The sequence below is a fragment of the Arachis hypogaea genome, chromosome 13 (genome assembly GCF_003086295.3).
Source record: "Arachis hypogaea cultivar Tifrunner chromosome 13, arahy.Tifrunner.gnm2.J5K5, whole genome shotgun sequence".
NCBI classification, from domain to species: domain Eukaryota; kingdom Viridiplantae; phylum Streptophyta; class Magnoliopsida; order Fabales; family Fabaceae; genus Arachis; species Arachis hypogaea.
Window position 1 is genome coordinate 31,367,577 of NC_092048.1, and position 72,089 is coordinate 31,439,665.

Here is a 72,089-nt window from a genome sequence, read left to right on the forward strand (position 1 = left end):
TTAAACAATTAATATCATTGATTCAGAAATTTAGAGATTCAATTTATTTAACTATAATTCAATTAAATTATATTAAAATAAATAATATATTTAATTTAATATTTTAATATATACAAAATTATTTACATATTATATATTATGGAATAAAGTAATAATAATAATAATAATAATAATAATAATAATAATAATAATAATAATAATAATAATAATAATAATAATAATAATAATAATAATAATAATAATAATAATAATAATAATAATAATAACAGAAGATAGTTGCAGCAAAAATTAATATTTTTTTTGGTGTCTTAGCAAAAATTAATATATTATAGTGTGGGCAATTCACCTAAATAAATTGTTTCACCTTTAAAATTACGTAAATGCATTGTTTCCAAAACGAAGACGCAAATGCATTGTTTCACATATCTATGGAAATCGCTACTGGCAGTAGCGTTTACACAAACACATAATCCGCTGCTGCCAGTCGCGGATTACGTTGAGTTGTGGCAGCATAGAAACCGTTGTTGTCTGCCGCGGTTTCTGCATGATTATGGTTGGTGTGTAAACCGCTAGAGGCAGCAGCGGTTTACATTGAGTATGAAAACAAATAGTAAAACTAATCTTTATCTAAAAAATAATTACAAAACAAATAATTAATGGTATATACTATTTAAATAATATCATAAATAAAAAAATTTAATTTATCATTTCACAATATAATTTAAAAAATATAAATATGCATGTAATAAATTTTTTATTTGTATTTATTATTAAAAGTGAGAAAAATTACAAATAAAAAAATACCATACTCAAAATATTAAATTATATAAATCAAAACTAATTTTTTTATTCTCATCTCTTTTAAAATTTATAAATAATAAAATAATTTATTTTTAGCCAAAATTCACTAAATCATATATTTTTCTCTTTAAAAATCACTTTATTCTCTTTTATTTATATCAACCATACAAAAGAAACTCGGAGACTGAGAGTTTGGAACATGGGTTGTGTTCTTTACTGCTAATTTGCATTTGAGGTTCTAGCTAAATGAATTTATTTTTATTTGTACAACTTTGTTGTCTTATGCCAAAAAATAAAAACTATTTGTATTTTATAGTTGATTGATTGAATAAATAATAGTGATAGCATCATAATTTTGATGAATAAAATAAAAAATATAAATATGCATATAATAATTTTTTATTTGTATTTATTATTAAATGAGACTAAATAGCAAATCAAAGAGTGAGTATTCACAGAGTACTAAAATATATAAACTAAGACTAATTTTTTTTATCTTTATCCCTTCTAAAACTTATGAATGATAAAATAATTTATTTTTAGTAAAAAATAGGATTTTTTTTATTTGATTTGCTATTTTTAGTGAAAAAAATTCACTATTTTTTACTAAAAATAAATTATTTTATCATTCATGAGTTTTAGAAGAGATGAAGATAAAAAAAATTAGTTTTAGTTTATATATTTTAGTACTATATGAATACTCACTCTTTGATTTGCTATTTAGTCTCATTTTAATAATAAATACAAATAAAAAATTATTACATGCATATTTATATTTTTTATTTTATTCATCAAAATTAAGATGCAATAGTTTTTATTTTTTGGCATAAGACAACAAAGTTGCACTAAATAAAAAAAAATTCATTTAGCTAGAACCTCAAATGTAAATCAGCAGTAAAGAAGATAATCCATGTTCCAAACTCTCCAAATCTTCTTTGTATGGTTGATATAAATAAAAGAGAATGAAGTGATTTTTAAAGAGAAAAATATATAATTTAGTGAACTTTTGGCTAAAAATAAATTATTTTATTATTTATATATTTTGAAAGAGATGAGAATAAAAAAAATTAGTCTTGATTTATATAATTTAATCTCACTTTGAATAATAAATACAAATAAAAAATTTATTACATGCATATTTATATTTTTTAAATTATATTGTGAAATGATAAATTAAATTTTTTTATTTATGATATTATTTAAATAGTATATACCATTAATTATTTGTTTTATAATTATTTTTTAGATAAAGATTAGTTTTATTATTTGTTTTCATACTCAACGTAAACCGCTGCTCCCTCTAAAGGTTTACACACGTATCCTAATGCACATTATGACCAACCATAATCATGCAGAAACCGCGGTAGGCAACAGCGGTTTCTATGCTGCCACAACTCAACGTAATCTGCGGCTAGTAGCAGTAGATTCTGTGTTTGTGTAAACCGCTACTGCCAGTAACGATTTTTATAGATATGTGAAACAATATATTTGCGTCTTCGTTTACATTACGTAATTTTAAAAGTGAAACAATTTATTTAGGTGAATTGCCCTTATAGTGTTTAAATTAATTATGTTTTAGTGTTGTTTTGTATTAAAAATTATAAGTAATAAAATTGTATAACTAAAACCCATTATTTTTGGGATTAGCCCAATAGCTAACAAACAACGTGGTAGTTGTCCTGATTTCTCTTTTTCTATTTTTTTTGTTAATGGTCAAATTAGTCCTTAAAAGATGATTTATCTTCTAAATTTGTCTTTAAAAATTTTTATCAATTAAATTAGTTCTTCAAAGATTATAAATTAATTATTTTTGTCATTCCGCCACTCAATTAATAGTTTCTGTTAACAATTGATGATATAAAATATTAACTGATAACATACATGACATATAGCAGGTCTAATTAGACGTTGAATAAATATATTTTTGAAAATCTATTAATTTATTCCATTTTTTCAATTATATAAACCATAATCCTAATATAACCTAACACGCTAAATAGATAAATTTTTATAAATATATTTATTTGGCGTCTAATTAGATATGCTAGGTGTCATATATGATGTGAGTTAACGTTCTATATTATCAATTGTTTATGAAAATTATTAATTGAGTGAATGAAGGACAAAAGTTACTAATTTATAATTTTTTGAAGGACCAATTTGATTTATAAAGTCTTTCAATGATAAATTTAAAGAACGAATCATTGTTTAAAGACTAATTTAACTATTAACCCATTTTTCTTTGGTTGCACGTTGTTCCATTTTAGGTTTGCATGTGATTCCACAAGTGTTGGCTCCAACACCAAAGAACAAGAAAAATACTGTAAGTATTTGTTTGGGTGCTATTAAATTAATAAAAAATACATTTTTTAATAATTTTTTTTTATATTTTTTAGTGTGTTTGACAAATTTTTAATAATAAAAAATTTAAAAAATATATTTTTTTGGAAAACTAAACTTTACATCTTTTTTAAAAAAATCTTTAAAAAAAAGATGTTTTTCACCTAATAAATAAATAAATAAATATTTTTATTTTATTTTATTCAAATATAATTAATAAATAAAAAAATTTTTATATGAGATATTCAAATATAAAATTACTTACTTTTATAAAAAAAATTTAAAAAATATTATTTAAATTTTTTTTGAAAAATAACGCCCAAACAAGTCTTATACATGAGTTGTTTTTAACCTTTTTTCCATGTGCATATTAAGCATATCCATTGTCTTTTCTAGACGGAAGAGCGAGTAGAGATGGGTAGAAGCAGAAGGAGCTGTAAATGAATAAAGTGAGGTAGGGTGGTTGCGAACAATACAGAGGAGAGATGTTGATGGGATGACTACGTGTGTGTTTGGTAACTATGTTTGAAGGAAAAAAGTATCTTAAACTTCTTGAAAGTTTTAATTTTTTGTTTAACTAATTTTTTTTCTACAAATGGAGAAGTAATTTTGTTCATAAAACCACTTTTACAATAAACAATAATTTATAACTTCTCAGTTGCACTAATGTGTTTTTAGCCATTACCTTTGACATTTATTTTTCTTTTACCAGCATTATCCTTTTTACATGTTATTACATTATTTATAAAATTCTTATTACTTCTCTCTATATGAATTTTTTTTATTATTTATTATTTATATTTTTTATTAATTTTTTATTTGACATTATATATTTTTGTAGTTATAATTTTTGTGTATTATATTTATTATTATCTTTTTATAATAGAATTTATTGATCGCATTAGGTGAAATAAATTAAACAAAAAATTAATCATAAATAATAATAATAGTTAAAAATTATAACATACTAAAAAAGAGTACTAAGAGTATTAAAAATATACTATATAAAAAATATAAGAAAAAAATATAAAAAAAATTAAACATGTATAAAAAATAACATTGTAATTTAATGTCATGTCCTTTTAAATAATTATCTATCTAAAAGTGATTTTAACTAATATTATTCAAACAATAATTATTTTATCAAAATTAATTTTAATAAAGAGTTGTCAAACATAAATCATATTGACACAAACTTATTTTTATCCAAAATCAATTTTATAAAATTACTTTTATTCAAATTTCAGTTTGATAAACCACTATTCAAACAGACACTACATCTATGAATAGAAGGTGATGACGGTAGATAAGTGCAACGAAAAATAGAGAATGTAGTCTGCACTTCTGGCCTTCTAATTCTTTCTCCTTATTTTTTTAAATTTTTTCTATAAAGATTGGACTGGAGCAAAACAATACACTTTGGAGCAAAAATGATAAACTGTTTGATTTTTGGTTCGATTTAACCGATTGATTTTCTGCCAATTTAACCATTTATAGATAATTTTCAATCTGATAATAGAACTTTTTATTTTTTATATGATGAAAAGAGTTGTGTATAGCTGAGTTATGAGAGAGCAGGGTGAATCACTGCCATATGATCGTTGGAAAAGAGAAATCGGACCGTCCGATGGGGGTACCAAAATCGGAGGGACCGAATACTGTAATCGGGGGTACACAAAACCTTTGGTCCGATTTCGTTCCCCATTCCACGTGGCACGCATGCAGGCCCCCTTCGGTTGAATCCAACGCTTCCCAACATTGAACTGAATGTATCCCCACCTTCAAGTAGTGTCCCTTTCAGCCTCACACTCAAAACTCTCTCTATTTGCTTCCCAAACTCAGACCATCTCTATTGTTGAAGGCTACAAGGACCATACAGCAGCTGTAAATCGGACCGAAGACAATGCCAAGAAGACCCAAAATTAAGGAAGTGAATCAGCTAGAATTTTACATTGTTAATTATCTTGGACATCTAGATTATGTAAGTTTTTATTATTTAAAATTTTGATTTAATAAATAGAATAATGTATTAGATTTTAGTAATAGTATAAAAATAATAGAGTAGAACTAATTAGTTAAATTTAAAGAATTTAGAAATAGAGTAAAAATAATTAATTTAAAAATTCTGAATTTTTTTTATTAGTAAGCTTTGTTTTGAAATGAAATATATGACTAGTTGTTATTATGTTTTTGCTAATTTGGATGAATGAATGAAATCAAATTATTATTATTATTATTATTATTATTATTGTTATTATTGTTGATAATCTGTGGATATTATTGTTATTATTATTTTTATTACTATTATTTGTTTGAAGGAAATTTGAATTCATATATTTTTGTTTTGGTTAATTGTATTGAACTGGAAGTAGATTTTAGATTAGAATATACAAATCTGTATTATTTTAGTTTAAAAATAGAATTAATAAATTAGGTTTGATCGCTGATAATAATAATAATAGGATAATTTTGACAATTTTAAACAGAAGACCGAATCTAGATTTATATATGTTGTTTTATGAATATTATTAATAATATCGGCTTTTTAAAAATAATAATAATAATAATAATAATAATAATAATAATAATAATAATAATAATAATAATAATAATATATACCAATAATAATAATAATAATATATATGCTTTGTAATGGAGTATAATCAGATCATTGTTAATATAAGGCTTTTTTACTTAAATAAATTAAACAAGTTTTAAAATTACTCAAATCCCCTAAATCAATTTTTGATACGTAAATATCCTAATCCTAATATTATATAAATCGTGCTAGGGGAATGTGGTTTATATAATATGTTAATCATCATACCCTGTAACGATTTATGCATGAATGACTTCTGAGCAATAACACATAAATCGTCCTAAGGTTGCCAGCTTTATTAATTGTATGTAAATCATTCCAGGTTAGGAGGATTTACGTGGTTTCAGGCAAAAACACAATACCCTGCAACGATTTATGTGTAAGTTATAACCCCAGCACCCTACCACGATTTATTTGTTATAAATAAATCGTGGTAGGGTGCTGGGGTTATAACTTACACATAAATCGTTGCAGGGTATTGTGTTTTTGCCTGAAACCACGTAAATCCTCCTAACCTGGAACGATTTACATACAATTAATAAAGCTGGCAACCTTAGGACGATTTATGTGTTATTGCTCAAAAGTCATTCATGCATAAATCGTTACAGGGTATGATGGTTAACATATTATATAAACCACATTCCCCTAGCACGATTTACATAATATTAGGATTAGGGTATTTACGTATCAAAAATTGATTTAGGGGATTTGAGTAATTTTAGAACTTATTTAATTTATTTAAGTAAAAAAGCCTTAATATAATTATGTACTGATAGTTACAATAAAAATGTGATATTGCAGGGTTTACGAATGTTGTTATGTGATCATTATTTACCGTTGGACCGGTACAACTCAATTGTTGAGGCGTATTTACGGGAGACTGATTTTTATCATGTTTCTCAGATTGGAGTCGTTCAATGCCAGTCAGCAATGGTTAATGCTCTCATCGAGAGATGGCGTCCAGAGACGCACACCTTTCATTTTCCAATTGGTGAGTGTGCCGTGTCGTTGGAGGATATGGCGATGATTCTCGGTCTGCCGACAAACGGAGTTCCGGTTACAGGACCAACGATGAGTAGTTTCGAGGCCATGGAGGCCGAGTGCTTGCACCAGTTTGGTGTTGCACCGAGGAACAGGGACTGTAGAGGAAGCTTTATAAAACTGACGTGGTTTAGGGGTTTGAAGGATCGCACAGTGTTGACTGATGATATTCAGATTCAGAGGTATGTCAAGTGTCACATAATGTTGTTATTTGGGACAATTCTATTTGGTGACAAGTCTGGTGCAGCGGTGCATTGGAAATTTCTGCCTTTGCTCCGTGACTTTGCGGGGATCATACAGTATAGTTGGGGTTCAGCATGCCTCGCGCACTTGAACAGATCATTGTGTAGGGCAACCCGTGTCGACTGCAGGGAAATCGATGGTCCGCTTACACTTTTGCTTACTTGGGCTTGGACCCGTCTCCCATTTCTTGCCCCGATTCCTGACAATCCCCGAGTGTTTCTGATCGCAAACAGGTAAAATGAATTAATGTATGCGTTGATTTCTCTACTAGAAATTGTATTCTATTTTTTACACAATAAGTTAAAAAAGGGATTTTTGACTGCAGGTGGTGCAACTGGGATCGTGAGAATTTTGCTTACCGATATAATACGCTTGCGCACTACAGGAGGTTGCTGGATGATTTGCAAGAAGGATATGTATGTTGTAAACTACTAGTAGTTGCTTTAGTTTGATACATGAATTAATTGTTGTGTAGTCATTTGATAGTCTTGATGTGTCCAGTTTGTGTGGCAGGCTTATGGCATTGACTTCATTGAGCCGGACGTGGTTCCACTAGACATCCGTCAACATTCAGTTGTTTGGAGTGCAACAGTGCCGCTTATATCTTTCAAATGTATCGAGTGGCATTCATCCGATCGATTCAGGAGGCAATTTGGTTTGATCCAGGACGTTCCTACTCAAGAGCGGGACCTAGGCACATCACACGGGAAAATACTAACTGGACCTAAGAATCAAGATTGGTCCAACACCCACTCTTTTTGGATTATGCAATGGACCAATCGATATAGTCATGTTCTAGCTGATGACTTAGTGCCCTTACATTATCCTTTGGAGATTTATATGCATTAGTACCGTGGAGCATTCGGTGCCCACTTGCAGATATCGGACCTCATATATCAAGAGGATCCAGAGGGTCCTCCAGTTCATAATCAGGAGGAACACCAACAAGAACCGCCTGCACTGCCACCGCACCCGCCGTCGCCACCGCCACCGCCACCGCCACCGCCACCGCCACCGCCACCGCCACCGCCACCGGTCCAACAGGAGGTTCAGTGTGGTATGGAGTATGTGCCGCAAACACATCCATCAGATTATTTTACACAGTCAGTCCCGTTACATCAAGAGTATTGGAGTGGTACACAAGCTGATGCAGGGGAGCAAGCCTCATTTAGCCAGCTGCTTGGTTTCATGGCTCCAGGGCCAGGGTACTCACATTCAGGAAATGTTCATGACATACCCACCTGCACAACTGGCTTGCAATGTCTGAATGCCCTTATACAAGAGTAATAACTCCAGAAGACTCGGTGCAGTACACGGATATCAGGAACCAAATCATCTCCCTGGTATGCAGGCATAGTCTCAAAGTGAACCACCGCTGACGGCTCATTGTGACACATAGCCTCAAACCATATGGGCAAGGCTTCGTACGATACTTCCCAACCCTCAAAGATTGACTCCACCACCTTCTGCTTTGCCAACCATGCCTTGCGATAACTGATGGTGTAGTTAAACTTCGACTGTACTTCCGCAATGACTGATTTCACCTTTATAGATGGGTCAACCTCTACCAACGGCTTAATTGCTTCTGCAACTGTCTTGGAATCCAGTTTCGAATGGTCTTGAGAAATACTAGATCGAGTACAAGTGTGACTACCATTGTAGCTTCTTATCTCCCAACAGTACTTCTTCTGCATTTTGGTAACCCGGATCAGCCAATCATAACCTGCGCCATATTGTGTACATTTAGCATAGAATGTCGTCGGTTCTGACTCATACACCCTGTAGTCTACACCTCTACGGATGGTATAATTCTTCATCGCCTTGATTACTGCCTCTCTTGAACTGAATTCCATTCCAACCGTGAATTCCCCATCCATCACAACAGGAAGCTCAGCTACAATCACACAGCAAGATACGTATTCTCATAAATAATAATAATCTACATTTTTACATATATAATTATAGTCTACATGTTAGCTATCTTATTTACCTAACCACCTAGTAAATATAGTCCATACTAAATAACTAATAACTAATAAATTAATCAAACGCATGTTACACAAATTGTAATTCACATATCACATAACTATCTTTCTTTACATACCTGCATTCATGTATTGAGGAAACTCCAGTGCATGCATAGCCTCCAAATCCAATGACCGCATGAAAGAAGGCTCTTGAAACGGTTGTTGGTTTGTCAATACATTGGCCACCTCCGCCACATCTGCGTTAATAGTGCCGTCAGCTTCATCTTCTTCTTCACCTAAACCAACGATCTCATAATGACTTTCAAATTCCTCCTCGCTATCACTATCATAATCTTCCAATTCAATATTTCGGTCCGCTTCCGACTGCTCGAACTCAATGTACAGCTCGATGCACGACATTCGATGACGATTTTCAATATAGATTGAAAACATTTCATGCATGCTCGCTTCATCCGTTACGTACTTGGTTTGAAATTATGCGAACTCACCAAACACGGATAAAGGATACCTGTACAAAATACACGACACTCTCCTAGATAAACGAGGATCTATCTTCTCACAAATCACACCTTTTAATTCCTCAAATGACAATGTGTATGGAATAACAATATCTAATGAATTTTCACATACAAATTGAACTCCTTCATACGTTTGTAATAAAATCTGCCCAAAACAATATACTTTCAAACTAACTCTATCATCCATACTAACAGTGATATACTAGCTACTCTCAATAACAATATTTTTTTTTCTCTATTTCTGCAACAATAAAAAAGAAGGAGAACCAGAGAAGAAAAGCTACATAACTTGCTGGGTTTTCTCTCTGCACGAAGAGGAAGACGAACTACTGCGTACTAAAGGTAACTTATATGTATACAGCAGCAACAACCAAATCGGACGGTCCGACTGCGTCTTTGCATTTCAAATTTTTTAACAACACTAATCGGACCGTCCGATTAGTTTCAAGCCATTTCTTCTCTCCTGAAATCGGTCCCAGCAATTTCAGTACTCCCATCGCACAAAACGGACCGTCCAATTTGTGCCCTCTTTCTACTCAATGAAATCCGACGGTCACACTAACAAACAAAACTTCAACGCCGTCACACCACCGTAAATTCCCCCAAACACAACATAACTGAGGCTAACTCACACATTAAAATCATATCCAAAAAAAATAGCCTCTGATAATATCAACCAAATAATTAAAACAAACAATTTTTGGTCGACCGATTCGACCAATCAGTTCCATCCAACTTTTAAAATCTTGGTGCTTATACAATAACGCTTTTTATTCATTCAACTATATTATATGATGTAAAAAAATGTTACCTCGCGATTTATAATTTATTTTATCATTTTATTCAATATTATAAATTTTAAAAATATTATTGATACACTAAAATTAATTATTAAAATTAAACATCAATAAATTTATATATAAATATATGTATAATTTAATTTATTTTAAAGATATATTTATATTCTAATATATATTTTATATTAGTAATTAATTTTAGTTAATACATAACGTAATTGTATAAATTTATAACATGATTTGCTGCCCATAAGAATATTCCGAAAGATATCCTTATGGCTGTTTGTGTGACACTTCCCGAATTTTTTATTTTTAATATTGGAGTGGTAGTGGTGTTTTTCTTAAATGTGGATTGTTGGGGTGTTATATTTAAATGTGGGATCGTTTAACTAGAGAAGCAAAAATCGGACCGTCCGATTTGTTAGAGGTACACAAATCGGACCCAGGGATTTCTGAGAGGTACACAAATCGGTCCCAGGGATTTGTGTTAAAAAAAATTAAAAAATTTTAAGTACAGAAATTGGACCCAGGGATTTGTGTACTTCCACAGTTTTAAAAAACACCAAAAATTACAATGTTAAAGTATGTCACCACTTTTACTTCCATAACAAAAAAAAATTAGCCACACTTCCCAAATAACATTTGGGAAACAAATTTGTTAGCTATTGCAGGAGTTAAATCCTAAAGTGATTTTTTAGATTGGTGTGGTTCTCTAAAATTATTTTTAAAATTTTAATTACACTAATTATGTCTTTGAGATTGATAATATATTAGTCTCTGATTATTTTTGTTAATGTTGTGTTTGTGTGGTTCGATGACGTGGATTATTGGTGACACGTGTCATTTCATGATTTGACCACGTGTAATAATATGATAACAGGTCAATTAATGATACGTGACATGTTGATGTGGACGAGAGTATGCCACATATTATAATACTATTGGCAATGTGTGAACTCGAACTATGTGTCGCAATATTATTCATCCACGTGTCATCCACCATGTCATCTTTGTAAATGTATTAAATTTTTTCTTATCTTTGATTTAAGTAACTTGTTTTAGTCCCTAAAATCGAATGTTGAGTACCAAATTATTCTTTTCACCAATTTTTCTTAATTTAAAAATTCTCAATATTTTTAAATGTACTAATTTCAATTCTATTTTTTTACATATCATTTAAATACAAAGCGCTTTTATAAAGTGTTTTCAAGATTTAGTTTTAATTATATAATTTTTTTCAATAATTTAACATTGATAAATTTTATAATATATAAGTATATTATTTTAAAAAATATATTTAATTGATTAAATATTTTTTTTTCATCAAATAATATGTATATTTTTAAGGCAAAAGCTAGTGCAGTCCAGATAAAATAAGAAGTACAACACTCTTTAAAAGTTAATCTACTATCAAAATACACATTTTTATACCGTATTAATTCAATCTTTTCAATTTCAGTTTTAATTTAAAATTATGTAACCTCCACGTTACTCTCTTAGTCCCAAAGTCCCACTTTCCTACTCTATCGTATTCTAATTTTGCACTTTTGTGATTTCTATTCTGTAATTCTGCATTTCCGCCGTTGTTGCCTTCTTGATGACAAGATTGAGTGCTTTCTAAAATTGAGTCAGTGAGTAATAATTACAGGTTTGCGTCTGCAGCTCTATTGTGTGCTTATGCAGTATTCGTCGTGTTTTTTGATCACTTGCTTTGTCTAATGCACACAGTTTTAATTTTACAGTAAGGGCATAATTTAATAATATATCTATTAATTGATTTTAATTTCTTTACCATCATTATATTCAACAAATTAGCAAAATAGTACGATACTCTTGCCTTTGTGTATGATTTAGTGAAATGTCTATATGTTAGATTAGTTGGGCTCATGCCTTTGTTTTGGTGAAGTGCCATTATCTTAAGTTATGATTAATGAAAATGTAATGTTTCTGGCTTAAGCCTTTGTCCTAAATGAAGAATAAATAGTTGTGAACAAATAAAGACAAAATTGCAAAGTTATAAGTACCATATATTAAGGTATTCAAGTACCACATGTATTAAACGAAAAGAGTCATTTAAATAAAGATATTTAAAATATTTTTTTTTAAAAATATTTTTTAATAATTAAAATTTAACATATGTAATCGATTAAACCGTATCATTTTTATTATAATTAAATTGGATAAATCGATTTAGTCAAAAAATTGATGAACTAAATTTTAAATCAGTCTAAATTAATAAATTTTTTTGTAAAAAATGATTACATAATATTTTAATTTTAAATCTTAATCCCATGACAATATAAAAAGAAAAGAAGAGTTATGATTTAAAATTTTCAATATATATATATATATATATATATATATATATAAAATAAAAGTATTTTGTCATTTTTTATAATAAGGGTATTGTAGTTATTTTTTATAAAATATATTAATTTAGACTGGTTCAAGATTTAGTTCATCGATTTTTTTGTCAAATTAATTTGTTTGATTTAATTTTGACAAAAATAACACGATTTAATTATTTATATGTATTGAATTTTAATTATTAAAAAATATTTAAAAAAAATATTTTTATCTAAATAACTCCCTTAAAAAAATCTAAAAATGTTATTTGTATACTAAAATTAGTCATCAAAATACTAATATATTTGTATATAAATATATGTGTGGTTTAATTTATTTTCAATATGTATTTATATTTTAACATGTATTTTATATTAGTAACTAATTTTAGTGTACAAATAACATTACTAAAAAAACCACATCTAATATCTAATATTATTCTTTTAAGGAAAAATTTATGGGCTAGCAACTTTATTAAATTCTGGCCAGCATATAACCAGCAAAGAAAAATGAGCATTAGATAAAATTTCACACCAATCTCACACTATTAAAATCATCATTAATAGCTATTTACTTACTACAAATTATAAAAATTGCTATCCCCTAACATTCGTCTTCTTTTCATTGAGAATTGTCCGTGAATGGAATTTCACGGTGTCAACCCTCCTAAACATAGTGGCACTATTTATGGTATGTCCATCATTAATCACACGCCATGCAATGGTTCGTACATGTATAGAGATTCATTGATTGGCTTATTCCATGATCTCATGTATGCCATATGTTAGCATAACTGTAATCAGGAAAAATCTTAGAGCCAACAACTTTTATATTTTGTGACTAACACTTAATTATTAAAAGAAAAATAAATAATTTTTTATTATTAAATATAATCTCACACAATTAAAAAAACTATTAATAATTAATTAATAATTACAAAATATAAAAGTTACTGATCCTAATATTCCACTTTTCCCATTCCATCTAATCATCTGATATGTTTCTTTTTTACCTATTTTTCACATTTTGTCTCTCATCTCAAAATTTTTAAAATTTATATTTTTCACATCATTCTTTCACAAGTTATTCCCTCAGTTTTATATAAACCCTTCTATTCCCATTATTCCTTACGGCGGGCATAGCAAATTTCAATGGTTGTTCATTTCTTTTTGTGTTTTAATTAATTACTTAGATTAATTATGTGTATGATTATTATTATTTGTTTGACTAACTCAGATTATTCTCACTGTTTTTGCAGGTAGCATCGGTTCTGGTAACACTGCCATACTCTATCTCTTTGTTTGAATTTATGTAATTTATAAGTTAATCGAGTTTAATTAGACTATTTTTTTCAATTAATGCTTAGGGTTCTTACGATTTTCAGTTTTTATCAAATGCTGAGTTTGCTCAGTTTATTTGCCATGATTTTTGTGACTGATAAAATCAGTTCCATTTTCATGGACTCTTTCTTTTTCATAAGTTAATAACAGATTTTTCTAGCTTTATTTATTTCCTACTCAAGCGGCTTATTTTCTCATATACACATATTCTTTCATTCCTCTTTTTTAACTAGCTTTGTTCTTTTTTCTTGGAACTTATGATTCGTCACCACTATCTTAATTTTATTGAACTTCAAGAGTATTTTAACTGGTAATTTTTTTGCACATGTTGTAGATAGATCTACCTCACTTCTTCTTTGGTTGCTTGAATCCAGCATTTGAAATAATTTGAACATCTTTGAGGTAGTATTCTTACTTTTCTGTCGAGACCCCTTCATTGGTTTGAGGAGGTGGAATAAGAAGTGGAGTACTAGATTGAATTGGTGGAGGATGTTGGAGTCTAAGAATAAGTTGCTTTGCTCTTGCATTGGATGGAATATTGGATTCAATATGAATTGGTTCTTGCAAAAATGGAGGTGTGTAATATAATGTTCTGATCAAACAGGCCAACATTTAATGTTACTAGGAATAACACGCAAACACAAGTAAGGCAATGAACCTCTAACATTTTGAACTGCTTGCACCCGAATAATTTTGTCGCCGACAAAAATACACTAAAATTTTATTATCGACAAAAATATCCTCAAATAATTTAAAAATGCGATAAAAATTCTCCACATTAAATATGTGTTATCAAAAAATATTTTGGAGATTAAATTTTGATGCAGTCCTTTTGCAAACATAATTAGAAAAATAAGATATTTTTATTCCTAAAATTTGGTGATTTTTCGTTAAGTATATATTTTTTGGTATTTTTTGTCCACAACCAATAATACATTTAAAAAATCACAAAAAAATATAAAATCAGCGAAAATCACCAAATTTTAAGAATAAAAATATCTTACTGTCGAATTGTGTTTGTAAAAATTGCATCAAAATTCAATCTTTAAAACATTTTTTGAGAAATACATATTTAATGTTGGATATTTTTATCTCATTTTTAAATTATTTGAGGACATTTTTATCGATAATAAAATTTGGATGCATTTTTGTCAACAACAAAATTATTCTGAGTGTATTTTTGGTAGCTTATCCTATTATCAAAATTAATCCTGGTAGAATTAAAAAAAAAAAAGATAATACAACTTTTCGTCCCTAAATTTTTTTTTTTTTAAAACCAATCATTCTGACTTTATTAAGTTTTTTTTGGCGGATGAAGGTAAACTCTATAAGATCTAGAGTTGAAGAAACCTAGACCATGATTAATATGTAAAAAATATCTGTCGATGCAATACAGATAAAACATAAATCCTAATTATATAAGATTTTTCTGTGGGCTTTTTTACTGAAATACGCATGGAAAATTCTTTAATTTCCAAAATGCGCATATGTGAAATCATTTCTCAAAATGCGCCGTGTCATTTCTAGCATGGCAAGCACGAAATGGGTTTCCACACCATTCCTGATATGGTGGCCACGAAATGGGAGGATCATTTCACTTAAGGCAGGCACGAAATGAAAAAATCATTTCAAGTTTGTCAGCAGCGAAATGAACAGACCAAATCAGGGACAACAGACACAAATTAGAGGCACGGTAGTAGTAAAAACCATTTAAAGTTTGTCAACAACCATTTTAATAATATTATTTAATTTATTATTTAATAATAAATTATTATTTAATAAATTATTATTTAATAATAAATTAAATTTTTTATTTATAATGTATGCATATAATGAATTTTCTATTTATGTTTGTTAAAAGTTGAGTCCGAATTGCAAGTCAGAATACAGTACAGTATATCACAGAGTACGTAGTGAATACTAAATCATACAAGTTAAGACTATTTTTTTTTTTCTTCATCCCTTTTAAAGTATACTTTTTTTTTTACCTTAAAAATCGCTTCATTCTTAATTTTTGTATGTAAATCATGTGAATGCAAAAAAATATATACCCCATTTACTTTTAATCTTTCTTTGAGTGCCTTAATCTAATATAAATAAACATCTTTCATACTATCACAAATTGTTAAAAAAAGTTATAACCATTTCTCTTATAATTATCATAAAAATGGAAAAATTTTTGGCATGGTTAATTATGAGTCATTTTTTCATGCAATTTTATAGAGAAAAAAATAAGAGTAATACATAATTAATTTAATAAATGAAAAAAGTTATAACCAAGAAGACCCAAAAAAGCAACCATGAACACAACAACTCACAAAGGAAAGTACAAGAGAGACACACCAATTCGTGCCTGTCATAAGCAAAATGGCCCATTTCGTGTGTGCCTGCATTGAGTTGGTCCATTTCGTATGCTTCATATATGAATTTCACTACAGAAGATATAGCCCGTGTCAGACCTAATGCACCATTTCGTGTTCACCATGCTTGATTTGCTGCCTAGAATCATTTCGTGGCTGACCCAAGCAAAATGGCCGTGCGTATTTGAGGAGGAAAATCAAACCGTGCGTATATTAGGAATTAAAGATTTTTTCATGCGCATTTCAGTAAAAAAGCCTTTTTCTGTGATCCACATGAATGAGAATCAAAATAAGAGTGTTTAGCCCCTGAGCTGCTTGAGGAATGATTTATATAAGGGTACCAAGTATTGAGAGTCATGTCTAAGTCATCAAGAATTATTACGTGCATAGCGAGATTAATATTTAAAATGAAACCTCAGAATTGAGACTATGAGACTTCAGATTTGATATTTGAGACTAAGATAAGATAATAGAGACTTGAGTCTTTGTGTAAAGAAATTTCAATCTAGTATGCTTCTTACTTGTTGTGTGAACTGCTTGTGCATTTGAAACCAGCACTAGAACCTTTTCTAGGATATGACGAATTAGGTCTCACACATATGTTAATTCCTTTTCTTTCCTACTTAGACTTGTTCTCACCCCTATGGTTTCTTTTTCGCTTTTACGAATCATCTCTATGTGAGTTCAATGACTACAATTAAGGGAAATATCTTAGAGTTTTGGAGGATATTTGTAGCAGGTTCAAGAAGTTCAGAAGACTTGCATATTATTTTCTTTCGTTTATCAAGGTTATAATTTCTATTTTCTTTTGGATCTTTTGTATCTTGGTATTTAGGTTAAATAAGTTAAACTAAATAAGATGGTCTTATGTTATAATGCAACATATTGTTACTTATCACACTATTAATATTTGTAAAGTCGAATATTGTATTATGCATTTTGTGACGTAACTATGAATACATGTCTAGTTTTATTAGTATGGTATTTGCTACGGTGTCTAAAAAGTATTGCCTAATTACTAAAATAAGTAAAATAATTAATTTTAAATTTAAAAGTATAAAAGTTAAAAAATTTTAAATATTTTAAAGTTACTATAAAAAGTAATTTAGGCAAAAGTTAGGCACCAAACAAAAGACACCATAGAATTGGCCTATTAGTATATCTAATTAAGTAATGTAGTATATAAAAAAAAGGATATAATTGCATTTATGAAACACGGACACTTTGCTGAATTGCCGTGTCCGCGTTTTCGACACGACACTCATCTACACTCGTCCGACTCTTCGGGACGGAGTGGAAGAAGGAAGGGGGGAGATTCTCCAACGAAGAAAAGGATCCAATGACTTGGAAAGAATTGAACGAGGAGCTGTATGAGGTGAAAATCTCATGTACGGTTCTGGCAGTAAGAATGACTTATCTGTCAACTTTTCCACTATCACCCCCAAACAACCAAATTCTGCCATACGTAAAGTTGCCAGAGTACGCTTAACTTCTGGATTTAAAATCACTGCTTATATACCCGGTATTGACCATAATTTACAAGAACATTCTGTAGTCTTAATAAGAGGAGGAAGGGTTAAGGATTTATCCGGTGTGAGATATCACATTGTTCGAGGAACCCTAGATGCTGTCGGAGTACAGGATCGTCAACAAGGTGGTTCTAGTGCGTTGTAGATTCTTATCCAAGACTTGTATCATTTGATAATGCCATGTGAATCGCTAGAAACATGTAAAGTGTATGGCTAACCCAATAACGAAAGTTTCGTAAGGGAACTGGAGCAGGAGCTGGCTACCATAAGACAAAAGATCTTCTTTCTAAAGAGATTCGATTTGGAACTATGATATGTCCAAGGTCCAATATTAAAATAATTTCAGAGGTTTTCCTTGACTTTGTCCGTGTCAACAAAAAATTCGAAATGCCTCGACTTTTTTAGAATAGGTCCGAGTCAAATAGCAATGATTCGAAGCACTTTACACTATTTCGGAAATCCAAAGACTCAATCGTATGGATATGTAAAATACAGGATTTCCAATCCTAGCAAGAAAAGGGGGGAAACGGATACTCAATTTCAAAGTGAGTAAACAGAATTCCATACTCGATCTCATAGATACATATAGATACATATAGAATTCTGTAGAAAGCCGTATTTGATGAAAGTCATATGTACGGCTTGGGAGGAGATCTTTCATATCTTTCGAGATCCACCCTACAATATGGGGCCAAAAAGCTAAAATAAATCATTTTAGCCCTTAGAAGTTATAATAAAAAAATAAAAAAATTTTCTCTGTCCGCCTGTCCCGTCTTATTCTTAGCATATATTTTTGAAATAAATTTAGATATAGTATATATTATTATTTATTAAAATAAAAAATATTTTAAATACTTGATATAATTAAAATAAAATATTAAAAATAATTTAAAAAATTAATTTATATTTTAATACCAATAAAATATCAAAATATCATTACGATTTATCTAAAAAATAATTTATATTTTATATGTATGCGTGTTACCGTATCTTATAAGATTTTAAAATTTGCTGTCCCGTGTCGTATGTGTCCCCTATCTGTGTCAATACCCATACATTATAAAATTACATTAATATTTTATATTGTTAGTACATTAAAATTAAACTAGGTTCATATATATATATAAAATATCATTTATATCTAAGTAATTAGAGAGTAAAAAGGAGTAATACTCTTGCTGTTAATGACTTTTTTTTGGTGACTTGTTAATAACTTTGAACTTAAGCATAAAGAATTTATATAGTTTATATTATTTATATTTGTATTTAATATGAAATTTTTTGTGTATTCTTATCCAATCTATTTTTTCTTTTTTAATTGTATTTTTTCTATTTTTATCACTTTTAGCCGTACTCCTATTTTTAAAGTTAGATTCAACCGTATTCTTATTTTATATACTTTATTTATTTTGTATTTGTACCTCATATTTATCTTTTAATATTAATATAATTTATTTTTATATTTAAAAATATTAAATTTAAATATTTTTTATTTTAAAATATTTTTTTACGTTTTTTTAAACACTATGACCATTTCTTTTTTAACAAAATAAAAAATAATTTGTTATGAAAATAATTTGTTTAATTTAGAATCAATTAATGAAATATCAATAAATAAAAATTAAAAAAGACTAACTAAACATATTTTTATTATTATCAATGTTTAAAAATAAATTCTCTTTTTATAAATCAATCGACTATTTTAAAAGGTAAAAAGTTGAAAATAAAACTTATTTTTTAAAAATAAAAATAAAAAGACAAAAACAGAAAATGTTTTATCAAATCAATCAACTTCTTAATGTTTCACGTTAACTTATACAGTTGGACAATATTTGTAGCTATTAATAAAAATAAATATTAAAGATAAATTTATTTTTTAAAATTTACAAGAATCTAAGTGTCAAACAAACAAAATTGAGAATTGATATAGGAAATTATTCTAATAGTTAATATATAGTTATTATCCAGCTGTGATTTATACTCATTTAAGAAAAATCCAAATAAACTAGCTATCTCACAAGCGCTAATTGTTTCTATTAACATACATATTTTGGAAATTGATGTTTTTCTCTATTTTTTTAAAATAAAAACCTAAAAAAATTATCAACAATTAGCATTCAGCACTACCATCATCATCAATCAAACACAATAATAATATTAATAGTCAATTTTTTACTCTTCTTATCGAATCGTATTCACACCCTTAAAAGAACGAAGCGAATCTCATTTTTCAGGTTTTGCAAAGTCACCATCCCACGTTGTCTTCTCTCTAACTCTGTTTCTACGTGCGGCCTGGACCCACACAGAACGTGGTCGACATCAGTCAAAACCGCGGCTTATAGCTCAAGCCAGCTGGGTTTTTGTTCCTTTGACGTAGATTTATTTATTTTTAAAAAAATGAAAGCTCAAGCCAGCTTGGCCTCACTACTACCTAATAAAATTTCTTGCATCTTAAAGTAAATAGCGTCCTTCATCATCTCTCCTTGCTTTTGTAGGAACTGTCCGTTACCGTTTCCACTTACCTGTCCGGTTCAATCAGAATCACAGTCGAAGATTTTGTGATAGTGGAATTGGAACGCTTATTGCCTTAACTCCAAACATAACATTTCTCCGTCATAGTCTCACTCACAGACTCATCACATTCTGCTCTCTCTGGTCCCTCCCATTGTTGCTAGCAAGGTTCGCCTTGCTGCTGTCTCAGCCTCACCGTTTTATTGTGTTTGCTGTTCTGGGCTCCAGATCTGCTTTGTTCTGATTGTCGCTACCCTGCTGCTCCGTTCTATTAGTTTTTCACGAAATCACCGTTGCTCCGTTCTATTAGTTTCTCACGAAATCACCACTGGCCATCGGCCTCTTTGCTTGGTTCGCTCACGTCTTACCATCTTAGTACTAGCAGGTATTGTTCTTGTAGAGTACTATTTTTACCCATAAAAAAATAAAAATATTAAACAAATTTATACATAAATAAATAAATAAAATTAATTTTGTATTGGTCCAAAGACAATAAAAAAAAGTTATATTCTTAAATTTTAGAATATTAATAAATTTACACATTGAATAAAATTAATATTTGAGTACTTTTATAGGATAAAAATTATTTTTTATAAATATAAAATTAATTTGATTTCTTTATGGTTAAATTTATAGGTGTTTTAAAGTCTAAGAGAAGTTAGTTTTTTTTTTCTTATTTCCTTTCTATGGAAGATTGGACTTGAATCTTGAGTTACTCTCTTGTAAGTTTTTTACTTTTATTCGTGAATTCTTGTCTTCTTGATCACTTTTTTTTAGTTTTGATTTGTTAATATTAGAGCAAAAAGAATGGAAACTGTTCTATTTTTCTTAAAGTGGAATGATATTTGTATTATGTTTGTGTAATTTTATTTGTATATAGATAAAGTTTTTATTTTTTATTTAGTTGTTTTTATCTATTAAATTTGTAAAACAATAATAAACAAAAATTACTTAAAATAATAAATCATTTATCTTTTAAATAAAGAGTTTTGAATTTAAATTTTACAAATAATAAAAAATATTTGTGTTAATATATGTGACAAAAAGTATTTTAGAAAAAAAAATTATATATCAAATTTTTATCAATCTTTATAGTATACAAAGTGAAACAAATTTAACTATTCTCATTTCTAATAATTGCATTAATCACTTTCCCTTGTAATAAAGTAGGAAAACATTGTTAAAAATCCTATAGTTAAATGAAAAACATTTTCCTCTAAAAAAGCTTCAAACTTTAATGTTAGAATAAATGGAAAAACAGAGAATTAGATTCTGGAAAAGAAAAATATCCTAATGTTCTACATAAAAATGTGATGTACATAATAAATGATTATTTTAATATACATTTTTTTTTCTCCACAATAAAGTTTTTCCTTTTAAATCCAAAAAAAAAAAATTGGTCAAGTTAAACACTCTCCCTATATTGAGTTACACTTTAATGGTATAAATAAATAAATAAATATAAATATAAATATATGAACAGAAAAGGTGTATACGCTTGCCAACTTCACACAGGTTCTGCTTCTGGGTTAAAGAGCTCATTCATTACTCTCTCTCTCTCTCTCTCTCTCTCTCTCTCTCTCTTAATCTGCATAGATTGCCGGAATGTGGAGCTCAAGTTCTATGCAGCAACCGTTGCTTCTCCAACTTCTTGTTGTTCAGTCGCTTCTTGTAGCTGTGGTTTTAGCTCAGAGATCCACCACACCCGCTTGGAACACACTCACTGGTTTGTCTAACTTCCTTCTTTTAACTTACTAACGATCTGTGTTTTTATTTCTTCTGTTCTACACTCTCTATACTTTATTTGTTCTTTGGTTTTTGCGTGGAAACAAAGTTGGTGAAGCTACTTAATAGTGATGCTAATGTTAATTACTTAGTTTGAAGGGAAGTTGAAAATGAGTATGACACTTTGATTTGATGTCTCGTTGACTAGGATCCCCCGAAAACCATATCTGAAGGAAAAAATAACAAAAGTTTAATTTTGCCTTGTATATCTGAATCATCTTCCTAATATGATTATCATCTTAATATCCATTCAATACAAGATTTAGCATTTTTTATGAAATAGTTGTGGGTTAAAGTAATGTAACAGTTAATTGGAATGTTTGCATGTTCTGATCACAGAGTGAGTAATAGTGAAGTTCTTCACATAACCTCTAAGTTTATCCGTTGTTTTATTTCTTTTTTGAAAAGAAAAAATAAATATTCTCCTTTGAGCCACTCATGTTAATATTTTTCCATTTACCTAAATGATCTCATGGTAATCAAAGTCCATTTGAGAGTCTAAATTTGGGAATTCCTACATATAGTTGAGAGTTTGGTAACCTTGAATGCAGATGTTGCTTTCTATGATGCTTGGTGTATTGAAATTATTCATAATTACTTATTGTGATTTTCTTTTTGCAGGAAATCGTCCGTTGGTCGTAGCGCGAGGTGGTTTTTCAGGGCTATTTCCTGATTCCACAAGCCCTGCCTACCAGGTTGCATTATCAACCAGTGTATCTGATGTCCTACTGTGGTGTGATGTGCAATTAACAAAAGATGGATTCGGCCTTTGCCTTGCAGATGTCAAGATTGATAATGATACTGACATTGCAAACTTTTACCCAAACAAGAGTACTACTTACTCAGTAAATGGTGTCCGCTCCACTGGCTACTTTTCCGTGGATTATACATCAGATCAGCTAGCCAATGTCTCTGGTAAGTTAAAAACTTACCAATGCAGCATTTTTGTTGTATGTGTTCTCTTATGCTGATCTTGCTGCACTTTCAGTCTGTATAGTGTTTAAAGTTTTTCTTTATATTGTTGCTGACAATCTCTTGTTACTTGGCAGTGGTTCAGGCAATATATTCTCGAACTAATCTGTATTATGGCTTGCCAATTCTAACTGTTGACGATATAGCTGCTTTATCAAAACCACAACCAAGCATATGGATGAATATTCAGGTAATTGGAAGAAATATTCAATTCTATCACAGGTTGCCTTTTTCTTTTCCCCTTGATCTAAGTGTTGTTTTCTCTGTTATTTTTCAGCATGATGCATTCTTTTCGCAACACAAGTTGAGTATGAGAAGCTTTGTACTTGCAGCTTCTAAAAGGGTAGTTATCAGTTATATCTCGTCACCGGAGGTTGGCTTTTTGAGAAGTATAACATCACGGCTCCCGAAAGTAACGAAGTTGGTATTCAGGTTCATGGGACAGGATGTTGTAGAACCATCAACTAATCAAACTTATGGTTCACTCTTAAAGAATCTTACATTTATCAAGACATTTGCTTCTGGAATTCTTGTTCCCAAGGGATACATATGGCCCGTAGATTCAGGCCTTTATCTGCAGCCTCATACCTCATTGGTCTCAGATGCGCATAAAGCAGGGCTGGAAGTTTTTGCATCTGATTTTGCAAATGACAATCTAATTAGCTATAATTACAGTTATGATCCTCTTGCTGAGTACCTCCAATTCATCGACAATGGTGACTTTTCTGTTGATGGTGTGCTATCTGACTTCCCCATAACACCATCTGAAGCTGTTGGTAAGTTATTTATTTATTTATGATAGGAACCACCAAGAAATATCCTCGAACCTCTTTCTTTTGTAAACTTTTAATTCCATTAAGAGCTCTGTCTCTAACAATTTATTTCTCCATTATCCGGTCTCGCGAATCCATTTTGATTTTTTTAAAGCCAGTTATTGTTGAATTCCATGATTAATTAGGAAAATAAGAGAGTTAAGTATTCAGCAAAATGAAAGAAAGAACATGTTACTCTTATATGACGTGTCTTACATGAGAGGAATACTCACATCTATTTATAACAATATAAAACCCTAATATACTACTACTAGTAAGGAAATAATGATATATATATATATATATATATATATATATATATATATATATATATATATATATATGCTAATCCTTGGAGATCATATTTGATAGATATGATATGATTCTATCCTGATTTCTAACGGTTATAGTGTGAATTTACATACCAAACGATGCATGATCCTGGAATTTGGTGATTAATCTTTCTCAAACTTGCCAACAAGTTATAGCTCAAATGACATAGTCTCCCCATACTCACCTAGAGGTCGCGGGTTCGAGTCTTCCTATCTTTAGAAAAAAAAAATCTTTCCCAAACTTAGCGTTTCTGTTAGCAAGTTTACTTTACATATAATGAGAATATGGGATTCTTGCACCTTTGATGAGGGTTCCAGTGCCACTAAGGTAGTTGTAATCAATCCTTGATGAAAGAAAGGGCAACGCCGCACAGGTCTCATTTATTCTTATTTTGGCCTTGGGGGATTCATGTCCTACTGTTGATGTTAGCATGCACATAAAGTTACTGAGATCTGTTAGATAATAACCTATAGCATACATATAGTTACTTAAAAATCTTTTAGTGAGTGACCTATCAGCTCAAGGCATTATTGATTTCACATCTTAAACTACAGTTTAGAATATGCTTCCTTCTCTAGGTAGGTCTGTGATCCTGATAAATAATATAATTGTCTACTGTTAAGTTACTATAATTGTAGATCTCATCACATTTTCTAAACAAAAGTTTGCACTCAGTTTTTTGTTGTGGCCTTTACATCCTTAAACCTATGAAAATGACTGCGTGTATACATTTATTTCCCTCTACTACTAAGTTCTAACTAAAGAATTCGTTTGTCTCCAATGCTACACTTGCAGATTGCTTTGCACACCTTGGAACCAATGCCACAAAAAAAGGTACAGCACTGCCCTGTTCTGATTTTTGGAACATGTACTGTGACCGTTCGTTAGTAATTTCCTTATTGTTTCATTGTATAATGCTGTTCTGGTGTTACTCGTGTTTCAGTTAACACTTTGGTTATATCAAAATATGGAGCAAGTGGAGATTATCCTGCTTGTACCGACTTAGCTTATACAAAAGCCATATCAGATGGTGTGGATATTCTCGACTGTCCAGTTCAATTGTCTAAAGATGGAGTACCATTTTGCTTGAGTTCCATTGATCTTATAGAGACTACGAATGCTGCTCAGTCAACCTTCAGCACACTTGCCACAACTATCCCAGAGATTAAGTCTGGCAATGGCATATTTACATTCAGCTTGACTTGGGATAACATAAAAAGCCTGACCCGTAAGTCAACGGAAGCTTTTATAATTTTCAGTTAGTTGTATGGTCTATCATTTTTCGTTATCTCCTTATATGCATTATTGTAATCCTGTCTTGTCCAAGCATAAGTGTTTTGTGGCTTACAACCTCTCTTTATTGGATAATCAACATTTCACTAATCATTATCATGACAACTTTATTCCTCTTGTATCTTCTGCTGTCTTGTAAATTGTTGCCTGTAGTTTTTGTCCTTTATTTTTTAATTCCTGAAGAAATGAAATAAATGCAAAGTTTTTTGCTTTCTCTTTTTCCCTTGCAGCCTCAATATTGAACCCCTATACCAATTATTCATTGAAAAGAAATCCAAAGAATAGGAATGCTGGGGAATTTGTAACATTATCGGATTTCCTATCCTTGGCAAAAAACCGGACTTCTCTGTCAGGTGTCATGATCATTGTTGAGGTGTGTTATTCAATGCTCGCAATTCCTGTATAGGATTCATTTATTAGCTGTAATTTGAACATATTATCTTGATAAAAATAAGGGTAAGTTTTTGTGTGAAAATGTGAAATGGTTTGGGTTGACTTAAGTTACTATCTAATAGTCCATTTGAGATGTGTCGTGTGTATTATATATAGTGAGATAATACAATTATTACACCTTTACATTATTAATATGTTATGATCAATTTCACACAATCTAACATTAATACTAAATTGTTCGATTCACTTTCAAAATCAAGGTAACAATTGTTTTAAATGTATAACAAGTCAGTACTATTTAATTCCATTTTTCTTGATATCTAGTTTTTTTTTTCTCAATAAAAAAAATTGGCTCAAATGATGATCATGAATTCATGATAGATAACTCAATAGTTGGATCAATGATAAAAAAATATTGAGAAAGTGTAAGTGCAGGTGTGCCAAGTCTTGCATTGTTAATCAATTCCTCCCTGTATATTTTTTGGGAAATTCCTCTATTGAAAGTTTGAAAAAAAGAGATTGCGTATGCTTACTGCCCAAAATCATATTCCTGCAAATTTTCAATCAAAAAAAAATTATTTTTGGTTTCTTTCCTTTCATTTTCCCCTATCAATTAACATTTTAGTTTCTTTCCTCTCATCAGAATGCAGCATATCTGGCAAAGAAGCAGGGGCTAGGTGTTATTGATTCAGTCATGAATGCTTTGAGCAAAGCAGGTTATGATAAACCGGGACCACAGAAAGTTATGATTCGATCCACTAGTAGCTCTGTACTACTGAAGTTCAAGGAGAAGACCAATTATGAGCTTGTCTATGAGGTTGATGAGACTATCAGCAATGCAGATAATGCCGCCATTGCGGATATAAAACGCTTTGCAAGTTCTGTGGTTATCAACAAGGATTCTGTATTTTCTCAGGATGTTCTCTTCTTGACAGGCACTACAAAGACTGTGTCAAAACTAAAATCTTCTAACCTCTCGGTTTTCGTGGAAACATTCAGCAATGAGTTTCCTTCTCAGGCATGGGATTTCTTCTCAGATGCAACTGAGGAGATCAACTCATATGTTACAGGAGCAGAAATTGATGGTGTCATCACAGACTTCCCAAAAACTGCAAATAGATACAGAAGTAAGTGATAGCGAATTCTTTTATAACATGGCTGCATTTCACCTCTGATTGCTAAATATTATGCACAAATACTTCAATTTTGATCATGTATTCTTATATCTATCAAATATTGTTGCCTTGGGTTTTTCTTATTTTGTGTCTAACTTTACACCAAAAGATAAAATTCTTTGTTCTATCTATTATTTGAGACAATGTCATATTAATAATAGACTAAATCCCCATAGTAGTTTCTGATATTCACGCCTTGCACCAATTTAGTCCCTAAGGTTTCAATTGTGCTATTATCGTCGAGATTGATCCTCGAGCGCCATAGTAGTCTGCAGTGACTCAGCAAATAGAGTGATGAGTTGGTACTCCAATGCCACGCAAGACACAGGTGAAACGAGGTTTGCTTTTGTCCCCCAATTAAGGCAAAAAGGAAGAAGTGTTTGTACAATCAAAGCCTTGTGCAAACCGTTTTAGATGCCATCATATACCAAAACGATGTCATTTCTGCTTTAGTTGGACACGAAAAGTAAACGTTGTTGTTTCGCCCGTGTCCCGCATGGCATTGGAGTTCATCACTCCGTTTCCGGTCGCTGCCGGAAAGGAATCGAGGGACCACTATGGTGCCCGGAAATCTATCTAGGGACGGTAATAGTTCAATTGGAATCTCAAGGACCAAATCAGTGCAAGGAGTGAATCTCCACTTTGGGGGTTTAGTCTCTAGAATAATTACTAAAATGTTTCTAGAATTGTATATATAGGTATTCAGTATCATATTTGAATACATCTTTTATACTTAATAGATATTGCGGTATTCATATTTAACATTTTTCATGAAAAGTATTTACATATCTTGTGGTCGGTAGTCGCATTCTTACTGGTTCAGTTCACCAATATAGCTACTCTCCATTCTCCTGCAGGGAACAAGTGCTTAAATTTGGGTAACAAGACACCTCCTTACATGGCACCTGCTCAACCAGGTGCTCTTTTTCAAGCCATTCCGCCCGGCGCAGCACCACCGGCTCCTGCACCGCTTCCACCTTTAACAGTCTCTGAAGTGATAGAGCCACCACTTCCCGCAGTTTCCAAAATATCCCCATCTCCGGCTCCTGCCGGAACCAAGACAGGAGGTCAGGGGAATGCACAGTCCAGGGTCACCATCTGCGCCGCCTTGTTTAGTTTCCCCGTGCTACTAGCTTCCCTTCTTTTGATTTGAGTGCATCATCTCCGTTCTATCGTCCAAAGAAAAGTGAACCATAAAAGAAAAAAATGAAACAAAACAGTTCAACATTTTCCTCGTCTCTTCTTCGATTAGGTGGCGTGAAGCTTTTGCTTCAGACTGCATGAATCCAGATTTTTTTTTTCTTTGGCACATACAAATTCATTTTCCTATATGTTGTAAAAGTTATTTTATGTTCATTCTTCATTCCTACTCCCCAAATAGCTTCGTGGTATCTATGAATACAAAATCCTGAATGGTACATATCTAAGAATTCATTTTGCATTATGTTGTTTTGTATCTTTGGTTATAACTTATATAAGGTATATTTAATTTAATAATTATATAAAGCTTGATATCATGATGAATGAAAGTTATCCAAAAGCATATGAATAGATCATTTCTTTCATTATATTCCTTTATAACTATGTTTCTTCGAATGTTTAATGGGTAAAAGATACCATATTATGACAATATGACTTATTAAAAGAGAGGTTAGTATTATGGATTATGGACGTGAGAAATTAAATAGGTTTAACTCAACATTAGCAGGTATAACTCAACACCAAATATTAATTCAAAAAGCTGGTTGTTTTAGACTTTTAAAGATTATTAAACCTTCATTTTTTTCCTCCAAAAGTAGACAATATTCATTCCATCAATTAAAATGAATACAATGTTGTAGTTTTTGTCCATGCTTGGACAACAAAACAAAAGAAAGGCGTTTTTTATCATATTTTTAGTGCTTGTTTTGCTATTAATTTGATAAAAAAAAATTAATAAAATTTTTTTTAATCTTTTAACATATTTAATAAATTTTTAATAATAAAAATAAAAGTACAAAACAAACAACAACAACAACAAAGCCTTCTCCCACTAGATGGGATCGGCTACATGAATCAAACGACGCCATTAAGCTCTGTCATGTATCATGTCTACCGCGAGACCGTTTACATGTAGATCTCGTTTGACCATCTCATGGATGGTCTTCTTAAGTCTTCCTCTACCTTTCACCTCTTGTCCATCCTCCGCTCATCCATCCTCCTGACTGGGTGCTCTGTCGGTCTTCTTCTCACATGTCCAAACCACCTGAGACGCGATTCTACTATCTTTTCCACAATGAGTGCTACTCCAACTCTCTCCGTTATATTTTCGTTCCTTATTTTATCCAATCGCGTATGACCGCTCATCCATCTCAACATCTTCATCTTTACCACACTTAGCTTATGTTCGTGCTCCCTTTTGGCCGCCCAACGCTTTGTACCATAAAGCATAGCCGATCTTATAGCAGTGCGATAGAATTTATCTTTAAGTTTTAAATGCACTTTTTTGTCACATATAAAACCAGATGCACTCCGCCATTTTGACCAACCTGCTTGGATCGTATGATTTACATCCTGTTCAATCTCTTCATTATCCAGTATGATGCACCTAATATACTTAAAACTTTTAACTTTTCGTAGGATGTTTTCTCCAATCTTCACCTCTATATTAGGGTTTTTTCTTCGCAGACCGAACTTGCATTCCATATATTCCGTCTTGCTACGGCTTATGCGCAGACCATACACTTTCAGAGCTTCTCTCCATAAGTCCAACTTCTTATTTCGGTCTTCCCTTGACTCTCCTATAAGGATGATATCTCGGATGCACGGACACTGACACGGATACGGGACACGACACGACACGGGACACGTCGACACGTGAATTTTTAAATCTTACATGACACGGGGACACGCATACATATAAAATATAAAGTATTTTTTAGATAAACCATAATGATATTTTAATATTTTATTAATATTAAAATATAAATTAATTTTTTAAATTATTTTTAATGTCTTATTTTAATTATATCAAGTATTTAAAATATTTTTTGTTTTAATAAATAATAATATATACTATATCTAAATTTATTTTAAGAATATATATCAAGAATAAGATCGGACACGCTGACACGTGGTGGTATTTAGGTGTGTTCAAGTGTGTCTGAAGAAGAATTTTTTATTTTTTATTGAGACACGGTTTGGACACAGCAGACACGCGTGTCGGTAAGTGTCGTGTCCAAAATGTGTCTGACACGTAGACACGGTAACTCAGCAAAGTGTCCGTGCTTCATAGGATGATATCATCGGCAAAAAGTATGCACCATGGCACAGGCTCTTGGATATGCTCTGTGAGTACTTACAAGACTAATGTGAAAAGGTATGGACTTAAGGAAGATCCCTGGTGTAATCCTATACCAATGAAAAATTTCTCTGTCACACCACATTGAGTCTTCACACTTGTTGTGGCTCTATTATACATGTCTTTAATTGCACGAATATATACGATCCTTGCTCTCTTTTTTTCTAAAACCTTCCATAAGACCTCCCTTAGCACCCTATCGTATGCTTTTTCCAAATCAATAAACACCATATGTAGATCCTTTTATTACTACGATATCTCTCCATCATCCTTCTTAACAGGTATATTGCTTCGGTGGTAGATCTTTCTGGTGTAACACCCTAACTTTTAGCACGTCATGATCGTACCAAAAGTAGGAGTTACTAACCTATTTTCTTTTATTATCTACTTAATATTGAGCCTTTATGTCGATATCGGGTTTCAGTTTTTGAGAAAATTCCAAAAGAAAATCTTTTTTGTTAATAATCAGAATCATTCATCAAAGAATACCTAGTAATAATAATCACATAATTAGTAATAGTAATAAATATTACACAAAAGCGACTCAACACATAAACTTAACTCAAATAAGACTAATAATCGTCCACAGCTTCGAACTGAGTCTTCGAACCTGTGTCACTGAAAGGGTGGAAGATTTTGGGGTGAGAACAAACCACGCGTTCTCAGTAGGGAATGGGAATGCCGTAAGAGTAATGAAATAAATTGCAAATAATTAACTTTACTCAATAAAACTATATTTTTATCAAACCTTTTGAAAATACTTTTTACTATTACTTTATATAATTAATTACCTTCTTTAAATTCCGAACTCAAGACAAATCTCAATCACAACCTCAGTTCTTAGTCACCTTAATACACAAACTAATAGCACAAGAAACAGATCAACACACAAACAAATAGCAATAAGACAAATAGCACAATCACAGAGAGACAAGATAAGCAAACACAATCAAATGCAAATGTGCAAACAATGATGATGCATGTCTAGTCCTATCGCAGGTAATGAGCTCATTTGTCGGTTTCGACCCGCACCCGACGCAATCCGACTCGCAAGTCAGATAAGGCATTCCAGCGGCATAACCTCTGCAAGTTTCTACTTCTTGCAGGCGCTGATTCTCCAGCTGAAGTATGCCGAACATGACCTCTGCAAGTACTTGCAGGCGCTGATTCTCCAGCTGAAGCATGTGCCACTTTCTCCTGGAAGCCATTTCATACACACGGGCGTCCCCGCACAATTATTCACATATAAAGCCCACAGCTTAACATTATCCCATTGGAACCAAAACCATTTACTTTCCGTCACCCTCTCGTGACCTTTTAAACATTTCATAATTACACGTGCCATGTTCTTTTCTCATTCTTTCTTTTTCTTAACAAACCAAATTCATATCATAACTTAAAACAAAATCTCTTCTCAAAAGAGTGAATTTAAAAGATTATAATTTTCTTAATAAATCGGATTGAACATAACTCTTTCCGTAATAATTCAAAAATCAAACAATATTCATAAATCAGATTGGCAATTTTCAATACAAAATACGTTTCTCAATATGAGTAAATATGTTAATAAAATGTTTTCCACTATAAAATCATGTTTCAAAATAAATTTATAAATCAGATTTTCGAAATAATACCACGTTTTCGGTTACTTTTACATAAAATTGGGCATAATCTCTCTTAAAAATTGGACTTCACCACCCATGCGGGCTCCCTCAAATTCATCACTTTTCAAACCAGACTCAAATCCAACTCTATTCAACAATTATCAATACGATAATTTCTTCAATAATTAACTCATCATATTATAATTTAACAAGTAACACTAATTTAATCACCTTTTACAGCCACAACTCAACCAATTCATCATAATCACACAAAATCAGAATTTCAACAACTCCATCAAAATCAGAAAACCAATATCAATCGCAAAATCAATATCAATCACAGCTTCAATTCAAACTCATCATTCAGTCATTCCAAACAATCATAAATTATTTGCAAATATCCACTAGACTTCCGTGGCATTCATAATTTAAAACAGTTAATTTCAAAATAAAATCCCCTACCTTCGTATGAAATCAAAATCATCGAAAGCTCCGGAGAAGCTTTCTGACTGGATTGCTGAAGGAGAAAGTGTCAGAAATCGTCTGTGCTTCCTAGAACTCCAGTTAGCCGAACTCAAAGAAAAAAGAAGCTACGTCACCGTCAACTTCTACCGGACAAAAATAACGCCAACACGTAGAAGAGAAAGATACGAACACTTTTATCGAATTAGATTTTCTATTGGAGTACGAATTTAAAGAAATCGGAAAAAGAAGATGTTGAAAGGTCACGGTCTCTCCCAAGGGTTACTCTCGGCTCTCTCTCTCTCTCTTTTGAAAGTTCAACTCGGTTATGAGCTGAAGAAAAAAGATCAGAGGGTGATAGAAACATTGCATAAGGATATGTGTCAAAGGAGGGGTTTAGGTATCATGTTTCCTTTCCTTTCCCTTTTCTCTTTCTTAATCCATTCGGTCATAATAAATGGCATTGGATGATAACTCATGATTAAGTGCCTTTGGTTAATAAGGGAAAGAGACATGTGTTATGTTTTATATATGCATACATATGGATATAAGCCATGCTTCTTATTTCTTTTCTTATGGCTTCATTCTTTCTTCCTTTGATTCCAAATGGTTCCGTGAATGATAAGAAAATATAGTAATATAACATAATATAGTAATTATAATAATAGAATGAAACTAAATAATAATAATAATAATAATTCTTTTATTTATTTTTTTTTGAATATCTTATTATAATAATAAAAATAATTTAAAAATCTTAATAAATTTTAAACTTAAAATATTATAAAATTTAATTTAATTATTTTTAGGAGAATAAATTTTTTAAATAAAATAATAAATTATTGTTTAATTTTTTTAAAATTCGGGGTGTTATATCTGACATAAAACCAAATTAGTTCTCTGTTACTTGTGTCTCTTTTCTTAACTTCCGTTCTATCACCCTTTTCCATAACTTCATGGTATGACTCATGAGCTTGATCCCTCTATAGTTTCTGCAACTTTGTATATCCCTCTTATTCTTGTAGATAGGTACCAATGTGCTCTTCCTCCACTCATCAAGCATCTTCTTTGATATTAAAATCTCATTAAAAAGGTTGGTTAACCAATTGATACATTTTTCTCCAAAACCCTTCCAAACTTCAATCGAGATATTATCAGGTCTTACCACTCTGCTATTTTTCATTTGTTTTAGAGCATCTTTTACCTCAAAATCTCGAATCCTTCGGTAGTAGTCAAAATTTTGATCTTCTTTCCGTGTGCATAACCGACCAAGGCTCGAAAGAGTCTTATGTCTGTCATTAAATAACTCATAGAAGTAACTCTTCCACCTTTCATTAATCTTCTCCTCTTGAGCCAACACCCCTCCGTCTTTATCCTTAATGCACTTAACCTGATCCAAATCTCTCGTTCTTCTTTCACGGCTCTTTGCGATTCTATATATACCTTTTTCTCATTCTTTCATGCCTAAAGACTGGTAGAGATCTTCATATGCTCTTGTTCTTAGTTCACTTACAGCCACTTTTGTCTCTTTCTTGGCTGCCTTATATTTTTCCCAATTATCTGCATTGCGGCATAAAAATCACTCTTTAAAGCACTCCCATTTCACTTTTATCTTTTCTTGTACACTCGCATTCCACCACCAGGATTCCTTGTCTCTTGGTCCTATCCCTTTAGATTTACCAAAACTTTTTTTTGCTGTTCTTTTGATAAATTCTGCCATTTCCTTCCACATCTCCTCAGCACTTCCATTCTCCTCCCACTTTGCCTCTTCTCCTACCCGTCTTAGGAAGCTTCTTTGTTCCTCACCTTTCATTCGCCACCACCTCGTCTTTGGGTTCTTCGTATGATGTCTTTTTCTCAACTTTTGCTCAACGCGAAAATCCATGACAAGCATCCTATGTTGTGCTGTTAAACTCTCTCTCAGAATAATTTTACAATTAATGCAAAATTTTTGGTCGATTCTCCTCAACAAGAAGAAGTCGATTTGAGAGCTTGTCATGCCACTCTTATAGGTTATAAGATGTTCGTCTCTCTTTTTAAAACATGTATTTGCGATAAGAAGGTCAAAGGTTAAGGAAAAGTCCAAAATAGTTTTACACTCGACATTGATCACCCCGAAACCATGGCCTCCGTGAATACTTCCATACCCAATCACTTCTCTTTTAACATGGCCATTTAAATCTCCTCCTAAGAAAATCCTATCTTTCGAAGGTATGTCTTGGACCAAACTCTCTAGATCCTCTCAAAACCTTATCTTGTGCTGTTCGTCCGAACCCACTTGCGGTGCATAGGAACTAATCACATGAAAAGTACCTCCCTCCACCACAAGTTTGATAGAGATGATCCGATCTCCCACCATCTTGACATCCACTACGTCCTTCTTCCACTGCTTATCCACAATAATACCTACCCCATTCTTATTCTTCACATTTTCTGTATACCAAAGTTTGAATCCAGAAGTATCAAACTCCCTATCCTTCGCACCAACCCATTTTGTTTCTTGTAAGCACATAATGTTAATCTTTCTCTTTGTCATGGTGTCCACCACCTTCATGGATTTTTCTGTTAGGGTACCTATATTCCATATCCCAAATCTCAACCTTCTGTCGCTCCGACTTTTACCTTATACTTTGTGAACTAACTTATTTACCCTCGTTCGTTCATGGAAACGTGGGAACCCTTACTCATTTAACACTACATCCGGACACCGATGCAGCGGCTTTTACTCATTTGACACTGTACTCGAGCTATACAGCACGTTGCTTTCGGGCAACGACCTAACTTTAGCGCAATAACGTATTTGATTCATGTCATGAAAATTCGACTAAATTTTTATATTAGTTGTCGAAGACTTAACACAACCCTCCTCCTTTATCCGGACTTGGAATCGGCTATGTACAACAAGTGTAATATAGGCGGAGTTAATAATAAAAATAAAAATATCAAAAACAATTAAAAAAAATTTTTTTGTGAGAAGCTATAATTTATATTTTAAAAAAAATCTTAAAAAAAATATTTTTATATAATAAATAAATAAAAATTATTTTTATATTATTATACCTAAATATAATTAATAAATAAAAAATTATTTTATATAAAATATACAAATATAAAATTATTTTTATTTTTTATAAAATTAAAAAAAATAATTCAAAAATATATATTTTTTAAATTTACCCAAACCAACCCTAACAACAAACAAAAGAAAGAAGAAGTAACGTAGAAGAAAGGAAAATCTTTTCTTACGGAGTGTGCTTTTGAGTTCAATATGCTTTTTTTTTATTTTTTACAAATTAAAAAATATTTCATTACACATTTAAATTTTATTTAAGAATTTATTATTAATTGACTAATAAATTATTACATGCATCATTAAACAGAAAATAAAAAATGATAAATTAACCGAAATAATTTAGTTTTAAACGATTATGCAATTTAAAGTAAGGAAAAAAGTAAATTCCAATAAAACATGGATTAAAAATCTCTCAAATTTTTTAATCTCATCGATCTTCTCGGATCTTCGGTCGATCAACCACGTGTCACTAAGTGGAACATCCTCAACAAACCAAAGACACACTTGTCGCTAAATGGTACGAAAACAGTCCACGTACGTCAATACTCATTTCTCTATATAAACCAAATCTCTTTCTTCCAAATTTTTCAGCATTCCAATTTACAAAGAAGACTAGACTGAGTGTGACAATAATATTGATCAATTCTTCAGCATTCAACTTGAAGATTTAAAATTTCGTGTTAAAATAGATGGCACAGAGCAAAGATGATATCACGTATGGAACTGCACAAGCAAGGGTATCAGATGATGAAGCGTTGAGAGTAGCTTACAAGCATGGCACGCCACTGGAAGCAGGAAAGATCGCCGAATCTGAACCTGTTGATCTGTTTCAAAGTGCTCATAATATTTCTAAGAGCAGCGCCACGCAAGATTCTTCTTCTCAGGAAAAACGTGACTCTAACAACAAAGAAGCAAGTTCTACGGAGTTCGTTACTGGTGCTCCGGACTTGCCTAAGAAAGTGCCACCCACAATGGCACATAAATAAATAATTTGTTTTTGCTTTTCTTTTATGCTTACGTTTTTTGATATTTAGTTTTTAGAATATGCTTTATGTTTGTTATGATTTTCCCCTTTGTGTTTATCAATTATCCTATAGTAGACAAATTTCCAGACTTACTAAAAGTAACATTATGGAGAAGTTTAAGCAATAAATAAATCAAATCTGCTTAGACTATATAGTATCTAAAAATATTTAGAATAATATTTGAGAAGAATTATTTAAAAATTCATAATTTAACTAAAGAATTTGTATTTTTTTTAATTTATCAATAATATGATTCTTAAATCATTCATCAAAACTATTTCTTCCATTCTCTATTATATATAATTTAAGTTTATAATATCCTAAATCCAACTTCAAATTATGAAACTAACATGGCTGGCAACTTTATTAAAGATGTTTGTCAATCTTCTAGTTTTGAATGAAGTAGAACGAAGTATTATAATTTCAGGAAAGGTTTAATTTATCATCGAAGTAAATAAGGGTGGCAATGGAGCGGGTTTTGTCCAGTTTGATTCTATTCACGGCAATGGAGCGGGTTTTGTCCAGTTTGATTCTATTTCGTGAATAGAGTGGGTTTTGTCCAGTTTGATTCTATTTCGTGACTAAAATTTTAAAGTGGTCTCTGAGACTGGGCGAATTATCCATAATCGTTCTTGACTTTTAAAATATTTTAATATTATCTTTCATATTCAGCTCCGGGACTCATGGTTGTTCTGCGATCCTTTTCGGCGCACAGTTAGTAAATGGAGTGATGATTTGGCACCTTCTATGCCATGCTGGAGCCAAGTGAAACAACGCAGTATCAATTTGGCGCCCAATGAAATGCATAAACGACGTCGTTCATGTATTGGAGCCCTTAAAAACGGTTTGCCTTCACCATATTTGTTTGAACATTCTCACACTTCGTCTCCTCTCCTCCACGCTCAGTCTTCGTCTTCCATTCTCTCATCAATGGCACCGAGTTAGATACTGCACCAGAAGCAATATTGCTAGCTTTGACATATGCATTGTTATCAACATGTGGCCTAATATTTATAAGCAAGTTTACATAACTTGTACCAAGAGTAAAGGGAGTAACAGCAGCCGCCAAAAGGGTTAGTTTTCAATTGATGACAAAGGAAACACCAAGACCGACAGCTGCTGAACTCAACCCCATAAGAAGGACTGAGAATCGATCACCAAGTATTGAACGAAAGCTGATACAATCAATGGAGAGCCTTGACACTAACTCCAGTCGAGTTTTTATCAAAATCAAACCACCTGGGTTCTTGTTTTAAGATGGACTGGAACAAGAGGTTCCTAACCCTTAGTGTAAGCTTTGATCCTGCCCAACCACAAAATTCTTGTTGTCCTGTCATGGAAAGAATACAACCGAATCTAAGACAAACAAGTGCTAAACAAAGGTGTCCAACATCTCTCTTCATCTTATCAGTGTCATCATCAAAATATACCCCAAGAGATATGCCTAAAACCAAAGAAAAAAGAGACAGAAAAGCGCCTGCAAACATACCCAGAAAGAATCCTAAAAGTAGCATCCAAAGCTCTGGCTTTTATAATTTCAATATCTCAAAAAGTCTAAATTTTTTTGGCATTTTGTTTGGCTCGTCTTCGATCTCTACTTTTTTCTCCTAAGCGTATTTTAAATGTTTAGGCCTCGAGATATTTGCTGCATATCTTGATACATTAGCAATTGAGTTGTCATAGATGGAAAGATCATTGGATTTTTGCATGTCATGTTCATTAGAGAGAGGTCTTGATATGGCCTCGGTGGCGAGTTTGACAAGGTCATAGTAGGTTCCCCCTTTCCCTATAAGCTGGAGATGGTTACCCATTTCAATGGCAGTACCATTTTCGAGGACCACGATGGCATGAGCATTCTTTACAGTAGCTATCCTATGAGCAATGACAATGGTTGTTCGACCCACAGAAATCTTGTCGATGGCTCGTTAGACTGCAGACTCTGACTCAGGAGATACTACATATAATAATCATTCTTAGTTTTTAGGGTTTTAATGGGACCAGGAACACATTGGGTAGAAAATTAAGATTTGCCACGTCAACTAGCCGTTGCTGGCTCCAGCATGGCATGGGAGGTGCCAGATCATCACTCTGTTTGCTGACTGTGCGCCGAAAAAGGTCGCAGGACAACTATGGGTCCCGGAGCTGAATGTCAGGAATACTGTTAGGAAATTTTGAAAGTCAAGGACAATTATAGATAACTTGCCCAATCTCAAGGATCACTTTGGGATTTTAGTCCTATTTCGTTCCATAATAATTTGTATTGAATTCGTTCTGTTTTTATTAGCAGGTAATAACAAGTTAAATCTTAGTTGGCTTTTGTAGATATATTCGTTCTTATAATTATTAAAATTTAGTAAATAAAATTAAATAAAATTATAGTTATATATATAATATAAATTAAAAAAAATTAAATAACATAAATTAAAATAAATAAATAAAATATAATATTAATTATTTTATTAATTATTTTATATATATATATTATATTAAAAATATATATTTATATATATTATATATATATATCGAAACGGATAAGAATTATGAATTTACTTTAAAGGTTTGTGTGGTTGGTAGAATTATAAATAATTTTTAAAAATTTTAAAATAAAAATATTATATTCTCATGTTTGGTTTAAAATTTAAAAAATTATTCTTAAACAAATTTAATTCTAAAAAATTAAAATATTATTATTTTAATTTTTATTTTTTTTAAATATATTTAATTCTCATACAAATAAAATCTGAATACCAAATAATACTTGAATCACACACATTCTAAAAGCAAACACCGTGATATTATAAGAACAAATTAAATCAATTAAAACGTTACTTAACTGTTTGTGTATGTGCGTCACTTTCGAAAAGTCTCTTCACGTGCACAATTTGTTGTTAATAGACGTAAACAATGTCATCTAATGCCTTTATTCAATACGGAAAAAAAAAGGTTTAGAAATCAAAATAATTTATGATTAGTAAAAAAAATTTAATTTAATTTTATTTATATATTTTATTTATATTTTAATTTTTTATTTCTTTTTAATCATTTAACTTATTACACTATATTTTTAATTATTAAAATGTAATATATTATATATTAATAAAATTTTTTATAATTTAATTTATATATATATTATTATATTAAAAATTAATCATAATAATATAGTTTAAATATCATTAATATTAATTGATTTATTTTATAATTACTAATTTATTTTTTTTATTATTTCATTGTACTTACGTAATATTATAGAGATTAGAGTAATTTAAATTTTATTGTTAATTTTAATTATTTTGTAATCACTAATTTATTGATAATATTTGTTTCATATTTTTTAAAGTAGAATAATAATTTATTTTGATTTTTTAATACAAATATTTTTAAATTTTATCATAATTAAATATAAAAAATATCAAATATTTAAATTAATTTATTCAATTGACAACAACAACAACAAAACCTTGTCTCACTAAGTGGAATCGGCTACATGAATCAAACGATGTCATTGTGCTCTGTCATGTGTCATGTCTACAGAGAGACCATTTACATGTAGATCTCATTTGACCACCTCATGGATGGTCTTCTTAGGTCTTCCTTTGCCTTTCGCCCCTTGTCCATCTTCCATCTCATCCACCCTCCTGACTGGATGTTCTATCGGTCTTCTTCTCACATGTCCAAACCACCTAAGACGCGATTCAACCATCTTTTTCACAATGGGTGCTACTCCAACTCTCTCCCTTATATCTTCATTCCTTATTTTATCCAAACGCATATGACCACTCATCCATCTCAACATCTTCATCTCTGCCACACTCAACTTATGTTCGTGCTCCCTTTTAGCCGCCCAACACTCCGTACCATAAAGCATAGCCGGTCTTATAGCGGTGCGATGGAATTTATCTTTAAGTTTTAAAGGCACTTTTTTGTCGCATATAAAACCAGACGCACTCCGCCATTTTGACCACCCTGCTTGGATCCTATGATTTACATCCTGTTCAATCTCTCCATTATCCTGTATGATGCACCCAAGATACCTAAAATTTTTAACTTTTCGTAGGGTGTTTTCTCCAATCTTCACCTCTATATTAGGGTTTTTCCTTCTCGAACTGAACTTACATTCCATATATTCCATCTTGTTACGGCTTATGCGCAGACCATACACTTCTAAAGCTTCTCTCCATAACTCCAACTTCTTATTTAGGTCTTCCCTTGACTCTCCCATAAGGACGATATTATCGGCAAAAAGCATGCACCATGGCATAGGCTCTTGGATGTGCTCTGTGAGTACTTCCAAGACTAATGTGAAAAAGTATGGACTTAAGGATGATCCCTGGTGTAATCCTATACCAATAGAAAATTCCCCTGTCACACCACCTTGAGTCTTCATACTAGTTGTGGCCCCATCATACATGTCTTTAATTGCACGAATATATGCGATCCTTACCCTCCTCTTTTCTAAAACCTTCCATAAGACCTCCCTTGGTACCCTATCATACGATTTTTCCAAATCAATAAACACCATATGTAGATCCCTTTTATTACTACGATACCTTTCCATCATCCTTCTTAAAAGGTATACCGCTTCAGTGGTAGATCTGCCTGGCATGAATCCAAATTGGTTCTCTGTTACTTGTGTCTCTTTTCTCAACCTCCGTTCTATCACCCTTTCCCATAACTTCATGGTATGACTCATAAGCTTGATCCCTCTATAGTTTCCGCAACTTTGTATATCCCCCTTATTATTATAGATAGGTACCAATGTGCTCTTTCTTCATTCATCAGACATCTTCTTTGACCTTAAAATCTCATTAAAAAGCTTGGTTAACCAGTTGATACCTTTTTCTCCAAGACCCTTCCAAACCTCAATTGGGATATTATCAGGTCCTACTGCCCTGCCATTTTTCATCTGCTTTAGAGCCTCTTTTACCTCGAAGTCTCAAATTCTTCGATAGTAGTAAAAGTTTTGATCTTCTTCCCTTGTGCATAATCGACCAAGGCTCGGAAGAGTCTTCTATCCCTCATTAAATAACTTGTAGAAGTAGCTCTTCCACCTTTCCTTAATCTTCTCCTCTTGAGCCAACACCTCTCCATCATTATTCTTTATGCACTTAACCTAATCCAAATCTCTCGTTCTTCTTTCACGGCTCTTTGCGATTCTATATATACCTTTTTCTCCTTCTTTTGTACCCAAAGACTAGTAGAGACCCTCATATGCTCTTGTTCTTGCTTCACTTACAACCACTTTTGTCTCTTTCTTAGCCGCCTTATATTTTTTCCAGTTATCTGCGTTGCGGCATAAAGACCACTCTTTAAAGCACACCCTTTTTATCTTTATCTTTTTTTGTACACTGGCATTCCACCACCAGGACTCCTTGTCTCTTGGTCCTATTCCTTTAAATTCACCAAAGCTTTCTTTTGCTGTTCTTCTAATAACTTATGCCATTTCCCTCTATATCTCTTCCGCACTTCCATTTCCATCCCACTTTGCCTCTTCTCCTATCCGTCTTAGGAAGCTTCTTTGTTCCTCACCTTTCATCCGCCACCACCTCGTCCTTGGGTTCTTCGTATAATGTCTTTTCCTCAACTTTTACTTAACGCAAAAATCCATGATGAGCACCCTATGTTGTGTTGTCAAACTCTCTCCCGGGATAATTTTACAATTAATGCAAAATTTCCGGTCGACTCTCCTCAACAGGAAGAAGTTGATTTAAGAGCTTGTCATGCCACTCTTATAGGTTATAAGATGTTCATCTCTCTTTTTAAAACATGTATTTGCGATGAGAAGATCAAATGTTGAGGAAAAGTCCAAAATAGTTTTACCCTCAGCATTGATCACCCCGAAACCATGGCCTCCGTGAATACTCCCATATCCAGTCACTTCTCTACCAACATGGCCATTTAAATCTCCTCCTAAGAAAATCTTATCTTCCAAAGGTATGTCTTGAACCAAACTCTCTAGATCCTCCCAAAACCTTATCTTGTGTTGTTCGTCCGAACCCACTTGCGGTGCATAGGCGCTAATCACATGGAAAGCACCTCCCTCCACCACAAGTTTGATAGAGATGATCCGATCTCCCACCCTCTTGACATCCACTACGTCCTTCTTCCACTGCTTATCCATAATTATTCCAACCCCATTCCTATTCTTCACATTTTCTGTATACCAAAGTTTGAAGCCAGAAGTATCCAACTCCCTAGCCTTCGCACCAACCCATTTTGTTTCTTGTAGGCACATAATGTTAATCTTCCTCCTTGTCATGGTGTCCACCACCTCCATGGACTTTTCTGTTAGAGTGCCTATGTTCTATGTCCCAAATCTCAACCTTCTGTCGCTCCGACCTTTATCTTTTACTTTGTGAACTAGCTTATTTACCATCGTTCGTTCACGAAAACGCGAGAACCCTTGCTCATTTAACACTATATCCGGGCACCGATGCAGCGGCTCTTGCTCATTTGACACCGTACTCGAGCCATACAGCGCGTTACTTCCGGGCAACGACCTAGCTTTAGCGCAATAATGTCTTTGATTCATGTCATGGGGGTTCGACTATATTTTTATGTTGGTTGTCGAAGACCTAACACAACCCTCCTCCTTTATCTGGACTTGGGACCGGCTATGTACCGCAAGTGTAACGTAGGCAGAGTTAATTTATTCAATTGACAAATTTAATCATAATATCTAAAAGTTTAGATATATAACATCTATAATTTTATACTCATAACATTCATAATTTTATACCTATGATGTTTATAATTAATAAATTTTTATAATTAATATTATCAAATTTTAAATCTATATGTCTTATTGTATTTTTTAAATTATTATTTTATATATACATTAATGAGTCATAATTTTAATTACTTTAATATTTTTTATTTAATATTATTGAGTTAAGAAATTAACTAAATTAATTAGTGATGACAAACATTATTTTTGGCAAAATAAATAATTAGAGTTGTTTAAATTAATAAGTATATGTTGCTAACTATTTATTTCATGTTGCAGGCCAAATTCATTTTTAAGCAGCCCAAATGGTATAATAAAATTATAACAAGGCTGATGGGTAAATAATCAAGCTCAGCCCAAAAGAAACAAAGCCAAAGGATCTGATGGGCCAACCGGGTTGCTTTATGGAAATTCTATCCAAACACGTATCCATCTCACAAGGCTTCTTTTGTAAGATTGAAGTCTTCTCCCTCTTGAAGTGCAACGTTCTTCTACTTTCTGACCAAGTCAAATCAACTTCACAAAAAGTAAGAAAGAGAAGAAAAGCTTCCTCCATAAGCCAGTAACCAAAGAAGCAAGAAAGAGAAAATGTAAGCTTGAAGCATAGAAGTTAAAGCAGAAAATCTAATCCAAATCAAGCTTAGGTTAAAAGTAATCCATCTCATCTTGCATGCATCATATCTTCATCCCTTCTTCCCAACTCTCTGCACTATCCGAAAATGGCATTCAACGTAAAGTTGATCTCTGTTCTTCACTACTACAAATCCACGATCACAAGAGATTCTTGGGGACCAAGTTGCATCTCTATGGTTCAGATTTAGTTGACCATTGGAAGACAATTTCGGTTACTCCTTCATGGCTTTCGGTCAAGTTGGAAAAGTCAGAAGCAAATGTTCTACTTTGATGTTTGAGAAGAAAAAGTGAGCTTGTGGGTTGGTGAAGCTCAAGGCTCAAGGTGTTGACCTTGGAAGAAGAACTCAGCCACATGCAAGGAGATAAAAGAAGCTTGCTGTTCATTCAGAAAGTAAGGAGAGAAAATCAGAGTGTGTGAACAGTGTTATGTTTAGAAGTTCCTCTACTTGGATAATGCTTTCTTTCAAAGAAGCATTCGGCCAATACTGAAGAACTGCATCTGAGGTTTGCGAATCTGGTTTGCACATAGCAAAGAGGCTGCTGATGAAGTCAATCTCCTTCATGTTTTACTGATTGTAATGTACTTTTCTAAGTTTATCTTTCTGTAATTTCTTGAGAGAAAAGGTATTGTGAGAAAGCTTAAGAAAAAGCCATGAGTGGAAAAAGGTTGAGAGATACACTTGAGAGAAAAGCCTAGAGTTATTTTCAGATTTCTTTAGGTGTGTTTATGTCTTGTATCTTGTACCTGTGAGGTATCCCTTTCTTAGTTGGGTTAGCACTAAGAGTGAATAGTTAGGTATTAGCATAGCCAATGTCAAGTTAGGTTAGAACTTGAATGTGAAAGGATTGGGTCAATCCTGTGTTATTGGTGTATGTAATACTGTTAACTATAGTGAAATTCTTCCATTGTTGTGGAGGAGACTGGATGTAGGTTGCATAGCACAAGGCAACCGAACCAGGATACATGCTGGTGTTAGCTTTTCTCTTCTCTGCTGTGTTCTGTTTTCTGATATTCATGAGACAAAATTAAATTGTCTCATAAATTTCCGCTGCTAAGTTAAAACAGAATCAGAATTGCAAATCTGTTTTAAAAGGGTAACAACAGCAACTAAAAGGAAGACATAGATTCAACCCCCCCTTCTCTAAGCCTACCACAACCTTCAATTGGTATCAGAGCTAAGGTCTCAAGAATCAAGCTTAACCGCTTGGAGCAAAGATCCAATGGTGAACAATCTGGGCACAACCACAGTTGCCTATACCCTCACTAAAGGCCAGTCAAACAACCGGCCACCTTTCTTTAACGGAAAGAACTATTCCTACTGGAAAAAAAGGATAAGGATCTTCATCCAATCCATTGACTACAACTTATGGAAGATTGTTGTGAGTGGTCCCAAGATCTCAACAAAAACAAGTGCTGATGGAGTGGTGACTCCGAAAGAAGAAGCTGAATGGAATGAAGATGACAAAAAGAAGATAGAACTGAACGCTAAAGCAATCAACCTTCTTCATTGTGCTATCAGCTTTGAAGAGTACCGGAAGGTGTCTAGATGCAAGACAGCCAAAGAAATCTGGGAAAAACTCCAGGTTACACATGAAGGCACCAAACAAGTAAAAGAAACGAGGATTGATATGCTGCGAAAAGAGTACGAGATGTTTAGCATGAAGGATGGAGAAAGCATTGATGAAGCATTTGAGAGATTCTCAATCATAATCAACAACCTTGATGCTATGGGTACAAACTATGCAGAACAAACCTTGGTGAGAAAACTCCTTAGAAGCCTCACAAAAGAGTGGGAAAACACTGCCACTGTCCTAACCGAGAGTAACAACATAAGTCCCATAACCTATGATGAGTTGAGAGGAAAACTCCTTGCCTATGAAGCCACACACACAAACACAGATTCAAAGAAAAAGGGAATAGCCCTCAAGTCAAAAATAGAACCGAAAGAGAGTGAGTCTAGTGATGGTATTTCAGATGACGAGCTTTTGTTTTTTGCTAGGAGATTTAGAAGGATGATGAAAAGTAAGGGCAAATACAATGGTTCAAGTTCAAAGGAGCAAAAGATAGACTTGAGCAAGGAGGCTGGGCACTTCAAGTCAAACTGTCCAAAGCTTAAAAAGGAGGACAAAGGCAAGAAGGAAAGGAAGAGAGTACTCATGGCAGCTTGGGAAGATCTTGAGAATGACTCAAATGAAGAAGAAGAATCTGAAGGAGATAACAAAGACTGCTTCATAGCTGGAAACAACAATCTTGATGAGGTAAACTACTATGATTTAACCATTGAGGACTTGCATGTTATTATTGATGATCTCACTTTAAACACATCAAAACTGCTTGATAAATACAATGAGTGCAGATATGAAAGAGATGTGTTGAGAGCTGAAAATGATTTTTTAAAAGAAAAAGTGAAGGAAACTGAATGTGCTTTAGACATCATTGAAGAAAACAGATTTCTAAAATCTGAACTTGAAAAATTAAAAGGAAAGCACATTGTGGATCCTTCTCATGAGTTAATTGCTGAAAATAAAAGATTAAATAATATGATTAAAAGGCAGAATGGTGACTTAGCAAAATTTGCTCAAGGTTCTAGCAACTTGGACAAATTACTTGCAAGTCAAAGACCATTGTTTGAAAAATCTGGTTTAGGCTACATAGCCAAGGAAGATGTAGTTTCTAACACTTCCTCTATAAAATTTGTGGCCTCTTCATCAAATACCAAATCCATACCAAACAAATCAGGTATCGGATATGTTTCAACATGTGAAGAAAAATTTGATGAAGAATACACAATCGAAACTGAGCCTTCACCAAAAACTGAACCGAGTTCAAACCGGCCAGGTTTGGGTTATATTTCGAAAAATGAGGCTGCTTTCAAGAAACCAATTTTTTACAATAAAACCTCATTTTTGAAAGGCAAAAATATTCAAAAAAATTCTGGTGAAAATGCTTTTGCAAAGAGGAATAACTTTATTAAAAATCAGTTTGTCAAAAGAAATGCATCTCCTCCAAGAACCAGAAAATTTCAAAGCTTTAATCATTTCAAGCAATATAACTCACATCAGTTTCAGCAACACACACTAGAAAATTATTGTGTTAATTGCAAGAAATTTGGTCACTCATATGCACAATGCTTCATTAAAAAGAGAGTTGTAGGAAACAAAGTCTACAATGTTGTTTGTGATTTCAATGCACTTGGGCAACCAGGATGGATTAACTTCAAAGGATCCAAATTAATTTGGATACTTAAGGCTACTTGAAACTCATCATGCAGATTTGCCTAGCATCCAAGAACAAAAAGGACATGTGGTACATGGATAGTGGATGTTCAAGGCACATGACTAGAAGGTCAACCTACTTCATCAAACTAAATAAGTATGATGGAGATTTTGTGACCTTTGGAGATGATGGTAAAGGTAAAATCATTGCTGTTGGAAAAGTAGGTAATGAGCAATCTACTTTCATTGATGATGTACTTTTGGTATGTGGTTTAAAGCACAATCTTTTGAGTATAAGTCAGCTGTGTGATTTAGGATATTTAGTTGTTTTCAAAAGGCTTGAATGCTGTGTTGTTAATGAAAAGACAAATGAAGTGATGTTTGTTGCCAAGTGTTTCAATAATATGTATGGACTTACTCTTGATGAACTAAAGGATCAAAATGTAGCTTGTCTTCACTCTAAAGAAACTGAAAAGTGGTTATGGCACAAGAGATTGGGCCATGCAAGTATGTTTCAAATAAACAAACTTGTAAAGAAAGAATTAGTGAGAGGTCTTCCTTTGATAAAGTTTGACAAAGACATCACTTGTGATGCTTGCCAAATGGGAAAACAAACAAAAAGTTCTTTTAAACCAAAGGAAGACATCTCTACTAAAAGACCACTTGAGTTGCTACACATTGATTTATTTGGTCCAACAAGAACTCAAAGCCTAGGTGGTAAACATTATGGTTTAGTAATTGTGGATGACTATACTAGGTTTGGTTGGGTTTTATTTCTTGCACACAAAAATGAAGCATTTTTGGCCTTTGAACCTTTTTGCAAGAAAATTCAGAATGAAAAGGATTTGAAAATCTCTTCTATAAGAAGCGATCATGGAACTGAATTTGAAAATAATTTGTTTGAATCCTTTTGTGAGGAATTTGGAATATCTCACAACTTCTCTTGTCCAAGAACACCACAACAAAATGGTGTTGTGGAAAGAAGAAATAGAAGCATACAAGAGATGACAAGAGCTATGCTTTGTGAGAGTAATGTTCCAAAATTCCTTTGGGCTGAAGCGGTTAACACAGCTTGCCACATTTTAAATAGAACAATCATAAGGAAATTTTTGAAGAAAACCCCTTATGAACTTTGGAAAGGCTACCCACCAAACTTAGACAACTTACACATCTTTGGATGCAAATGTTTTGTCTTAAATAACAAAGAAAACTTGGGTAAATTTGATCCAAAGGCTTATGAGTGTTTGTTTGTAGGATATTCCACAAATAGTAAAGCATATAGGGTTTATCATCAAGATGCTAGGATTATTGAGGAGTCCATACATATTACATTTTGTGATACTAACTTGGTACAAAGTATTTTGGAAGATTGTGATGCAGGAAATCAAGCTCAAAAGGAAGATGAAGCTGCTCAAAATCATGAAAAAGGAAATTCTGGACAAGCTGAACCAGAAACTGCTAATGCTGAAAATTCAAGAGACAATTCCATTTTGTCTCATGAATCTGAAGGGAATTCTGTTGCCAGCAGCGCCCAGAATCCCTTGATGAATGAATCTGCCTCCAAGTCCACCAGACCTCGTGAATGGAGATTCTTGAAGAATTATCCTGAGGAATTTGTAATTGGGGATGTCTCTCATGGAGTGCAAACAAGATCTTCCACTAGAAAGGCAAATGAAGGATCAAACATTGCCCTTCTTTCACAAATAGAGCCTCAAAACGTCAAGGAAGCACTTAGTGACCCTTCTTGGGTTAAAGCTATGGAGGATGAACTTCTTGAGTTTGAAAAGAACCAAGTATGGACTTTGGTTCCAAGGCCAAGTGAAAAGAAAGTGACCGGCACCAAGTGAATTTTTCGGAACAAGTTGGGAGAAGATGGTAGCATTGCAAGAAACAAGGCAAGGCTAGTGGCTCAAGGATATGACCAAGAAGAAGGAATAGATTTTGATGAATCCTTTGCCCCTGTTGCCCGAATGGAAGCCATAAGACTTCTCTTAGCTTATGCTGCATTTTGTGGTTTTAAATTATACCAAATGGATGTGAAATGTGCATTTTTGAATGGAGTGATAGATAGAGAAGTGTATGTGGAGCAGCCTCCTGGTTTTGAAAATAAAGAGCATTTTGATCATGTTTTTAAACTATCTAAAGCTCTCTATAGTTTAAGATAAGCCCCTAGAGCTTGGTATGAGAGACTTAGCTCTTTTCTTTTGAAAAATGGTTTTCAAAGAGGCACCACTGACACAACTCTATTCATCAAGAACTCTAATGACTCTTTTATTCTAGTCCAAATATATGTTGATGACATTATTTTTGGATCAGCAAATGAATCCCTTTGTTCTGAATTTGGAAAACTCATGACAAGCGAATTTGACATGAGTATGATGGGTGAACTTAATTTCTTCCTTGGGCTGCAAATTAAACAAACTGAAAAAGGTATTTTCATTCATCAAGAGAAGTATGCCAAGGAATTAGTTAAGAAATTTGGTATGGAAAATGCCAAACCATGGGAACTCCCATGCATCCTAATTCTAAATTAGATAAGGGAGATACTGAGAAAGATGTTGATGAGACTAAAGTATAGAGGAATGATTGGCTCTCTTATGTACTTAACTTCCTCTAGACCCGATATTGTGCAAAGTGTTGGATTGTGTTCTAGGTTCCAATCCAAACCAAAAGAGTCACATCTTTCTGCAGTTAAAAGGATCATTAGATATGTTCATGGCACATCCAACTTTGGTCTTTGGTATCCTAAGATTGATGATTTTTCTGTAGTTGGTTATTGTGATGCAGATTTTGCAGGTGATAGAGTTGATAGAAGGAGCACTTCTGGTTTATGTTGCTTCCTTGGGAAGTCCTTAAATGTATGGTCAAGTAAGAAGCAACCAATAGTGGCCCTTTCCACTGCAGAGGCTGAGTATATAGCTGCTTCTTCTTGTTGTTCTCAGCTTTTATGGTTAAAAACGCAGCTTGCTGATTACAAATTAAATGCTGAAAATATTCCCCTGCTGTGTGATAATATGAGTGCCATTAATATTTCTAAAAATCCAGTTTTGCACTCTAGGACTAAACATATTGAAGTAAAATTTCACTCAATAAGAGAACATGTCCAAAAGGGGGATATTAATATTCAATTTGTTAAATCAAAGGAGCAATTAGCAGATATTTTTACAAAACCATTAGCTGAGGATAGATTCTGCATGCTTAGGACTTGTCTAGGAATCTTGAGTTATGATTCTTTGTTTGAAAAATGCTGATGTATTTGCTGGAGCTTTTTGTCTCATAAACAGGCATGAGACAATTCTGGGCAGGTGATGAACATTTTCATCAAGTCAGCGTGTTCTGGGCTTATTTCAAATGAACCTCAATCTGGGCCAACCTCAATATTCAGATTAGGAGTGGTCCAAATATGTTTCATTAATCTCATATCACTTCAAGGCCCTAACATGAATGTTACAATCTTGTTTGTTATTTTTGATGACTTGTGTGTTTCATAAAAGGTTTTCAAGAAATGTTTTGTGGCCCAAAAGGTTTTCAAGAGGATTTAATTTTGGCCCCAAAAAGAGGTGTTTCAGGTTAATTTTGTTGTTTTTCTCAAATTTTAAAATTAACTTCCCTTTTATTTTTTAAAATCAAATAAAATCCTTATTTTATGAGGTCATGTCTTTTCAAGTCTTTTCAAATGGTGATGCAGTTGCATGGTTTTAGAAATTTACTTTTGGGTACGGTTACCAACACTCCCTCTCTTCCCTCCATAACTTCTCCACACACTCTTCGGTTTCTTCCCACTCACTTTACTGCATCCCTTCCCTCAAAAGATTGAAACTAACCAAATGAGGAAGAAAACCATTGCAAAAAGGGCTCCTCGTGAAAAGGTTTTCAAGCTACCCACAAAGTCTTCCACTCGCTCTCAAGACCGCACCTTTACCCCTTCTCCTTCTCCTCCTACCTCTCCTCCTCGCTATGACCCCATGGCTCGGACCAAAAATACTCCAAGGTTTCCTGCCTCTGCCAAACCGACGCCACCACCAAAGGCCACACCTTCCAAGCCTGGCTCCTCAAAACCGAGTTCAGCAAAGCCTAGCTCCTCCAAAGGCAAACGTCCGGCGACTGAGGAACCCATTCCCGAACCAACACAACCAAAATTCAGGTCGGTTCCAATGCGTTCTCAACGAGGTAACACACGAGTCCCTCTCAAAAATGTTAAAGAACCAGAAATTGGACCTTTTGATCACAAAGCTCACTTTTTGACCTCTCATTCAAACTATAATCCCTATAGATTCAAATCTGCCATGAATAATGATTTTTATGAGGGAGTCATCCAGTATCGTACCATATGCCCTTCATTTCTCGCTGATTTGCCATCTTTGAAAAGAAAAGGTTTTCCTTTTGTTGATAACTTAATTTTTCTGGACTGGAATCACCTTTTTGACATCAAAAAACCTGTTTATCCCTTGTTGGTCAAAGAGTTTTATGCAAACATGACTTATCATGAAGGCACTGCTCATTCGTATGTCAAGGGCCGAGATATCGTTTTAAACAATGAGACCATCAGTGATGCTTTGAAGTATACTGATGTTGGGCCCTGTGCCTACACGTCAGTTAAGTGGGATGAAGGAGTTGGTGTTTCTTACAATGATGCCCTGGCTAGTATTTGTGAACATATCTCCTTAATAGATGGCATTACACCCACTCACAAAGCCCTAGGATATGAGCGTGCTCAACTGCACCGGATAGTCAATCATATTATTCTGCCTCAAAGCGGCTCATATCAAAGGGTTTCCTACACTGATACTCTTGTTTTATATGCCCTTCTCACCAAAACTGAAATTTCATTTGCATATTTGATGGTTAGATACATGTTTGACTCTGTTAGAAGTGAAAAGGACAAAGCTCTTCCTTATGGCATGTTTCTAACTTGCATTTTTGAGTATTTTGGTGTTGACTTGACCAATAAGAAATATGAAAATAGACATTCATATCTAAAGGGAGGTGGTTCAGTGAAACAGCAAAAAGGACCAACTCGATCTGAGAGAGTGGTTCTAGATGATGATGATGAAGAGTTCATTCCAGATGATTCTACTGCTCTTTCCACTGAGGGTACTTCCATCTCCACTGAGAAGAAATCCACTCTGCTGAATGTGGTCAGGGATGTTGCTCAAGAGTTTGTCTCCCAATCGAATCACTTGATTGAATTGAGCAAAGAGAAAAGGAAGCTGGCTAGCAAGCTTGAGAACTTCCTGAAGAAATCAAGGGATAGGGTGGCTGTACTGATGACTTTCATTGACAACCTTCAAAATGATGAAGACATTGCCACGGATATTGAAGAGGAAGCTGCTTCGGAGGGGAATGGTTCTGATGCCTAGGTTTTGTCTCATAAAAACTGTTGTTTCTGCTCTCTTTTTGTCTCATGAACTCTGCTTCTTTAGTACTTTTGAACTGTTTTCTTTTGGATGACTGTAATAACTCTGGATATTACTGCACCTTTGGTAGTTTAGTTAGTATTTTGGACTGGGCACTAACCTTTCTTGCAGGGTTTATAGTGTTGTTTTTGTTGATCTTGCCAGTCGTCCACCCTTGATGACAAAAGGGGGAGTAATAATAGGATAAGCATATTTTGGCATTGAAGTAGCTATCATTTTTTCTTTTGAAATTTTTGTCAAATTGCTGCACTAAAATTTAATTCTACATGCTAAATACTAATGCTGATGATATTAGCTTGATGTTGGGCTGATTATGTGATGTTGCTCATTTGATATTCCTTGTACAAGATAAATTGTGCATAGCTCTTCATTGTGCTCTCTTTAAGTACAATGTGAAACAAGAACAAAGAGGAAAGCATAAATCCAGGAGGAGCAATTTTTGAAAAGGAAAGGGGGAGCAACATAAAAATAAATGACAAAAATCAAAGGGAGTTTCTAAACCTTACTCAAACTCATTTACTTCCTTTTTGATTATTACTTAAATCATGTTTGTCATCAAGGGGGAGATTGTTGAGTTAAGAAATTAACTAAATTAATTAGTGATGACAAACATTATTTTTGGCAAAATAAATAATTAGAGTTGTTTAAATTAATAAGTATATGTTGCTAACTATTTATTTCATGTTGCAGGCCAAATTCATTTTTAAGTAGCCCAAATGGTATAATAAAATTATAACAAGGCTGATGGGTAAATAATCAAGCTCAGCCCAAAAAAAACAAAGCCAAAGGATCTGATGGGCCAACCGGGTTGCTTTATGGAAATTCAATCCAAACCCGTATCCATCTCACAAGGCTTCTTTTGTAAGATTGAAGTCTTCTCCCTCTTGAAGTGCAACGTTCTTCTACTTTCTGACCAAGTCAAATCAACTTCAAAAAAAGTAAGAAAGAGAAGAAAAGCTTCCTCCATAAGCCAGTAACCAAAGAAGCAAGAAAGAGAAAATCTAAGTTTGAAGCACAGAAGCTAAAGCAGAAAATCTAATCCAAATCAAGCTTAGGTTAAAAGTAATCCATCTCATCTTGCATGCATCAGATCTTCATCCCTTCTTCCCAACTCTCTGCACTATCCGAAAATGGCATTCAAGGTAAAGTTGATCTCTGTTCTTCACTACTACAAATCTACGGTCACAAGAGATTCTTGGGGACCAAGTTGCATCTCTATGGTTCAGATTTGGTTGACCATTGGAAGACAATTTCGGTTACTCCTTCATGGCTTTCGGTCAAGTTGGAAAAGTCAGAAGCAAAGGTTCTACTTTGATGTTTGAGAAGAAAAAGTGAGCTTGTGGGTTGGTGAAGCTCAAGGTTTAAGGTGTTGACCTTGGAAGAAGAACTCAGCCACATGCAAGGAGATAAAAGAAGCTTGCTGTTCATTCAGAAAGTAAGGAGAGAAAACCAGAGTGTGTGAACAGTGTTATGCTTAGAAGTTCCTCTACTTGGATAATGCTTTCTTTCAAAGAAGCATTCGGCCAATACTGAAGAACTGCATCTGAGGTTTGCGAATCTGGTTTGCACATAACAAAGAGGTTGCTGATGAAGTCAATCTCCTTCATGTTTTACTGATTGTAATGTACTTTTCTAAGTTTATCTTTCTGTAATTTCTTGAGAGAAAAGGTATTGTGAGAAAGCTTAAGAAAAAGCCATGAGTGGAAAAAGGCTGAGAGATACACTTGAGAGAAAAGCCTAGAGTTATTTTCAGATTTCTTTAGGTGTGTTTATGTCTTGTATCTTGTACCTGTGAGGTATCCCTTTCTTAGTTGGGTTAGCACTAAGAGTGAATAGTTAGGTATTAGCATAGCCAATGTCAAGTTAGGTTAGAACTTGAGTGTGAAAGGATTGGGTCAATCCTGTATTATTGGTGTATGTAATACTGTTAACTATAGTGAAATTCTTCCATTGTTGTGGAGGAGACTGGATGTAGGTTGCATAGCACAAGGCAACCGAACCAGGATACATGCTGGTGTTAGCTTTTCTCTTCTCTGCTGTGTTCTGTTTTCTGATATTCATGAGACAAAATTAAATTGTCTCATAAATTTCCGCTGCTAAGTTAAAACAGAATCAGAATTGTAAATCTGTTTTAAAAGGGTAACAACAGCAACTAAAAGGAAGGCATAGATTCAACCCCCCCTTCTCTAAGCCTACCACAACCTTCAAATATTCATATGTATGCTTATTTATTGATTTTAATATAATGAGTTAATAATTATTTTAAAAAAATATATTTTTTATTTTTGTTTATATTTTATTTTCTAATTTCTATTTTTTAATAGTCTATGTGTGAAATATAAGTTGTATAGTAGAATTTATTAAAATTTTTAAATTTAACATCCATAATTTTAAACACATAATATCTATAATTAATGAATTGATGTTAATTTATTATTTATTATTTTATTCTGTAGGTTAAAAACTAATCATTTTGGACGTTTCTGATTTTCAATAAATAAAGATTAATCAAATTTAAGATGTTTTTATTTTTTATAAAATATATTGAGGTGATTTTGAGATTTTTTTAAATTAAAAAGATCAAAATTTAAAATTAATAGCTTAGTTCCCTGTGTTGTTTAAGCATCTCTGCTTGATTTGCGCATCAGAGATATGAATGATGCAACACAACTTTTAAAATGATCCAAATACCAACATCTTTAAATATGTGTATATGAATTCTTGCAGGATAATTTAATCCAGCTGAGGGGCTTGTCTTCTCAGTTGGAGATATGTTCGATTTCTATTTCCTCTCTCAGCTACATATAATCAATTAGTTCTTAATTTCATTTTCCTTTTTATTTGTGCTTCGAATTCTTGTAGAAAAATCTACAACTTTTGAATAATCTTTGTAGAATTTTGCAACATCTTCAAGCGTGTTAAAAGTCATCCTAACCTTTGGAACAAACTGCTCATCGACATCGCACAGAAACTACAAAATACACTAAAAATAGTCCACAATACACCGTATTAAAAGCTAGCCTACACCAAAACTCATCATAAAAAATAATAAAATCAGATTCAGAACTCAAACAGAAACTAAAACGATTCAACTATAGATTCATAAACTACAAACAACCTACATTATCTAGATTCAAACCATACCTCACTATTTTATTCGATTCAAAACAATAATACAATTCACCCTCGTTCAAATGAAAAGTCTAAACCTGTAAATACACCAAAAAGTTTCTATAATACACCAAAATAGTTTTGATATACACCGAAACTAAAAATGCAACAGATTCATCAGAACTCCTACATTACATTTAATTCAAACCATCAACAATGAACAACAATTTTTACAAGTAATTTTCACAATATTATTCACCTACAAAATCATAAACTACTAACAAAAACATTAACTAGAATTGAACCACACATCAACCACTTCATTTGATTCAAAACAATAACCACTTCGCTCTGGTTCAATTGACAATCTGAACTTGAATCATTCATTATCTTCAAAACTAATTTCAGAGCTTAATTTCAAAAACAGAAAAAGAAGGAAATCGAAAAAAAAAAAGAAAGAGAACGCAGAGAGAACGCACAGAAACGAAGGAAGAAAAGACACAAAGAATGTAGAGATGGAAGATCGAAAACGCTGACGAATTTTGAAAAAGAAAACAAAATTCTTTCGAAAAAGGTAGTTATGTATTTGCGCGTTGATTGAAAAATTAGTTAGATTAATGGCGTATGAGGTGAATTAGGTTAAAGAAACTTGTATGGACTTGTATCAAAAAATGACTTGTATGTGAAGAATATTTGTTATTTATTTAAGTTATAATTAGTTATTACAATCAATTATACAAAATATCAAACCATACTATTCCTGACTAAATATATATAAATTGCCTAACTTTGTCTAGTCACTAAGGGCCCGTTTGGGAAACTTCAAAAGAAACTTTTTTGAACTTTTGACTTATGAAAAGTAGTAGTAGTTAGGGGTGCACAGACCCGGCCCGGCCCGAAGGCCCGGCCCGGTCCCGAACACTTTTGGGGCTAATTTGGTGTGATTTCATCGGGTTTAGGGCCGGGTAAGGGTCTCAAAAATAGACCCGGTCATTATTTCGGGTCGGGTCCGGGCCATAGCTTGGGTCACCCGAAGTCGGCCCGGTGACCCGGTCATCATACACAATTAATATTTTGTGTTATTAGTGATGGATCATGACTATTCTTATGTGGAATTTAAGTATTGTAAATCTTAATATTTTGTGTTATTAGTCATTATAAAACTATAAGTTAATGTTTTATGTTTAGAATGCATAAGACTTTAGACTAATGCATAATATTGTGTTATTTGTATTGATTTAAATATTTGGTATTATTAGACAATATTAGTATTGATTGTGGTTATACTTTAGTATTGATTGTGGTTATGCTTTAATTTTGAAGAATGGTTGGTTCTTGTTATATTTTTCTAAGTGAATTTTACCATGTTAAATAATGGTTGGAGTTTTAGAAATTTGGATATTTTTACATGCTAGCTTACAAGAAGGTATCAACGTAATGTAATGTTAACGGCCCGGTTTTCACCCGGTTTTTACCCGGTATAATTGTGGCCCGAAAGTGTATTGGTTTCATCGGGTCTAGGGACGGGTTCGGGTCTAATAAATAGACCCGGTGTATATTTCGGGCCGGGTCTGGGTCACATCAAACCCGGCTTCACCCGGCCCATGTGCACCCCTAGTAGTAGTATTAATGTCTGGTGTAATTTTCAAAACCAAATTGCAGCTTTCTAAGAAGCTATTTAGGAGCTTATAGAGAAGTTAAAAAAAAATAACTTCTCTCATAATACTACTACTTTTGATCACATTTCTATAAAATAAGCACTTTTAAAGCTAAAAACCCAAATACAAAATAACTTATTTATAAGCTACTTTAAATATAGTCATTTATTGTATAAGCTATTTTGTCAAAAAGAGCTTAATTAAGTTGTTTACTCAAACTGGGCCTAAATCCTACCACATTAACTAAGTCATTAAAACCTAAACATCTAAACTAATTATTCACTGAAAATAAAATAAAAAAAAATTACTAACCTCAAAATCTAAAGCTCCAGCTACGTGCCAAGTAGCATTCAGTCTATTAATGTCCCCATCGCAAACATATTCTCGGGGCCATATTTACTTAAGAAACTCGAACTTAAACGTTTAGAAATGAACAAAATTTTTAAAAACTATTTAAATGCACAACAATCTCGGCTGCTGTAACTTTATATATGCATCCGAGCATATATCGGATGCTGAGACCCAAATTAGCCAAATTGTACATATCTCGAGTACTGAGACCCCTTTCTAAATTGTCACATATCTCGGGTGCTCAGTCCCCAATCTCCATAATAACACATATCTTGTGTGCATTCAAGATATGTCTTAGCGTCGCACGGTCACAACACAGGGTCTCAGACACCAAAATATGTTTCATTTTTAACTTATCCTTCAACATCCGAGATGTATAAGAGTACGCATTTTTGTAAATACCTCACATTTTATTTTTTTTCGTAATTTACATATTTATTTAATTTAAATAAAAAAATCCAACAATAAAAGAGTATTGTAATGACCAACATATTTTAGTAAATAGTAATCAAACAAACATAATTTCTCCTAAGAGTTTTGTTAGGGAGATATTGAGAAATCTTGACATTGTGAACAATGGACTGATTTATTGGCCCACGGTGAATTAAAAAATAAAAAACACCTCCTAAACTCTAATTACAAAAACTTTTACCTTCCTCCTCCCCCATTTTTAAATTTTAACCATTTCTTACTCACTACCAAACTCCAAAATATGACAAAATAACCATCAAATTTTAAATTTCAAATTTTAATAATGTGATCCTCCGCAGTCCCAACAGCACCGTGAGCTCCCTCAGCAGCCCCCAACAGCACCATGAACTCCCTCCTCCCAATTAAAATAACCATCTGATTATATATAAAACTAATCACCCCTCAAAATGTTTAGTCTTTATGCTTCAACCAAATCCAATAAAATAATCATCTAAATGCTCATTAAAACAACCATTTGCATATCTATTGCATTGAACATTCAGATTATTTTAATTGTACTTACGTAAATAACCATCTGCATTAGGCATAAAAATAACCATCCGCCGACCTATTGTAATGAACATCCGCATAAAAAAAAAGACTTTTACTTTTGTACCTGGTTGATCTCTTGTGGGAGTTGTAAAGTACAATTACCGTTTGAAGGAATATAATCATAAATGATTATTGATGATGGTGTAGCATAATTTTCTTCACCCATCGTGCTTGTGTGAGGAGAAGAGAGAGGCTTCCTATTCTCGGATTTGCTACCACAGTGTGCCAACGGGGTTTTGCGGTGACCGGTTGTGGCGGGATCCAGGGGGTGCAGTGTTGAACTGTTGCTAGTTGCGCGGTAACTAGACGTGGCCGTGGCAACGGGGAAGAAAGGAAGGACCTGCCGAGGATCTGATATGACAACGGAGAGACCAGGTGCGGTTTTGGTCGGCCAGAACCACGCGGCATCAGCAGAACGGTCGGCCGAGGGTTGCTGCGACATCAATGTCGGGCACCAATGGGTGGGAGGTTTTGATGAGATGTTGAGTAACTGTACGTATTGAAACATTTAATTGCTAATTTTAGTTTTTTAAAATTTAAAATTTGAAATTAATCAAAAATCTGATTATTAATTATAATTTAATTTTTTTATTTTAATTCATTGTTCATATTATTCATAATAGTCATTGTTTTCCTATACGTTCTCTTCTTGTAAAACAAATTTGAAGGCTCATCTACAAACTTGAAGACAAACTCCATCCAAATTCCAAATTTACTAAGCTAGTAAAGTAATCCGAGATCGTAACCTAAGCAATCGATAATGGAATTACGCAAAAAGCTTATATCCAAATGACCTAAGAAAGTATGCTTTTTAAAGTTGTGTTTGGTTGGTGTCCTCTAGACACAAAAACACAAACACAAATATATAAGTAGACATAAACATAGATATATAGAAATATTTTTATCATGTTTGGAATGATACACATAACAATGATATCTAATTTAAATATCTATTTTACCCCAAGTATAATTATATTCCTTATTTTTACCATCAATACTAATTTTTCAACCTCAATCTAAGTCAATATCATCAACAAAATTTAATTACTAGTTCAACAATTTAAATTAAAAATTGAAACAAAATAAAAAATTTCAACAATTATATTTTTTAAAAATAAGAAACTAATCCGAAATAAAAAAATAGAAATGAAGATGAGAGGGATGTGATTAGAGTTGAGAAAAATGACATAAACAAAAAAGAAAGTGATAAAAAATGCAAATTTAACAAAAAAAATAAATAGAAGGACTAGGAATAAATCTGAAAAATGATGGTGGTGATGCAGTGAGACCGTGACAGCGATAATCCGTGACAGCGATTATTCGCGACAACGAGGATGGGGCGACGTGGTGACCCGTAACTGCAAGAAAATAAGGCACAATGAGATGCAGTGGAGGAGGAGCGACAATCAGCGACGGCGAGAATGGGGCGACGCGGTGACCCTTAACCACGAGAGGAGGAGGAGGAGTGACTGTAGTGAAAGATGACACTAAAGAAAAAGAAGAAGGTGGGAGAAGAAGAGACTAAATGATGAGAATAAATTTAGAATAACAAAAAAGTATATTTGTCCAAAAATTAAATTTAAGTTGTGTTGATACTATTTTGAGTTTCCAATGATAAAAATAAAAGCTAGACCGTAGCTACTCTATTTCATTGTATTTTGATGGTTTACCCTACTTTGCATAAAAATTTCTAAAACTTTTAGTTGAGCCAATTTTTGGTAGAGGTAGTCAGATAGACACCTTAATTGTTTGGTTCAATCCGAGTCCTATGTAATTAATTATAATTTTCGAAATTTAATTGTTCCAAATATGCTTCGTCTTGAGGTAATAAATTTCTGTCAATCGTAACTTATAATGTACGGACACTGATACGAATATGAAACACGACACGATACGAAATGCACGAACACACAAATTTTAAAATTTTATAAGACACAGGAATATATAAAGTATTTTTTAGATAAATTATAATGATATTTTGATATTTTATTGATATTAAAATATAAAATAATTTTTTGATTATTTTTAATATCTTTTTTAATTATGTAAAATATTTAAAATATTTTTCTTTTAATAAATAATAATATATATTATTTCTAAACTCATTTTAAAAATATATGTTAAGAATAATGCAAAACATGCTGACAGGTGATGTTATATAAATATGTCTAAATATGTCCGAAATTTTTTTATTAAAATATGTTTGAACATACTAAATACGTACGTTAGACGAACGTCAAAAATATTGTATCTAAAATGTGTCTAATATACAAATATAATGACTCGGTCAAATATTTGTACTTTATAGATAGTAACTATTTCTACAAAAATTGGATTTGTACTAAACCTGGGGAGTCTATACTAAGATTCATCCATATTTCACTTCACCTAAATTTTAACAAATGAACTAAATTTAATTTTTGAATATTTTATTTTTCTTGTAACATTACCCGGCATTTGTGGTGAACAACCCGACCCAAGGCTGGATTTTTTTTTATTTTTGTTGATTTCGGCTCAACTCTCAAGCATATTCTTCTCCTTTTGTCCTTTTAGAGTCTTTTACTCATATCTTTGTCTCTCAACGCTCAGCTGAAACAATTATTTTGAATTTGTGTCACCACTCACCAGTGTTCTTTCATTGGTCCTTCATTCTAAATGGATTTGGTGTTCCCCCTGAAACCCCAAACCGCGTTTCTCAAAGTACCCTCCTCTTCAGCCCTCTTCCTCCCCCTTCCTTTCAAGTCCCTTCGTCTTCGTCCAATCTCAGCTACTTCCAAGAACCTCAGGGTTCACTGCGAGCTTGAAAGCAGAGTCAATGGCGCTATTTCTGGTGACTTTGATCCCCGCTTTGTTGACAGGGTACACATATCCCCGTATTCTCTGTATATTTTCTCTTGTTTCATTACCTGATTATCTCTCTCTCTAAGTTTGGTCCCGGTAAGTTCCGATAAGTCAAAAGTCAAAATAGTCCTTTAACAAATGTTAGTCAAATTAGTCCTTTGCAATGAGTTAGGTTAGTCCTTCAAGATTGAGACCCCTCAAGGGATTCATCTGACTTACGTTTGTTACTTACGATGACTATTGAAACCTACAAGACCGAAATGACTGGGGCATAAAGTTTTTTGAACATTTGTTGTAACTTCTGTGTTCCGGTGAATTATCATCATGCATCTCTGTTGGAGAAAGCTTTCCTTTATATAAGAGTTCTACGGTTTTATCGTCTTTTTCTTTTTTTTTTTGTGGAATTTTCATCAGCTGATTAAGTATGCTATCAAAAATGGAAAAAAATGGTACAGAGATTCTAACATATGATTGATAGCATCTCTAGAAAGATGTTGATTTCCAAGCAGCTGTTAAGCACTTGGTTGTTCTCTTTTGCGGGCATGCATCTCTGAAGCTCATTAAGTTGTTGATTAGGTTTAAAAGGTGATGAAGAGGTGCAGTTTCTAAACTAGATTTTAGAAGGCCTATGATAAGGTTGGGTTGGATTTTTCCATAATATTGGAAAGGGGTTCCTCTCCTTACTCCTTGGGGGATTGCATCACTTTTATTATGTCTTCCTTATCTTGTGTTCTTTCTTACACCTTTTATGAATGCTACTGTTGTTGGGATTATGTTGTCGAGTTGAATGTATGTTTTACACATTTCCCTGAAAAATTTGGATCTCCCTAACTTGTCTAAGATCTCCTTTAATTCAAATGGCAATGGCTTGTTCCTGATGAATTGTATTCTTTTTGGCATTATAATGAGCAAGTTCATATTTACTGGAATAGATGGGACATAGGAGGCATTTCAGGAGACGTGCTTATTTTAGTTGACTCTCTTTTTCTAGTTCATATCAGGGGGTTTTCTTATTACTTGATTATCTTTCAATTTTCAAACCATAAGATGCTGCCACGGTTCATCTTCTCACTTGTTTAGAGGGGAATCTGTAATTGTTTAAAAGGAAATTTTAATTGTATGTTTGTCAAGAATTGTCTGTCAAGAGAAGATAGACAATATTGTAAAAGAGTGATGTGTGAGATATATTCAATAACACAGTGTTTATGTGAAATTTATAGCTTCTATATATGTATGATTGCTCTTTTAGATTGTCATATTACAATATTCAAAATTTCTCCTTATCATCTTTTCTATTCTTCCCTAATATCTTAATGTTTGAAATAGCATTTTATAACATTGTCTATTCTGCTTTAATTCATGTATAGTTTCTTAAAGTGGTTTTATTTATCTGTTTTAAAGAAATCATGATGTGAGCATTGCCCATAAGTGTAGTTGTTGTTCCATTTTTACTGAATGATCAATGGATAGCTGATGGATATTTTCGTATTAACTTTCTGCTCAACGAGTTTTAAATTTGTTTTAACTGACAATGAAATATTTGTTCCAGCAAAAAGCACTAGAAGCAGCAATGAATGACATAAACAATTCTTTTGGAAAGGGAAGTGTTACAAGATTGGGCAGTGCTGGGGGAGCTTTAGTGTATGTATCTTCATATTTGTAGTTATTTTTAATCACATATTTTCCTAATCTATTGTATTATATTTAAGGGAAAAAAAATGTCAAATTGTGGCCTGACTATTTTCTGTCATATAAATCCCCCCCCCCCCCCCCAAAAAAAATCATCCTGAATGTTGCAGTGAAACATTTCCTAGTGGCTGTTTGACCTTGGACTGTGCTTTAGGTGGCGGTCTTCCGAAAGGTAGAATTGTTGAGGTATTGTTGCCTGGTATATGTTTGTGGTCACTGTTCTTTTAGTTTTTCGCACCATCTTATTTACAACTTTTAGGTTTCTGGAGTGAGGAGTAAGTAAAATAATTGGGTGTGAATTATGAAGAATGAGATATATTTGTAAGCTGCAAGGATTGGGTCATTGGGGTTTTATTCAATTGGTATTTGTTACTAGTTTTGGTGTTTTATGGCATCTTCAACAAGTTAGGATTGCTCGGTTACCATGCTGGAAATTTCTCATTGGTTTCTTTGTGTACATTACTTTGAAAGACGTACTAGCTGAATGGTGGATTTGTACTGCTTATGGAGTTATGGACCTTTTTTATTTTTATTTTACCTGCACTTTAGTTTACCTTTTCCCCATTTTCATCTTGTTTCTCTCTGTACCCTGACCTGTGTTTATCAATCTTCATACGTAGTGCTTAACCTGTATAGGAGTATGTTACTGTAGTTTGGGAGGGCTTCTGATAAAACTATCCGAAAAAGCTGGTTTATGCGTTATTGCTCCTTGATTCTTTTGTTCATGAATTTACACATGATAGGGTTGTTGATTCTTTTTATTACTTTATGCCTGAATTGTTCTGTCATGGTCAAACTGACATTATCTTCTGACTATATTTCTAGATATTTGGACCAGAAAGCAGTGGGAAGACTACCATTGCACTTCATGCTATTGCAGAAGTGCAGGTAATTCATTTATATGACAATAATGTACTTGATGTAAATATGTTTTGAGACCAACGTGCAGTTCTATTTTTGATGTCTAGAAACTAGGAGGAAATGCAATGCTCGTTGATGCTGAGCACGCCTTTGATCCAGCATACTCTAAATCATTAGGAGTGGATGTAGAAAATTTGATTGTCTGCCAACCTGATCACGGAGAGATGGCTCTTGAGAGTAATATCTATGCCTTTAAGTGGTTGGGTTGAAATGGATAAGCTAATGTTTTGCATTGTCCTTGCTGCATAGCAGGTTGCTGTATTGGATCTATGAGTTGATCGAAATTTCTATATTACAGTTGCAGATCGAATGTGTAGATCTGGTGCCGTAGATCTCATTTGTGTGGATTCTGTCTCAGCTCTCACTCCACGAGCAGAAATTGAGGTAACAGACTAACAGTTACTTTTGTTATTTATAGGTAGCTTTGTTTTATAATTTAGGCAATTGAATTTCATTTCTAACTCTTCTTCATAATACATAGGGTGAGATTGGAATGCAGCAAATGGGGTTGCAAGCTCGCCTTATGAGTCAAGCTTTACGCAAGATGTCTGGAAATGCCTCAAAAGCTGGCTGTACACTAATATTTTTGAATCAAATAAGATATAAGGTATTTGCATTTGTGTTTGATTAGTTTAACCTTCTTGTCAAGGATTGCATGCACTCATATAGGTACTGTAAATTCACATCACTTAATTATATAATTTCAATGATGTGTTGAGATATGTTAAATATTTTGGTTTTATTTTTATGATTTATCTTAATTGTTTTGTAGATTGGCGTCTATTATGGAAATCCAGAAGTGACAAGTGGTGGAATTGCATTGAAGTTCTTTGCGTCAGTTCGGCTAGAAGTTCGTCCTATAGGGAAGATAAAGTCTGTAAGCACAATAACTTTCTTGATATATTGTTATGTATTATTTTAAACATGGGAGTTGCATTTCTCCTTAACATACTATCATTAATTACTTTTTCTTATTTTTACTTTTATTTTTTTTTTCCCACAATAGCAATGAGGTTTGAACCTAGAACCTCATGCATACTACCTAAACCCTCACCACTAGGACCAATCCTAGTGGCTTTCGTGCAAAGAATTACTTGTTACTTTATAATCTTTAATCATTATTTCAAAATTCTTTAGTATTAAGCATTAATGTTAATTTTATTTTAGGCTAAAGGAGATGAAGAAATTGGCCTTAAAGTCCGTGCAAGAGTGCAAAAGAGCAAGGTAAACTAGAATATTTGAATGCACATTTGAAAGCTCTTCATTTCTGCTGTGTAGCTAACATAGTTACTTGATACATACTTCCAATTACTTTCTTCTTTAAGTTATGTTGTACCCTTTTGAAGTTAGAAATTTGACTTTTTCTTTCCTATAGTTTACCTATCTGTTAGTGTACTGTTTGAATTCCTTGCTTGGGTTTACTTTCGTTTATAAGAATTCCACATCATTCTTATTTTGGTATGCAAGTGAAGGAAAAGCCATGAGAACAATAACTGATCTTGCCATTCCCACATTAAGTACTTAGCACTAACATCATTACAAACACAATATTTATTAGGAGTTGCATCAAATGCAATCTGGGATAGTAGGGTTGGTGATGAACCTGATCATCCAAGGATCTTTGATCATTGCTTCCAAGTGCATCTCATTGGGGTGGCAAACGGGCCTAAACCCGCCGGCCCGGCCTGCGTAACCCGCCAAAAGGCGGGCCGGGCTGGAAAATTGGGATAGCCAAATAGCAAAAGGCCGCCTAACCGGCACCGCTTAAACCGCAGGCTTTGGCGGGGCGGGCTTCCTCGCCGAGCTTAGTGTTTTTTTGGGAAGGGGATATTTTTGCAATTTTTTTGCCAAAACCCAATTCTCCCAACCCAACTTTCAAGAGAATGAAGATGAAAATTGAGTGTTTTAGATTATGTTTTATTTTGCTTTGGAGACAATATTTATAATTGTGTTTTGGATTATGTTTATTTTGCTTTGGAGACAATATTTATAATTACGAAGACTTTAATGTTTGTGAATTTAAAAATTATAATTTTTTTATGCCTTTAGAAATTATAAATTTATTAAAATGATTGTGGAATTATATATATTATTTAATAGTTAATAGTAAAAAAAAAGAGGAGATTTGGTGGGCTTAGCCCACCAGCCCGCAGTTAGGCAGGGTAGGGTGGGATTTTAGGACCGTCTCACTAGGCGGGGCGGGGTGGTTTGGCGGGCTTTCGGCGCGACGGGGCGGGGCGGGCTTCCCCGCTTGCCACCCATTCTCATCTAAGCTTTGTTGGTTGTGATAAAATTTACTGCTCAAGTTTAAGGAGTACTTGTATTGAACAATTATAAAATTGTATCGAATTCAAGGTTGAGCGGTAAAAGATCCATTAGGACAGTGGTGGAAGATGACTTAAAATTATGTGTGGGCATGTTGAAAACGACTTTAAAAGCCCCAACAGGGAAAGTAAATCAGATATAAAATAGGCGGAGTGGTTAAAGATGGAGAAAACCATGGGAAAATATGAATGGAACCATTATGTTTTAGTTTGTCTGTGGTAGGGAGCATTACATGGTATAGTGTTCAAGTGAGATAAGCATAGGAAGAGAGCCTTTAGGTTTGATAAGGTCCAACAAAATTGTAACTGAGGAACTTTTGGCGGGAATAGTTAAATACAGGGAGGATTAGATAGAGGAATAACTGAACTATGTTAGTACTAGGAAGAGACCTTTTAAGTGCTTCAAGTTACTTTGTATTTTACACCACAATAAGGTCTAAGAAGATTGCCAAATAAATGGAGAAAGAGCACTTTGGAGAGGATGAAGCTCATGAGTCATATCTTGAAGTTATGGTTGAGGATGATATAGCGGAGGATAAGACAAGAGACATAGTTTTCGGAGAATCAGTTTGGTTTTTGTAAGGTTCTCAGATATCACAAGAATAGAAGTAGTGTGTGAATGATCAAGAAGTGTAGAGAAGCAAGTAGTATGAATGATCAAGAATAACAAGAATAGAAGTAGTGTGAAATCACTGAAGAGGGAGTATCAATGTGATAGCTCCAAACCAGTGAATGAGTATATTGAGTATGTGTGTATGACTCTACTGAAATGACGTTTGGCATTTGAGAGGCCAATTCTCTCCACAATTTTCACTTTAGTCTTTTCCTACCTTAAACCAAAGCTCCTCACTCCTATTTATATTTCTCTCCTGTAACTAACTCCCTAAATTCACGATGCCTTCCTTACTAATTAGTTATTCTTTATATTCCTCTCCTGCTATATGTATATTTAAAAGGAGTAATTTCTCTATGCTGCCCCTGAACTTCTTGGCTGTTGGGGTTTGTCACAGTTTTATACTGAGTAGATTGGGAGGTCCTGTAGGATATGTTGGAGAAGAAAAGGAGTAAAGATAATTGATATTCTTATAATTAAGGACACATATGATGGGGTTACAACTAACTTGAGAACTTAGGAATTTTTCATTGGTGCAGGATTACACCAAGAGTCATATCTAAGCTACTATCTTTCCACATTTATCTTGGAGGTGCTTACTAAACATGTCCAAGAACTTGTATCATGGTGCATACTTTTTGCCAGTGATATTGTTCTTATAGGCAAATCGAGGGATGATTTAAATGAGTGGATTTGTGGTTACAAGTTTTGGAGGTACATAGAGCATGCATTAGTTTGACAAAGACGCAGTAAATGAAATGTAAGTTTAGCAAGCAAAAGGTGGACTCAAACATAGAAGTGAAAATTTAATAAGATATCATACCATGAGTGAAGAGATTTAGCATCTTGGTTGTATTATTCAAGAAAATGGGGTAATAGAGGAAGATGTAAATAATAAGATCAAGCAAATTGGTCAAAGTGGTGGAGTGTTTCGGGCTTCATATGTGACAAAAAGTACCCTTGAGGGTAAATTTTACCGCATTATCATTAGACTGACTATGATGTACGAGACATATTATTGGACGGCAACCTGTAAACATGAGCATAAGTTTAGTGTGGACGAGACGAGGATGCTAAGGTGGATAAGCGACTATACTCAAATTTGGTGCTGATTGCAACTTGCGAATAGTGATGTGTATTTTTTTGAAGGATGACATCTTTTTGAGTGCCAATACAATAGTGGGTATGGTGGTTATTTAAAAGGAACACATGGTTGGCAGTAAAAAATTTGTCACTTGGTGAGTGGGCCCATGGTCAAGAATCGTTAGGTTACCTCAGGTTTGGTTTCAGTTACAATGCTAAGTAGGTTGAAAGAGTACAAGAGACGAGGGAGATCAGAAAGTTACATTTCAATGGTAGCTTCGTTTCTTTTGGTTTTGTAAGGAGGATCGCTAAGTTCTCATCTTGTAGCCTTACTGGTGTTCTTATGTTTAAAAAGAATAGTAGTACAAACAAACAACAACAACAACAACAAAGCCTTATCCCATTAAATGGGGTCGGTTACATGAATCAAACGATGTCATTGTGTTCTGTCATGTATCATGTCTACAGAGAGACCGTTTACATGTAGATTTCATTTGACCACCTCATGGATGGTCTTCTTAGGTCTTTCTCTGCCTTTCGCCCCTTGTCCATCTTTCATCTCATCCACCCTCCTGATTGGATGTTCTATCGGTCTTTTTTTCACATGTCCAAACCACTTGAGACGCGATTCAACTATCTTTTTCACAATGGATGCTACTCCAACTCTCTCCCTTATATCTTCGTTCTTTATTTTATCCAATCGCGTATGACCACTCATCCGTCTCAACATCTTCATCTCTGTTACACTCAGCTTATGTTCGTGTTCTCCTTTAGCCGCCCAACACTCCGTACCATAAAGTATAGCCGGTCTTATAGCGGTGCGATAGAATTTACCTTTAAGTTTTAAAGGCATTTTTTTGTCGCATATAAAATCAGATACACTCTGCCATTTTGACTAACTTGCTTGGATCTTATGATTTACATTCTGTTCAATCTCTCCATTATCTTGTATGATGCACTCAAGATACTTAAAACTTTTAACTTTTCGTAGGATATTTTCTCCAATCTTCACCTCTATATCAGGGTTTTCCCTTCTCAGACTGAACTTACATTCCATATATTCTGTCTTGCTACGGCTTATGCGTAGTCCATACAGTTCTAGAGCTTCTCTCCATAACTCAAACTTCTTATTTAGGTCTTCCCTTGACTTTCCCATAAATACGATATCATCGGCAAAAAGTATGCACCATGACACAGGCTCTTGGATGTGCTTTCAAGACTAATGTGAAAAGATATGAACTTAAGGATGATCCCTGTTGTAATCCTATACCAATAGGAAATTCCTCTGTCACACCACTTTGAGTCTTCACATTAGTTGTGACCCTATCATACATGTCTTTAACTGCATGAATATATGCGATCTTTACTCTCCTCTTTTCTAAACCCTTCCATAAGACCTCCCTTGGTACTCTATCATACGCTTTTTCCAAATCAATAAACACCATATGTAGATTCGTTTTATTACTACGATACCTCTCCATCATCCTTCTTAAAAGGTATATCGCTTCAGTGCTAGATCTGCCTGACATAAATCCAAATTGGTTCTCTGTTACTTGTGTCTCTTTTCTCAACTTCCGTTCTATCACCCTTTCCCATAACTTCATGGTATGACTCATAAGCTTGATTCCTCTATAGTTTTCGCAACTTTGTATATTTCTCTTATTCTTGTAAATAGGTACCAAAGTGCTCTTTCTCCACTCATCAGGCATTTTCTGACCTTAAAATCTCATTAAAAAGTTTGGTTAACCAGTTGATGCCCTTTTCTCCAAGACCCTTCCAAACCTTAATCGGGATATTATCAGGTCCTACTGCCCTGCCATTTCTCATCTGCTTTAGAACCTCTTTTACCTCGAAGTCTCGAATCCTTCGATAGTGGTCAAAGTTTTGATCTTCTTCCCTTGTGCATAACCGACTAAAGCTCGGAAGAGTCTTCTGTCCCTCATTAAATAACTCGTGGAAGTTGCTTTTCCACCTTTTATTAATCTTTTCCTTTTGAGCCAACACCTCTCCATCCTTATCCTTTATGCACTTAACCTGATCCAAATCTCTCGTTCTTCTTTCACGGTTCTTTGCGATTCTATATATACATTTTTCTCCTTCTTTCGTGTCCAAAGACTAGTAGAGACCCTCATATGCTCTTGTTCTTGCTTCACTTACAGTCACTTTTGTCTCTTTCTTAGCCGCCTTATATTTTTTCCAGTTATCTGCGTTGCGGCATAAAGACCACTTTTTAAAGCACTCCCTTTTTATCCTTATCTTTTCTTGTACAGTCGCATTCCACCACCAGGACTCTTTGTCTCTTGGTCTTATTCCTTTAGATTTACCAAAGCTTTCTTTTGCTGTTTTTCTAATAACTTCTGCAATCTCCCTCCACATCTCTTCCGCGCTTCCATTCCCATCCCACTTTGCCTCTTCTCCTACCCGTCTTAGGAAACTTCTTTGTTTCTCACCTTTCATCCGCCACCACCTCGTCCTTGGGTTCTTCGTATGATGTCTTTTCCTCAACTTTTGCTCAACGCGAAAATCCATGACGAGCACCCTATGTTGTGTTGTCAAACTCTCTCCCGGGATAATTTTACAATTAATGCAAAATTTTCGGTCGACTCTCCTCAACAAGAAGAAGTCGATTTGAGAGCTTGTCATGCTACTCTTATAGGTTATAAGATGTTCGTCTCCCTTTTTAAAACATATATTTGCGATGAGAAGATCAAAGGTTGAGGAAAAGTCTAAAATAGTTTTACCCTCGGCATTGATCACTTCGAAACCATAGCCTCCGTAAAAAATAATTGTGTGGCCAACCACACTCATGTTACACTTAATCAAGTGTTGAAAAGGAAAGTGATAACTTGAAAAGTTCTATTAAACATTATTTATTATTTATATTAATGTACTATATAACAACATGCAGGCATCTGATAGTTATTACCTAATGATTATCTTACTGAATTAACGGAAATACAGGTATTGAGATTCTCAATGCCATCTTGTATGGCACTTGACAACTATACTTGATAGGGTTGCTAGAAGATTTTGATGAGCTAAAAATTCTCTTCTTGGTAATTATGCTACATTTTATACTTCACTATGGTGTTATTAACTCTCTGAATTGTTTAGGTATCAAGGCCTTACAAAATAGCTGAATTCGAGATTATATTCGGTGAAGGAGTCAGTAAGCTGGTGAGTGTTGCAACAGAAAAGTATTGTTAACCTTAGTTGTATATCACTATTTTGACTCATTAGTTTTTTTTGTCAGGGTTGCATTTTAGATTGTGCAGAAATACTGGACATTGTCCTAAAGAAAGGTTCTTGGTACAGCTATGGGGACCATCGGTATTATCTCAAACTTGCTTATGAAGCTTAGTATCATTTTTTTTAATGGTTTGCATTGTTTCTTACTTTCTGTAATAGGACTTCACATGGAACTTCAACTCGATGTAGATGGGAGATTCATAAGAATGTTAATTAGAGAATTTGCTTTTTGTTATTTGTATTTTGTAAATGGAAGAGCAAATTATATATAGCATTATTTTGCTTTAATTATCTTGTATATTTCTAATTTCAACCCCCCCCCCCCTTTTTTTTCTCTTTTTCTCCTTTCTCCAATCAATTTTTCTTTATCTGTCACAGATTCTAAAATTCTCCTAACAGAAGACAGCCAACTCCAGAAAGCCAGTTTTGATTCTAACAGATGCAATCACATGCATATTATCTACAATCCTAGAACATCCGATATGACCTAAATTTTATTGCATTAGACATGATTTTCATTAAAATGGCATAAACCTACAATGTGAACTTTGTCTTC

The 72,089-nt window shown here is 33.3% G+C and overlaps 4 protein-coding genes and 1 pseudogene across 6 annotated transcripts in view; 4 read left to right on the top strand and 1 right to left on the bottom strand.

Moving 5' to 3' along the window:
- The first annotated feature begins 2,134 nt into the window (after positions 1-2,134).
- LOC140177534 (serine/threonine-protein phosphatase 7 long form homolog) lies at positions 2,135-7,873 on the top strand. Its single transcript, XM_072210656.1, has 5 exons — positions 2,135-2,201; positions 3,069-3,124; positions 6,542-7,257; positions 7,350-7,440; positions 7,538-7,873. The coding sequence occupies exons 1-5, from the start codon at positions 2,135-2,137 to the stop codon at positions 7,871-7,873; spliced, it is 1,266 nt and encodes a 421-aa protein (XP_072066757.1).
- A 12,399-nt stretch (positions 7,874-20,272) lies between these two features.
- Positions 20,273-28,716, top strand: LOC112737941 (glycerophosphodiester phosphodiesterase GDPDL3). Of its 3 annotated transcripts, XM_072211575.1 has the most exons (11): positions 20,273-20,798; positions 22,010-22,139; positions 22,820-22,893; positions 22,979-23,113; positions 23,248-23,360; positions 23,448-23,946; positions 25,111-25,149; positions 25,259-25,543; positions 25,839-25,981; positions 26,645-27,128; positions 28,034-28,716. In XM_072211575.1, exons 5-11 carry the CDS (start codon positions 23,349-23,351, stop codon positions 28,327-28,329), a joined length of 1,758 nt encoding a protein of 585 aa, XP_072067676.1. In that variant the 5' UTR covers positions 20,273-20,798; positions 22,010-22,139; positions 22,820-22,893; positions 22,979-23,113; positions 23,248-23,348; the 3' UTR covers positions 28,330-28,716. The 3 variants fall into 3 exon arrangements, with proteins under 3 accessions (XP_072067676.1, XP_025643887.1, XP_029147362.1); XM_025788102.3 differs by having other exon boundaries at positions 22,820-23,113; XM_029291529.2 differs by lacking the exon at positions 20,273-20,798 and having other exon boundaries at positions 21,245-22,139; positions 22,820-23,113.
- A 7,528-nt stretch (positions 28,717-36,244) lies between these two features.
- Positions 36,245-36,768, top strand: LOC112737942 (SEED MATURATION PROTEIN 1). The gene has a single exon (XM_025788104.2). The coding sequence runs from the start codon at positions 36,345-36,347 to the stop codon at positions 36,639-36,641; it is 297 nt and encodes a 98-aa protein (XP_025643889.1). The 5' UTR covers positions 36,245-36,344; the 3' UTR covers positions 36,642-36,768.
- Positions 36,769-37,515: 747 nt separating this feature from the next.
- Positions 37,516-38,689, bottom strand: LOC140177535 (uncharacterized; annotated as a pseudogene).
- A 22,566-nt stretch (positions 38,690-61,255) lies between these two features.
- The window catches only part of LOC112737943 (DNA repair protein recA homolog 1, chloroplastic), a 13,296-nt gene continuing 2,462 nt past the window's right edge, over positions 61,256-72,089 (top strand). Inside the window, exons 1-11 of the mRNA XM_025788105.3 lie at positions 61,256-61,672; positions 63,204-63,295; positions 63,454-63,529; positions 64,169-64,231; positions 64,312-64,441; positions 64,563-64,648; positions 64,746-64,871; positions 65,037-65,141; positions 65,432-65,488; positions 71,399-71,461; positions 71,538-71,614. Of these exons, the coding sequence (XP_025643890.1) occupies positions 61,469-61,672; positions 63,204-63,295; positions 63,454-63,529; positions 64,169-64,231; positions 64,312-64,441; positions 64,563-64,648; positions 64,746-64,871; positions 65,037-65,141; positions 65,432-65,488; positions 71,399-71,461; positions 71,538-71,614 (1,079 nt within the window). The 5' untranslated portion in view covers positions 61,256-61,468. The remainder of the gene's footprint in view (positions 61,673-63,203; positions 63,296-63,453; positions 63,530-64,168; positions 64,232-64,311; positions 64,442-64,562; positions 64,649-64,745; positions 64,872-65,036; positions 65,142-65,431; positions 65,489-71,398; positions 71,462-71,537; positions 71,615-72,089) is intronic.

What these genes read in the sequence shown, in the direction of transcription:
- LOC140177534 (XM_072210656.1), top strand. Translation starts at nt 2,135, where the DNA reads ATGACCAACCATAATCATGCAGAAACCGCGGTAGGCAACAGCGGTTTC. An exon ending in CAAAGAACAAGAAAAATACT is followed by an intron (nt 3,125 to 6,541) that starts GTAAGTATTTGT and finishes GTGATATTGCAG; the next exon opens with GGTTTACGAATGTTGTTATG. An exon ending in ATGATTTGCAAGAAGGATAT is followed by an intron (nt 7,441 to 7,537) that starts GTATGTTGTAAA and finishes TTTGTGTGGCAG; the next exon opens with GCTTATGGCATTGACTTCAT.
- LOC112737941 (XM_025788102.3), top strand. Translation starts at nt 22,019, where the DNA reads ATGTGGAGCTCAAGTTCTATGCAGCAACCGTTGCTTCTCCAACTTCTT. An exon ending in AACACCATCTGAAGCTGTTG is followed by an intron (nt 23,947 to 25,110) that starts GTAAGTTATTTA and finishes CTACACTTGCAG; the next exon opens with ATTGCTTTGCACACCTTGGA. An exon ending in AACTGCAAATAGATACAGAA is followed by an intron (nt 27,129 to 28,033) that starts GTAAGTGATAGC and finishes ATTCTCCTGCAG; the next exon opens with GGAACAAGTGCTTAAATTTG.
- LOC112737942 (XM_025788104.2), top strand. Translation starts at nt 36,345, where the DNA reads ATGGCACAGAGCAAAGATGATATCACGTATGGAACTGCACAAGCAAGG.